Here is a 72089-nt window from a genome sequence, read left to right on the forward strand (position 1 = left end):
GAGGGGAAGTGGTGGAGACATGCAGTAGGAATGAAACAAACAGAAAACTTCAGCTAAATGGGCAAAAAGAGCTGATTTTAAACAAGTTACACATGTTTCGATTAAAGGGGAATTGAAGGAGGTCTCAGAAATGACCATGTTACTCCCATATTTCTAGAGCAAAAATCCCTGATTTAGTGCAGGGTTTACCAACCTCTATTTACTGCCTCAACAGACAATGTCATTTTCTGTCACATCTATTCCTAATGGAAACTTTTTTTTTCTAGTATTTGTTCTTAGACTTAAGCCTAAGAGATGCTTACTGGACAGGTCTCAGTTCCAGAAGCAGGTCACCTCTCAGAGTATCCATATGTGCAGGGAACTACACTCAGGATCTAAGATATAGGGGTTCATGGCCTGGAGCCCGGGGGCCCCAGAGCTATGATGGTCTTGTCAGCTGGAGGGACATGACTTTGGACAGGGAATTACTTTTGTTTAAGCTGTAAATCCCCATCCTGCCATCCTCAGTGATTTCAGCCTCCCTGCAGATACTAGCAAAGGAAAGTCAATAACATTTGAGGCCAGTAGTATAAGAAAGTTCCTTGCTCCCCTTTAGTAGAGGGTTGCAAGTGCTGTGACATCTGTGTGTCTCTTGAAGACACCCAAGTCTATGTCTCCAGCTCTAAACATCCCCTGGGCTCTCTGAGACTGGATTGGCTCTGTCATGCCTTCCAAATGGCTTCTGGTCTCACTATCTAGATTTTCAGTGTCATTAAAAGGCTCCATAAAATGTCTGTTTCCACATTTATACAAATAAAGAGTATACTAATGTATACTCTTACTTTGATCACTTCTTCCTCATTTTCCCATAGTAATATTGTAACCAAAGCCAAGTCTCCATATCATCACTATTTGGTGATTCATCAAAGTGGCAGTAAATTTGGGGGTGGCTAGTTCCCCCGTATGTTCATAATTAAGTCCAACCAATCGATGGGTTTAACTTCCATGTGTCATTTAATACTTGTATTTCTTCTGACTTATCCCAATCTCTATTACAGAAAACACTGAAAAAGAGAGAGAGAGAGAGAGAGAGATAAAGAAAGAGAGAATTAGTTGTTAAAAATACATGTAATTGCCTTAGGGTGATATTTCTAGTCTTTAAACTGTCTTATAAATTTTATTTCTTTGCTGAAAGTCACTCCTACTGCCTATGAATGCTGCTTTTGGAATCAAGAAATCCTACTACTTTGTTTTGCTCCTGATTGGGTGGGTAATTTAAGTTTTGAATATATGTGGATTGAAGAAACACTGATTGGGTGGGTAATTTAAGTTTTGAATATATGTGGATTGAAGAAACACTGATTATCTTTACTCTGTAAGTGCTCATAGCACCTGCTCCTCTGGTGCTATCCTGTCTGTAATGTTTTGATGCCCAGTGCCAGGGAGATGTGCTCCTGCAGCCTCTTATCCCAGTACAAAGCTATGAGTTTCCCTAAAGGGCCCTCTGGACTTCAGTTAGCAAGACATTGGCAAAGGGACCCCCACGTCTTACATGGCTTGATTTTCACTTGGGTTCTGTGGCTATTCCTGAGATTCTGGGGAAAGAGGTAAGGATACAGCGAGCAGTGAGTCTTCTATGAAAAAGTGAAAGAAGGGTTAATATCTAATCCCTTTGGGCACATCTTGTCCATCATTCAGAAGGTCTAGTCTTGAGAGGATCTTCAGTAGCATCAGGAGTCCCTGATGGTGACCTCATATGAATGGCAGAGATGTGCTCCATTTATTTCTGCTCGTACCATGTGACAATGGATCATGCAGAAGTGTACTTGTTAAACAACTAGTGCATCATTGAACAATTAGGCACCGGATGATGACACTGTCCCCATGCGTACCAGACACTCCTTTCCTGTCTCATTTAGGCAGACTTTCTGTCAGACTTCTGTGAGACTGATGTCATGTGTGGTAAAATAAGTCAATACATCCAGCTACAACACCATGTTTTACAATGGATGAGACAGCAAAGCAATGGATGGTCACGGCCAGCAGCTGGAAACCCATACCTGCTTTTATGCAGAGCTTTGTATCTGTGTCTGGAGACTAAAAGGGAAAGCCGATGGTGAAAATTAGGTCCTTAGTCAAACTGCACAGAGTCAGAGTGTCTGCTTTATGCTGGCTCCCACCTAGTGAAGGTGTAAACATAAGGTGTCAACCAGGATGAATGTGCAGTGACTGGTGGTGAAATGAGGATGGAGGGTAGGTGATAAGGTTGCCAGTGGCCCCCATCCTTACCAGAGATCCAGTACCACAATGCAAGAGACACTGGAGAAGAGGTAGGAGACTCAGACATATATTCCTTTTTTTATTCTTTTGTGAAGAATTTGGTACTTTATGGTGAGTTTCCCTGAGAGAGAATCCTGTTCTTTGGATAGTATTCCAGTTCTAGAAGCATCTCTCACCCTTGAAAATCGGAGAAGGAACATGGCAATACCCACATGCTCAGCAACATTAAGGTGAAGGGCTTTGGCAAGTTGGAGCAATACTGGTGCAGAAAGTCAGTCCATAAATCCATAAAAAAATGGCTCTAAGATTGTGCTAGGGTGCATGCTAGGGTTTGAGGGGGCTCCAGTATTTTCTTGATGAAAGTTTCTGCAATACTTCTTCCACATTTTGTTTTATTGCTTCTCAGTCCCACAGTGAAAGCTGCCCAAGGTGTACGTGGAGCTATTAATGCAAAATTATGCGTAACAGGAAAAGACTAAAAACAGTCCGGATGCCCATTACGAGTGACTGGCTGAGCAAATGTAGCCCCACAATGCAGCATAGTGCAGCTGTTAAAGTAACCAATAAAGGAAGGGAGGGGAAGCAGAGAGGTCTTCAAATAGAAGACTTTGGGCCGGGCTGTGCAGCTACTGGTGATTGGAGCAGCCAAAGCGGCAACAGAAGTCAGAAGCTAGAACTGGTTCCAGAAAGTCTGACTGGGCACTGGAGCAAAATATATATTACTGTGGAGAGCTGCCTAATTTCTCCAGCCATTCTTGGATTTCTGTCCATTGTTAATCTCTGCTAATCTAGATGTTTCTTCCTGATCCTCATCCTCATCTCCAGGTTGCCAATTCTGCTGAGACTGAAGCATATTGGACAGCAGCAATTCTCCTATACTTGCCTCATTCCTCACAATATATGAAAAGAAGAGTATGGAAGTGAAGATCTGGGACATTTTAGGACATAACTTGGTTCCTCTCCATCACTTTGAAGTCATTGTGCCTACTTGAAACCTAGTTCATGTTCTTGGCATGCTCGCCATCTACTGGTAATATGAGGAACTGCAATAGCCCGCTAGAACGTGGCGTAGAGGGTGGAGTGCGGAAACCCAGAAGTTTGGCAGGGCAAGTGGGTGCACGTTAGAGGGATTTGGTAGGTTGATGTGCTTTTCTTAGCCCTCTTTCTCTCAGTCTTTAGAAGGTTCTCCTCTTTCCAGTGGAGGACATGCCTTGTTATCTCTGGGGATGCATTTTCTGGGTGCAGGAAAGGGTGGAAAGGCATTAACACACATTCATGATTTTCCTAATCCTCCAAGTGAGGCATCTGTGCTGGTCTGGTAGTTGACTGGTGCGAGTTTCATCCATACTTGTAGCTCTTCTCAGGACCTGACTCCTACAGACTAAAACCCACAGTGGAATCCATTTATTTTAATTTTGCCATTTTCAAAAAATCATGGTTGGTATTAGTGATTTTTTTTTTAAAACTTCTGCCACTTTTTTATAAAAGTAAAATTAGAAGTAAAATTTTAACTTAAAAGTATATAAAATTTTTTAAATTTGAGAGGAATTGGTTTTTCAGAGATGTTTTGGATTCTGAGCAGTGGTGGATGGGACAGTACCTCTTCTTTTCAGACTGTAAGTCTGTCAGAACAAGGATATACCTCAGTCCCCCATCCCTAAATGTCTGGGTCTTTCAAGTACCACTATGCAGAAGTTCTATTGCCTTTTTGAGAAATTCTACTGACTTCTCAAATGAAAATGAAAACATGACATTTCAAAACCTTTGGATGCAGCAAAGGCCGTCCTAGTAAGGATGTATATAGCTATACAGGCCTTTCTCAAGAAACAAGAAGGTTCTCAAATATACAAGCTAAATGTACACCTGAAGGAGCTGGGAAGAGAACAGCAAATAAAGCCTAATCCCAGCAGAAGAAGAGAAATAGTAAAGACTAGAGCAGAAGTCAGTGACCGTAGACATTAAAAAACAAAAAAACAAAAACAGAACAGATCAGTGAAAGTAGGAGCTGATTCTTTGAAAGAATAAAATTGATAAATACTTACCCAGACTTGTCAAAAAGAAATAACCCAGATAAATGCAATCATGAATGAAAGAGGAGAGATCACAACCAACACTGACAAAATAGAATTATTAAGAGAATATTATGAGTGTTATATGCCAACAACCTTAGGCAATCTGGAAGAAATGGATGCATTCTTAGAGACATATAAACTATCAAAACTGAAACAGGGAGAAATAGAAAAGCTTAACAGACCCATAACCAGAAAAGAAATTGAATCAGTAATCAAAAATCTCCCAACAAATAAGAGTTTAGGTCTGGTTGGCTTCCTAGGGGAATTTTACCAAACATTTAAAGAAGAATTAATACCTAGTCTTCTGAAACTTTTCCAAAAAATAAAAATAGAAGGAAAATTTCCAAACTGTTTCTATGAAGCCAGCATTACCTTGATTCCAAAACCAAAGACCCCACTTAAAAGGAGAAGTACAGACCAATATCCCTGATGAACATGGGTGCCAAAATTCTAGTAAGATACTAGCCAATAGGATCCAATTGTACATTAGCGGGATTATTGTGGCACTTGTGTGGCTCAGTGAGTTAAGCATCTGTCTTTGGCTCAGGTCATGATCCCATAGTCCAGAGAATGAGCCCTGCATCAAGATCCCTGCTCAGTGGAGAACCTGCTTCTCCCTCTCCTTCTGCCTGCTGATCCCCATTTGTACTCTCTGTAAAATAAGTTAAAAAATCTAAAACAAAACAAAACAAAACAAAACAAAAACACGATGATCCATGACAGTCAAGTGGGATTTATTCCTGGGTTGTAGCAATAATTCAACATTTGCAAATCAATCAGTGTGATACACCACATTAACAAAAGAAAAGACAAGAACCATATAATCCTCTCAATAGATGCAGAACAAGCATGTGACAAAATCTGGAATCCTTTTTAAATAAAAATCCTCCAGCATGTAAGGATAAAGGGAATAGGTCTCAACATCATCATAAAATATGTTCATTGACAGATGAATGGATTAAGAAGATGTGATACACACACACACACACACACACACACACAGAGTAGAATATTACTCAGCCATCATAAAGAATGAAACTTTGCCATTTACAGCAACATGGATGGGACTAGAGGGTATTATGCTAAGTGAAATAAGTCAGTCAGAGAAAGACAAATACCATGTGATTTCACTCATATGTGGAATTTCAGAAATGAAGCAGATGAACATAGGGGAAGGGAAGGGGAAATAAAAAAGATGAAGTCAGAGAGGGAGACAGACCATAAGAGACTCTTAACCCTAGGAAACAAATTGAGGGTTGCCAGAGGGCAGGTGAGTGGAAGATGGTAACTGGGCGTTAAGGAGAACATGTGATGTGATGAGCACTGGGTGTCATATGCAACTGATGAATCACTAAATTTTACCTCTGAAACTAATAATACACTATATGTTAATTAAACTGAATTTAAATAAAAAATTTAGAAAGAATTCTACTGACTTCTAGTAACAAATCTATAATGTGGGGAGATTTTGCTAAGAAAGTTAAGTCTGGAGGAGTGTCCTTGAGGACACTGCAGTTACCTTTTCTTCTGGCATGAACTTAGAAATCACAATCTTCATTCCTCTCTTAATACCTCCTCAGTCCATAGGATATCCCTTTGTCACTGACTCTTTGTCTTCTTTGGCCAGATGGCAATGCTGTGCTTCCCTTTGATCTGAAGGAACATTGTCACAGTCTTAAGCCCTGGAGGTCTTAGGAGGGGAAGCCCAGTTCCACGTCCATTGTGTCCCCTGATGAGGCCAAGGTGACACTGGGTAAGGTAGGTAGGATGAGGAGATGTACACACCAAGGAGAACTCATAGCTCTTTCCCAAGAGTTTATTCTCAGATCACCCCCCATCTTGATGGCCCAGAGATACCGCAGAAGGTCTCCAATATAGTCATGGATACAAAAGAACTTGTTTCTATCCCAGCAGGGCTTGAGTTGATCTTCAGGCTCTTTATATCTTGGAATACAGTGCTCTGGGGTGTAAGATCCCAGAGGTCAGGGTTGTTGACTGGATTCAGTCAGCTTTCCCCTGCACCCTAACCCCAACCCTAACCCTAATTTGACCTCTGTCCTTGCTGGTCCTATAATGGGCAGCCTGAACTCACCATTTAAGCCTCAAATATTACTTTAAAGTGAGGGAATCATTCCCTTTCTCAAAGCCAACTATCTTCTATCCTGTGTCAGAAAAAAATACACTTGCAAGAAGAACAAATATAAGAAATATTTTTAAACAGTATTTCAAAGCCTCAGACTTCTAAATAGCAACAATGAGAGTCAGGCTTTCTTGTCTGTTGTTCCAAAGCATAAAGGGTGGTGGAGGAGGGAGAAAGAGAAGGGCATGATCCCCTCCCCAAAGTGCGCACTGAACTGCGGTGGTACTTGTGAAGAGAAGCCATCATCCAGTTCCCAGCAGCCGCCCTCCCTCAGTTCTCCTGAGTGCTCCCTCAGGGAACCCAGCATCTGGGTGGGATCTCAGGGCTCTGCCAGTGCTGTCTCTCCTCCTGTCAGAAAACAAACCAAGAAGACTATGAAATGACATATTGCTGTATCACCAGGTTATGAGAGTTGATCATTTTTCTTTCTTTTCCCTGAGAGAACTCTATAGTTATAAGACCCATTGTTATGGGACTCCAGGAAATAAATAATTATTATCTTTCTGGTGAATTGAACTGACAATTCTCAAAAAAGATTTCTATCAGGCCATCACCTAAATTTCTCCAATTTTTTTTAAAAAGATTTTATTTATTTATTTATTTGTCAGAGAGAGAGAGAGAGAGAGAGAGCGAGCGCACAGGCACGCAGAGGGGCAGCAGAGGCAGAGGGAGAAGCAGGCTCCCAGCTGAGCAAGGAGCCTGATGCAGGGCTCGATCCCAGGACACTGGGATCATGACCTGAGCCGAAGGCAGCTGCTTAACCAACTGAGCCACCGAGGCGTCCCAATTTCTCCAAATTTTTAACAAGGCTCTGTACTTCTCTTGCGTTACTGTTTTCTTGTCATTTCTTAACTCCTCTGTTGTCTTATTCTCCCTTCTTTGCACAATGCCACTCCCAATAATGAAATCTATACCTAAATAGGAATTTTGTGTCATGATTATATTCTCACACTACCCTTTTAGAAATGTTTTAATATGAGGAGCACACATATTATCCTTATTCTTACCTTAAAGCTAAGGAAATTGAAGCCCCAGAAATAGACTTATCCAAAATAAAACTTACCCAAATTTATAGCAAAATTATAAATATATACAATCTCGGACATCATAATCTCAGGGTTCCTTTTGTCATACTGGCTGAGGAAGTCATTAATGTGGGTCCCACATGACAGCAGCATTTGAAGGAGGAAACGTCTGAGTGAATAAGGTCTTGAAGAAAAGCCTGTGAAGGTGGAATGGAGAGCATGTCTCTGCTGCCCTCTGGTGACCATGTAGATGCATGACTTGCCTTCCCTTCTGTTCTCCCCGCTGCCTTCTCTGAGATCCTTGTTCTGCCTTGTCTTCCTCAGTGTTTCCTGCCTTTCCCCGCCCCCACATGTCAACATGTCCCTACAGATAAATGGACGTCTGTAATTCATAGCATAATTCAGGACACAGTTCTTATTTCCAAAGTAGAAGACCCTTGAGAAAGTAGATGTAAGGGCTTTTTGAGAAGAGATGTACAAAAATTGAAAGGAGCTTCCTTAAGTGGACATTTGCTACTACTGTAATTGACCACAAACAAAATGCGAAAATAAGTATTAAAGACTCCCAGGGGAATCCCAACATGTTTTATAATTGAGGTGATGCAGAATATCTGCAATGGGTAGAATATTTTCACACTACAAATTTAGGTGTAAAAATAATTCTGTAGTTTCCTATTATGGATTCCAATTTTTATAGCAAGCACTGTAATGTCTTACAGAAGATTAATTAAGCTAGTAACTGCTGGGGAAGCTCAGTGGCATTCACAACAATTAATAATTTAGAAGCAGCCCTCTGCCTAGGGTTATTTCTAAGTCCTGAGGTAGAGATGATTCAGGGTTGGTATGGACGGCTGTCCTCGTATTTCCACCACGATGCCATACATCTTGGTCACATCTTGTGTCCTGGTGGTCATTGTCCATCCCACACTGGTGATGGCTATTCTTTTCACAACATCACTCCCTTCTTGCCGTATCATTCCACACCAGCGTTCTAATTAGCAAACTTTCCCTCCGTATTTGAACCTTATAAGGTTTTCTTGCCTTGGGTGCCTTTTCTTTGCTGCTTCCATGTTATTATGGGAGAGGGCAGTGTGTGGCACTGCAGCCATTCTGGGAACCAGAGGTAAAGTGGGGGCACTTCTCCCATCTACCTAATTGAGAGAAAGTATAAAGAGTCAAAGTCCTCTTTCTCCACAGTGGGAAGGGTCTTTGTCTACGCTGAAGGATAAAGGGTAAAAAATCTTACATCAAGAATAGCAATTTCAAGTTAGGTGCCCAATAATGGGCTTATCATAACAGGGGAGGGAAGACACTTTAGAGGAAAAAAATCAGCTCAAGCCATATCACATCAAAATATCACAAATGTTTATATTTTATATTGAAATGGACAACTAAATTAAATTTTATTTTATTATTTTTTAAGATTTTATTTATTTATTTGAGAGAGACAGAGAGAGAGAGAACCAGAGTGGGGAAAGGGGCAGAGAGAAGCAGACTCCCTGCTGAGCAGGAAGCCTGACTCTGGACTCAATCCCAAGACTCTGGGATCATGACCTGAGTTGAAAGCAGACACTTAACTGACAGAGACTCCCAGGCCCCCTAACATTAAATTTTAAATTATTCTGGAGAACTCTTGAATCCCTGAGAGTATCTCTGCAGAACCCCAGGGGGACGTGCTCTCTGATTCAAGAAAATTGACTTAAGGAGATTTTTTAAGGGTAAATCTAACCTAAACAAGAACACACACACACACACACACACACACACACGTGCCTATAGCCTTAATCATTATAATTTTTGTGCCCAGTTTGTTAAGAAGCATTTTGAATTTCCATAGTATCTGAGAGTTGATATCTAAGTCAGCAAAGGGGGATAAAGAACCAAGATAAAAAGAGAATTAACTTGCACATATGAGACTTTGACTGGGTGTGTGATGCTGGGAGGGTAATCCTTTTCTCTGGCCTCTGTTTTCTCACTAGTAAAAGCAGGGATGGGGCATTTGCTTTTCAATCTTGCTTCCAACTCTGAGCAAGCAAACAGCATTCAGATGCAAACTTGACAGTAGATGGAGGGGACCCTTGATGTGTAAGAGGTGGAGAGAAGGGTGAGGACAGATCTCCAGTACCAGGTGCTCTGTGAGGACCTGACTGGAGATGGCACAAACTGGCTGTCAAATGGAGCCCAGCAGTAGTGCCCTGGCTTTCTGAGGTTGGTGAGGAGTGCTAATGTCACCAGTCTGTCTGCAAGCCTGAAGATTACTCATAACTAAGCCCAGTCAAAGTCCACTTCTTGGAGTTCCACTTTTCTAAAGATTACAGCTGGTGGGTGGTGACTGTGCTATTCTGACTGGAATCTCATGTTTAGGGGCGGCCTCCAGGACTAGGCTGTCCCTTCAGTTTGGGTGAAGCAGCACAATCTCCCTTCACCCAAAGCTGGGGGTCTCAGGGGGCTATCTCATACTGTTGGGTTGTCCCACAGTTCTCACTCCAGTCAGCACCCCAGGACTCTGACCTGCCTTTGGACTCCTGCTGCGTGATGAAGGGTATACCTGAGACCCACTGAGGAGAAGACCCAGCAGCCCCCAGTTTTACGCTGAAGGAGAAAGGAGACACGTGAGTGGCTTGACGAGTCCTTGGTGGAGGATGATCAGGGAAGTTAGAGAAGGCGACTAAGATGAGGAGGTGGGGCATGTAGACAGTCGGCATCCACAGGGAAACTCTGCCACTTGCCATAATGCCTTCTACTTGTCTCTGATACTCGTACCCTACTCCATGTTTTTCAAGGTCTACCATAGCTTATGTGATCCTCATAGTATTGCTGTGCAATGGGCCGGGTGAGAGTCCTAGATTACAGCGCAGAGCAGCAGGATCACGTTACTCGTTTGTCATGCGTGATGTTGTGCTTGTGTCTCTGGGCCTCGCTAGTCTGTCATGTGGTGATGATGCAGCTGAAAAAATGTTATGGATGAATGTCTCTGTCAGAGAAGAGAGACAGGAGAGGTTCAAGAAAACAGAGTGAGACTCTTGGGGTCCCAGAAGTAAACACAAAGTTACCTTGTCTCCTAGAATTTTTAGTTTACGTTGCTTTCTGTCTATAAAATTGTGTTAACCTATGATCAGTTATATCTATTTTTTTAAAATTAATATAGATTTATCAACTTCAAACTTTGTGACAGGAATAAATTTGTTCTCACCAGTTAATTACCGTGGTCACTTGGCATTTTGAGAATTTAACATTCGAGGGTTTTTACTGGAAAAAAAAAAAACACCTCTAATGACCTGTGAAATGTAGTAATTTGTAATTTTTTAAATTAACATATAATGTATTATTAGCCCCGGGGGTACAAGTCTGTGAATCGCCAGGTTCACACACTTCACAGCACTCACCACAACACATACCCTCCCCAATGTCCATAAACCTACCACCCTCTCCCAACCCCCCTCCCCCCAGCAACCCTCAGTTTGTTTTGTGAGATTAAGATTCTCTTACAGTTTGTCTCCCTCCAGATCCCATCTTGTTCCATTTATTCCTTTCCTGCCCCCCACCCAAAGCTCCCACGTTACCTCTCAACTTCCTCATATCAGGGGGATCATATGATAATTGTCTTTCTCTGATTGACTTATTTTGCTAAGCATAATACCCTCTAGTTACATCCATGAGTAATTTGTAATTTTTCTTTGCTGTGAATTTTAACAGTGCATGCATAGACCTTGGAATTCAGAATTGTTATTCACCTAATACCTCAACACAAATCACTACTTATCCCTCATTTATCATCCCATCTTAAGGCGTACATTTTATCCAGAAGATTAAATGAAACGTGGGTTTTTGAATATTCGATAGGGCATATCTATATGAGGTCACATCTCTTGATACCAAAGTTTACTATACTTAGTAGCAATGGCAGTTTCAGAAGAGTCTAGGCCTATAGTAGGTACAAATGGTAAAAATTATCAGGTCAAAAACCTGATAATGAAAATGTTTTCAAGTTTGCAATGTAAGTTCAGTTGTTTATTTAGTAAAAATCTGCCAAGCATTTTCAGCATACTGACAGCAGATGGTCTATGGTAGTGTTTTCCTTTGGCATTAATGACACTTTAAGCTGGATAATTCTTTGCTCTAGAGGCTCTCCTGTGAATTGTAGGATGTGTAGCAACTCATCGGATGTCCCCTTTCCCCAGTTGTGACCACAGAAAATTTCTGCAGACTTTGCCAAATACCCCCCAGGGGCAAGATTCTCCCTTTCCCCTTTCATAACCCTAGTCTAAGGCAGTTACACCCCCTGTTTATACTGGCTCATGAATTTCTCTGAGCACCAGTGAAGGTTAAGATGCATTTTCACAACTTTCTGCAAAAGCTTCATTAATTTGGGCAATTTTTTTTCTAGTTGCATTTGAAGGTTCTCCCTCTGCTTTAAAATGAAAGACCTAAAGGAACACGTATCTGTAAACTGTTTATAGCAAATGTGAGTCCTTTTAGTTCACAGGACTGAAGGATGCTGCTTGGCATGGGTTTTACCGCTTGTTATTTGCTCTTACTTGTTCAAACGAAATGTTTCTGCTTTTCACAAGAGGAGGCATCTGCAACCTCCTTCGTTCAGAAGGGAAGTGACTGATGTCTCTAGTGGTGAACTATGGATTGTCGATGCTTTCTGTTAATGCTCAGCCCCATTTTCATATTGATATTTGAGTCTCATGTATATCTACGTGTTGTGACTGGGTTTGTATCATCTTCCTAGGGCATTTTAGATGAACGTATGCATCATTTTAAAAAGCAGTTATAATGGAGTATAAATCATCTCCTGAACCATTTGGTTTATAATCTGTATTTCAGTGACTGTTGCTTTCCCCCTGTCCTATAGAATCTTACTGGTATTAGTTTCTGGGGAAAAAAGAAGCAATCGCCAGCTTATTATTGCTCCCAAACAGGTTCTTCTAGTTGGTGTGAAGCAGTAAGAAGCCGGACATGTTAGATGGAATGAGTCTTGGGCATCTTTCACTCTGAATTTTTCAGTTTTCAAAACTAAAGCTGGCATTCGATTTTTGTTCTGGTAGTTTTTAAAACTTTTTAGCTGTGTGGAAGCATTTTTTTTTTTTTAATTTGATAGACAGAGATCACAAGTAGGCAGAGAGGCAAGCAGAGAGAGGAAGGGAAGCAGGCTCCCTTCTAAGCAGAGAGCCAGATGCGGGGCTTGATCTCAGGACCCTGGGATCATGACCCGAGCTGAAGGCAGAGGCTTTAACCCACTGAGTCACCCAGGTGCCCCTGGAAGCATTTTTATAGTGCTGGTATAATGGCATGTTGGGTTTGCGGATCTCTGTAGTTGGGCTATTTCTTTTACTCAACACTTTGTGTTTCAAAATGGCACGAAAGGCAATTTAGGGTGGTTTCCTTGGTAATCTTTTCCTGTAGCACCATTTCCACCACTCTTCCATTCACTTTCCAAGATGTGCCCTGGGCTTTGGGTTCTCCCAAGGCACTCGCGATGGCTTCCTGGCTGAAGAGTGAGGATGCAGAAACTTCCTGCTCTTTCCTGTACACTTAGGAGAAGGTAGTGATGAAGAAATTTGCAGGAGGGGCTGGGAGGCGGGCAAGAAAAAATATTTGAATCCTACTATAAAATTTCTGCAGGCTCCGAATAAATGGACCTTAAGAGATTTTTCAGAATAAAAGAATATTATTCCTTTAACTCAAGAGGACTTTTCATTTCATTTAGAAATCTTCCCTTAGGCCTAAAAAAAAATAGCTTGAAGTACAACACATGAGGTGAGGGGTCAGAAATGATCAGAGAAACTGTGGAGAAATTGAGCCAAGGCCATTTCCTTGTTTGATTGTGGAGGGGTTGATGTTGATTCCTTGTTGTAACTATGTACCTGCTGGAAACCACAGAGCGACTTGCTCCATTGCAGTACGGTTGGGTGTACTCATATTTTTCTTTTGTATTGCCTGCAGGGAGAATGGTGGATTTACCAGGATACAGTGTGTTTGGTGCAGTTGCCTCTTTCTTCTTTGTACTGCTCACCCTAAGGGAGCCAGGTAGGGTGCCCTGCTTCCCTTTACTGTACACCTAAATGTCCCAGCAGAATTCTAAATCAACAGCACTAGGACAATAGTAGGACTGAGGGACCAGGAACCAATGCATCTGTGTTCTGGAAAGGGTCCTCCACTTCCAGCTGGCTTACCTTTGAAAAGCTACTTGAGTGCCTTCTGCCTTATAGTTTTCTCATCTTTATGATAATAACAACATACCTATGTCTTAAAGTCTAGGACAGGCTTTAAGATTAAATGAGGCTGCCCAGGAAGAAGTACCTGGAACACATTAAGTTATTTATCCATTTTCCTGCTTCCACACAGGACAGCACTTTGGGTGCAAGAAAAATGGCTGCTTCTTACCACAAATTAAACATCATAAAAATATTTGGAAATTAAGAAATTAGAAGATTTCCAATAAATGGATTTGGGAATCTCAGTGGCTGAATTGTACCTTTAAAAGGGATTATGAAAATTCAGTGTTGGGGGAAATTCCAGAGTCCCGAGGAGAATTCAGCATGCAAAAGTAGAAAACAAAACAAAACAAAACAAAAAACATTAGACAGGGTGCCAGAAGGCTCAGGCTCCAAACCAAGGGCTGTAGAAACTATGTGATGTGATGTGCAGCTGTCCTGACCTCTGTATAATGCAATTTCCTAACCTGTAAAAGAAGTTAGCCAGGTGGAATGACTTTATATTTGGATTCCATAAATGAAGAATGCAAGCAGATCTCCACTTAAGCTCTGCAGTGAGCTTTTGACTAGCGTCTATTTGATATTCATCAGCAAGTGAGCAAGTTGAGGTTCCTTCCTTCTTGGGATGATTGGATGTGGCAGAGAAAATACAAATGGCCCTAGAGCATTTTAGGATAAGGAAGAATGTGATATATATGACTTATGAGATTATTAAACATAATAACATGTGGAATTATTAAATATCCCTTCGATCTGCAGATAATGACAAGAGGTCAGATGTGATTCAAAATTTGATTAAAAGTCTCAAACTCTTTAGACACACCACTGCCCTTAATCTACCACAAAATGTCCTTGTACAGAAGTGCATTGTGCATACAAAGCTCCAGTTATTGAGGGTACTCCAAACCAAAAATATTTTAAAGTTAAAAAATAATCCCCGTTCCTTCCCTCGAACCAGAGAAATCCCGAAAAGCTGAAAAATCTAATGAATTAATTTATTACCTAAATTTTAGGAAAAATGATTATGAAATCAGTCACTAACAATTTAAAATGGGATCACTAACTATAAAATGAATTATTATAAAATACAAAACAAATCGCTAACAAAGTTCCCAGTGTAAAAAATCAACTTACACATTAACTTATTTGAGAATAAAAACAACCCACAGATGGTGGCTTTAGTATCTTAAAGATGAAGAACTTGAGATTCCAAATCTCAAATCTCATTGAAAATAATGAGTTTGCCCCCCACAAATCGCACAGTGGTGATAGATTTAGCACTAACCCTCAAATTTTTGAACTGCATCTTATTTTCAGTACACAGAATTCTTTTTTGAACAACCAAATGTGCAAACCATCATGTCAGATTTCTCTAAATTATTGAAAATAAAGCTTTCCCTCCTCCAGGTGCGTCTATTTTGATAGGCTGGACATCCCAAAACAAGTATATTAGTCTTCTAATTGGCATTTCCTGGTTCTTCTTTTTCACTCTGTTTTGTAGATACTTGGAGAGTGATTGGTCCTGCATACCCTATCCTAGCCAGGATTGGGGAAGATGTCCTACTAACCTGTCAGCTCCTCCCAAAGAGGACCACAATGCACATGAAGGTGATATGGTACTCCTCAGAGCCCAGCACACCTGTGTTTGCACACTGGGATGGAGCCGATATGACCGAGAAGCAGATGGAGGAGTACAGAGGCCGGGTAGAGTGGATAAAGGATGGCAATCATGAGGGAAATGTGACTCTGAAGATAAACAACATCCAACCATCTGATAATGGGCAATACTGGTGCCATTTCCAAGAGAATAACTACTGTGGAGAAACAAGCTTGCTGCTTCAAGTAGCAGGTGAATATTTTGGAATAGACAGTCTTGGAGGGAGAATATATTAATTCATGGTAAGCCTATTGCCAGTTGAAAAATTCCTTTCTAATCCTCAAGGCAGTTCCTAAATGCCAGTCCTCTGTCCTGACTCATCCGAAGGCAAGTAAACCTGAAGTCTTCAAAGCAAGCTCACTTAAAAAATCTTCTCAAATTTAACTTAACCAGTTTTGACTATTTGTGACCACTAATTGCAATCCATGACATCTGGTCATTAGCAATTTCACTGAGGCACAAATGAGGCTGGTGTATCAGGCTGGTGTGATACAACAAGCCAATCGCTGTATCTAGCAGACTGCCCAGCAGCCATATCTCAGTGGAACGCATTGTCCTCTACCCAACCTCCAACACGCAATAAGTAAATATGAACATTTTGTTTCTTTGTGGAGTGCCTCCAGTTAGAAATCTAGTGCTAGGAAGAAAGAGGATAAGGACTGTGCTTTTATGGAGATTATTAAATATTAGTGTTCAATGATTTGGGGACTCCAGATGCATTTGTGAATGGCAGGGTTTTGCCTGATGCTTTTGTAGTGACAAAGTGAGGAACAGTTGAGAAAAGGGGATCTGTCCTAGGGAAAAAACATGTATCTGAAAAGTAAATTATCATCTATTTCCCTGGCAAGAATAACTCCCCCCATATGCCAAAGACAAAATCAGGCAAATCCACTTACCTTCTCAGGGACATAGTTCTCTGGAGTTGTCACCATCTCTGACTCACACTAAGGCTGTTTCCTAACATCATTTTTTCTTAACACCAATGACTATGATTATTATTATTATGTTATAGGTAATCGAAGATGGATGAAAGAACCTATGTATTTCTGAGATATGGAGAGAGGAAGGCAGCTGTTCACTATCAGGAACCTTTGAAAATAAGTCACACGTTTTCTAAGGCTGTAGGTGAAGGGAGTGAGTCTCTTTCTCCACCAAATGATAGAGAATTATCATCTATGGGAAACAGAGTCCCTTTGTTTTGGTTTGAGAGCAGTGTTGGTTGAAGAAAGAATCTCATGACTACATAAAACTAGGATTTCTCAAAAACATTTTCCCATTGACTGTAAGGAATGTTTAGAAACCAGAGCTCTTCATTCTATATACCCAGGTTATCTAATTGCTCCCCTAAGGTCATAACCACCAACAGAAAAAATGTGAAGAGTATTTCCTGGAGATGATTTCTGGCTTATATTAAACTTTATAATTAATCAGAGTCTAGATATCATCTAAATTGTCAGACAGAGTTTGTGGCCTGGGGAAGCTCAATGAATAAATTATAACACATCTTTGTTGGCAGCACTAGTGACATAAGCAAAATGTCACTATGTCCCTTTCTCTTATTTTCCTCCTGTCTGGATCTGAAGAAAAATACTGCTCATATGCTAAAGTTTAAAGATCCAGAATGAGGAACAAGAAAAGTGTGTATGAACGCCAATTTGAAGGGGAAGAGGACTTTGGACCCACAAACTTCTGCTTTCTCCCTACATGCAATGTCACTGGGATCTTGCTGTCTATGGTTTGTGCCTCCATGGGATCCAGGCCTTAGGGATGTGTCTTCCCTCCACAGGTCTGGGGTCTGCCCCTTACATCCACGTTGGGGGAGTTGTGGAAAGTGGAGTCCAGCTTGTGTGCACTGCAAAAGGCTGGTTCCCAGAGCCCCAGGTTTATTGGACAGATACCACAGGAGAGAAGTTCCTGGCTGTCTCTGAGCATTTCATCCAAGATGTCAATGGCCTGTTCTATGTGGAAACGACTCTTGTGGTCAGGAACGATTCTGTGCAAACTGTGTCCTGCTTCATCCGCAATCCCATCCTCAATGAGGAGAAGAGCTCTGTCATCTCCATTCCAGGTCAGAGCTCTGCTTCTAGGACCAATATGCTAATACACAATGTGATTAACAGGAAAGGTTCAAAGGACTGTTCCATAGCACCTAATATTTTTTTATTAAGGAAAATATCTAAAATTTAGTCCTATGTATTAAAAAATATAAACTATTTATGTCTGGAAATATATACTATATTTTGGTTAAATGGCTATTGTTAATGGTATTCCAGTTATTTTCAAGTTCCACCTTTAATTCTTTCTGTACTAATTTTCTTTACTCACAAGTATGCATCACATGATAAAGAAAATAAAACTATAGTCTTTCAATTAAAATGTTGTCCTATACCACATTGTGCCAGTTGCTTCTAGCAACCTGCATTGTGAAGATAATCAGAGATGGAGACAACTATTTATATAGTAGCATCTTAACTATAGCCTCATTTATAAATAGTAATAAAACAATAGTAAAAAAAGGGCACAATACAACAGTGGAGTGAGTGTTAAGTACCTAATGTGACTATAAATTATAGCATTGATGAAAAATGATATCTCTAAATTATTTTAATGGCTGAAAAAATCCATCAGGGCTATTTTATAAAGATTACATCTATCTACCCACCTACCTATGTGTTTATCTATCTATAAACATTTCCAGTCATGGAAAGAATAATGACTTTAAATAACTTAAAATTGCACTAAGATTTTTGGGACACCTTCTATATTTAGATATAAGAATATAGGTATTCTTATTCATATAAATTGATATATGAAAGAATTTAAAGTAAATGTCACATGTGAAAGTTAAAAGGAACTGAGTATATATTATATAATATGAATATATATTATGTAATATATATCTGAATGCATATTATAAATGCTTTATATATGTTTTACCTCTCAGTTTGGGATTATAGGGGATAACTGTCTATGTCCATATACTTTTATACTTACCATGTACTTATAAGAAGAATATATATAATTTTTACAAGATGTTAAATATCAGTATGTTAAATATCAGCATAAATAAGCTATCATGAGGTAAAGAACTGGGAGACTTTCTGTTGTACAAACAAAAGGAAAAACAGTTGGATCACTGGATGATCTACAGGAAGGAATATTTTTCTGTATTTAATTTCTTTTTTATGAGTTGAGATTTATTTATTTATTTATTTATTTGTTTATTTATTTTAGTATATCAGTCACCATACAGTACATCATTAGTTCTTGATATAGTGTTCCATGATTCATTTTTTCTGTATAACACACAGTGCTCCATGCTATACATGCCCTCCTTAGTACCCATAGCCTGGTGATGAATTGAGTTTTTAGTAACATATAGAGCTTTCTTTTCTTTTAAAATATTTTCTCTCATTTTCTTTAGGTCAAATTCCTTAATATATTTTTCTTTTTCTTTTTCCAGAGAAACTCCAGAGTGAGCTAGGTAAGTAGACATTGGATGCATTAGTATAAAAGAGATACTGCTTGCCCCAAAGGTAATTGGTAATCCCTGGACAAAGCCAGTGGGAGCTAACATGACAATTCGTAATCCAGATGAGAAACAGAGGCATGACTTTACCAAGTCTCAAGTTCATTTAGTACTAGAGGGGACTGGCAAAGCACAGCTTCCTTCAGGCACATTTGCACTGTGTAGCCTATGACTTTAAGTGTTCACAGGGATCCCACTGAACCTCAGATGGATGCCTGTGAGGGGCGAAGACAATCTCTGCTCTATCTGGCTGGAGAAAAAGAGTACTGCCTTTGTGTGTAAGGGGTGGTATAGGACAACTGGTGGGTCTCTGGAGGCCCTTTTAAAATCTTTCCAGCATGAAGACAGTATCATGGTAACTGGAGGTCACCACCCACCATCTCAACCCTCTGGCCTTGCTGTGGTTTCTGCACTTTCTCCTCATGCCAGTAGATCCTAACCTCATCACTACTGGGCGGGAGCCATTACTTTTCTCAGATGTAGCCTGGGATACTGTCTGGGTGGATCAGCCATTTTCCTGTTTTTCCTCTTTTTCTTTCTTTCTTTCTTTCTTTCTTTCTTTCTTTCTTTCTTTCTTTCTTTCTTTCTTTCGTCTTTTTTTTTTTTTAACTTAACGGTTGAACTGTAGTATTATTTTATTGTACCTAAGATATAGATAAATGGTTTAAAAAGTAACCAACTGATATTTGAGCCACTTTGAGTTTCTCCTTTACTCCCTTACCATCTTCCTCTTTTCTGTGACCTCTTCTCCCAGCCCATGATAACCAGCTTGCTCCCTGCCCACGTGCATATGACCTTGCATCATTCATTTTCCATCAATATCCTTCTCACCCTCAAGACACTGGTTACAGGAATGTGTGTGTACACTTGCCTATTGCAGATTAGGTGAAACTGAGCATACTTTTCAGCCTGTGTAGGAATTTGTGAGGAAAATCAGGGTGGAAAACACACCCCAATCTAGTCTAGTCTAGGCAGGGTCTAGTGTGATACTTTCAACCCCATCAGGCCATAAAGATAAAGGGAACAGCCTCAGGAAGGTCAAAGGTAAATCCATAAACTGAGGAGGCCTATACCATTGTAAACCATACCTTTCAAGTCAGATTCCCTTCTGCCTGCGCAGCATCTGCTTATGATCAGACAGAAACCTTTGACGCTTCCAGTCTGCAAACGGGAGAAGAATGAGGCACAAAAAAGTCAGCTGCAAGAGATTGGGAGCAGAGGACAACAGTCAAAAAGACTGTTGCCTCAAGCAACTCCACAGTCTCGCTTTTATTAGATAGAAACAGTAACCAACAGAAGAGTCGATGAAGGTCAAACGTTAGTCATATGTCATGTAGATAGACAAGAAGGACGGCAGAATATGTCTGTCAAGTAGTATAAAGTTTATAGTTGAACAAGCACATTCAAAGGACTTATCTAAGTAGCCACAGGTGCTCTCTGGGGAGAAAGAGGAGATAAGGGAAAAACGAAGCAGGTGGTGTTCAGCCCTGAGTGGGCTGGGCGTTGCCAGCTGCTCAGCTTCAAGGCCATATATTGTCCTCTCCCCCAGAGGCCTGTTGCAGTATCTGTTGTTCTTAAGGCTGTATCTAAATGTGCTTGGTAACTAGTAAAATTTCCTGGGGGTTAATTTTAAGTAATACATTGTTCTGAGGGGCAGTTGCAACCTTAACTGGCAGAACTTGTTAGTTACATGTCAGAAAGTCAAGCCAGTGTTTTGGGCAGGTTGACACATGTCTCTGTCCCTCGGGAAGACTTTGTATTTTTAAATTTTTATTTATTTATTATTATTTTTTTACTTCTAAAATCCATTTATTTTTTGTTTTGTTTTTTCATGCAATATGTTTCCCCTACTTTTAAAAATTATTAACATACAATGTATTATTTGTTTCAAGGGTACAGGTCTGTGATTCATCAGTCTTACACAATTCACAGTGCTCATCACAACACATACCCTCCTCAATGTCCATCACCCAGCCACTCCATCTTGCACCCCACTCCATTTCAGCAACCCTCACTTTGTTTCCTGAGATTAAGAGTCTCTTATGGTTTGTCTACGTTTCGGGTTTCATCTTGTTTCATTTTTTTCCTCTCTTCCCCTATGATCTTCTGCCTTGTTTCTCAAATTCCACATGTCAGTGAGATCATATAATTGTCTTTCCCTGATTGACTTATTTCACTTAGCATAATACCCTCTAGTTACACCCACATTGTTAAAAATTGCAAGATTTCAAATTTTTTGATGGCTGCATAACATTCCATTGTATGTACATTACAACATCTTCTTTATCCATTCATCTGTTGATGGACATTTGGGCTCTTTCCATAGTTTGGCTATTGTATACTTTGCTGCTGTAAACATTGGGGAGCAGGTGCCATTCAGATCACTACATTTCTATCTTTGGGGTAAATACCTAGCAGGGCAATTGCTGGGTCATAAAGTAGCTCTATTTTCAACTCTTTGAGGAGCATCCATACTGTTTTCCAGAGTGGCCGTACCCATTTGCATTCCCATCAACAGTGTAGGAGGGTTCCCCTTTCTCTGGATCCTGGCCAATATCTTGTCATTTCCTGGCTTGTTAATTTTAGCCATTCTGACTGGTGTGAGTGCTATCTCATTGTGGTTTTGATTTATATTTTCCTGAAACTGAGTGATGTTGAACACTTTTTCATGGGTCTGTTGGCCATTTAGATGTCTTCTTTGCAGAAATGTCTGTTCACACCTGCCCATTTCTTGACTGGATTATTTGTTCTTTTGGTGTTGAGTTTGAGAAGTTCTTTGTAGATTTTGGATACCAGCCTTTTATCTGATATGTCATTTGCAAATATCTTCTCTCATTTTGTTGGCTGTCTTTTGGTTTTGTTGACTGTTTCCTTTGTTGTACAAAAGTTCTCCAACAAAAAGGAGAATTACAGACCAATATCCCTGATAAATGTGGATGCAAAAATTCTCACCAAAATCCTAGCCAATAGGATCTAACAGTACATTAAAAGGATTATTGACCACAACTAAGTGAGATTTATTCCTGGGCTACAAGGTTGGTTTGACATCCGTAAATTAATCAATGTGATACATTACATAATAAAAGAAAGGACAAGAACTATATGATCCTCTCAGTAGGTGCAGAAAAAGCATTTGACAAAATATAGCATCCTTTCTTGATTAAAACTCTTCACAGGGGCATCTGGGTGGCTCAGTTGTTAAGCATTTGCCTTTGGCTCAGGTGATGATCCCAGAGTCCTGGATCAAGGCCTACATTGGGCTCCATGCTTAGCAGGAAGCCTACTTCCCCATTTCCTACTCTCCCTGCTTGTGTTCCAATTCTCATTGTGTGTGTCTCTCTCAAACAAACAAATAAAATCTTTTAAAAATAACAACAACAAAAAACCTTCGTCACAGTGTAGGGATAGAGAGTACATACCTCAATAGCATAGAAGTCATCTATGAAAAACCCACAGCAAATATCATCTTCAGGAAGACTTTAGGTGATGAGATACTCCTCTGAGTAATTCGAACCATGTTGACATGTCCATTGGAGACCCAGTGCACAGAATACAATCTTGTATTGTGCTGATTGTTTTGTTCCTAGTTGTACTGACCTTCTGGGCCCACAGTAAAACATGATGAAAATATGGAGCTCTGCCTGGCTCCCTCTTAGGTGGCGTTTAGAGGTCTGCACCCTTAGGAGCTTTGAGGGCTGTTGATTGAGATACCAGAAGTTTCACAGCTACCTCTATATTTTCCTCATTAATTAGAACTCAGAGACAAGGACACACTGCAGTTGGCTGCTGGCAAACTGAGCTTGCTGTAGAAGTCCAAGGCCTGGAATTCCAGTTCCCATTCTGGCAAATAATCTTTTTTAAAAAAATAATTTAAATTTTAGTTAGTTAACATACAGTACAATATTGATTTCTGGAGTAGAATTCAGTGATTCACTTACATACAACACCCAGAGCTCATCACAACAAGTGCCCTCTTTAAGTGCCCACTCATCAAATAATCTTATAAAATTAACGACTAGTTTTCATGCTTCTGAATGTTTACAGCAGCAATATGCACAATAGCCAGACTATGGAAAGAACCTAAATGTTCATCAACAGATGAATGGATAAAGAAGATGTGGTATGTATACCACATCTAATGGAATATATATACCACATATAATGGAATACTATGCAGGCATCAAAAAACCCCAAATCTTGCCATTCGCAGTGAGAAACTAGAGAGTATTAAGCTAAGTGAAATAAGTCAATCAGAGAAAGACAACTATCATATGATTGCCTGATATGAGGAATTTGAGAGGCAGGGCAGGGGTTCATGGGGGAAGGGAGGGAAAAATGAAACAAGATGTGACTGTGGAGGGAGACAAACTATAAGAGACTTTCAATCTCAGGAAACAAACTAAGGGCTTCTGGGAGAGGGAGAAGAGATAGGACTGGGTGATGGACACTGGAGAGGGTATGTGCTATGGTGAGTGCTGTGAATTGTGTAAGACTGATGTTTTACACAAATAATACATTATATGTTAATTATATTTAAAAAAGCATTCTGAAGTTGCAAAAATAAACAGAAAAATAAAAAAAATAAGAATGAGTAGTTTTTAAAAATATTAATTATATGCCAAGTCTGATGCTAAATGCTTTACAGAGATTATTTCTTTTTATTATAGCATAGAAGTCATCTATGAAAAACCCACAGCAAATATCATCTTCAGGAAGACTTTAGGTGATGAGACACTCCTCTGAGTAATTCGAACCATGTTGACATGTCCATTGGAGACCCAGTGCACAGAATACAATCTTGTATTGTGCTGATTGTGCTGTTCCTAGTTGTGCTGACCTTCTGGGCCCACAGTAAAACATGATGAAAATATGTATAAAAGTTAATAGATTTACCCTCATTTTATAGCTGGCAACAATTTTGTAGACATTTGTGGTTTGTAGGAAACCACTGAGAAGTTGTGATTATTTGTCATCTCATCTGACTTAAGAGTGCAAGTTCTTAATTACTTATGTGAGATTTTTGTAAATCATTGTAAATCATTGTCTCTATTTTTCTCATCTTCAAAATGAGTATGTTTGAAAGACTAAATCTTTGATTTAGTGTCAAACTTTAAGAGTGAGAATATGATATGATATAATTAATATTATATTAAAAAATATAAAAATATAAGATATTGAGGAAATGAGATAGTCCACTAAATTGAATATGCTGATTGAAAAAGGATTATATGACATGATGATGGGATTATTATGTTTTAAGGAATTGGTGTATTATTCAGTAAACTGCACACTCCAGAGAAGATTTAATTTTTGGTGAATATTCAGAAGCCATTTTAGCGACATACATATAATACACCAAAAATATAACAAAACAATAAATGTGGGCACAAATTGTGTAGAAGGCACACAGTGTATATAAAAGTATATAAAAAAAGGGGATTATGCAGAGCTTCTCTCAAGGAGCTTGTATTCTAGAAGAATATCACTTATTAACAGATTGGGCTGCATGATTTTTTCCCTGTACTTTCAACTTTATTTTTTACTTGGATTCTGGAATAACAGGGGTTTCATATATCTATCACGCACCTACTCATATGGGTAATGGAGATAAGGAAATTGTCTTTTTATTAAGTAATTTACTGTAAAATACATGGAAGAAGAAATAGCAGCAGACAAATCCCTAGTTTATTTTTTCTGACTTGCCGCTTCCAGTCGGCGAACGGGAGAAGAATGAGGCACAAACAAGTCAGCTGCAAGAGATTGGGAGCAGGGGACAACAGTCGAAAAGACTGCCGCACCAAGCAACTCCACAGTCTCGCTTTTATTAGATAGAAACAGGAACCAGCAGTAGAGTCGATGAAGGTCAAATGTTAGTCATATGTCATGTAGATAAACAAGAAGGAGGGCAGAATATGTCTGTACAAGTAGTATAAAGTTTATTGTTGAACAAGCTCATTCAAAGGACTTATCTAAGTAGCCACAGGTGCTCTCTGGGGAGAAAAGGGAGATAAGGGAAAAACGAAGCAGGTGGCGTTCTGCTCTGAGCGGGCCAGGCGTTCCCAGCTTCTTGGCTTCCATGAAGCAGGCAACGTTCTGCCCTGAGCAAGCCAGGCATCCCCAGCTGCTCAGCTTCAAGGCCATATATCGTCCTCTCCCCCAGAGGCCTGTTGCAGTATTTGTTTTTTTTAAGGCATTTTTTTAAATGCGCTTGGTAACTAGTAAAATTTCCTGGGGTTCATATTTTAAGTAATACATTGTTCTGAGGGGCAATTGCACTGACTCCTACTTTTGTCTTCATATTTTAACAGATACATTATTTTAGGTAAAATTGAAGGATAAAGCAAACAAAATGCTAGAGGTAATCGGGAGTCAAATTTTAGCTAGTATAGGAGATATTAATCTAAAAATTAGGATCATGTTGATTGATGGTAAGTTTCCTTTCTAAAGAAATACCTAGCAGATTGTAGCTAACTACATAATGAGGACATTTTTGCCTTTGATCATTGACTCTCATCCAACAATATACACATTTATGCCTTTATTTCTATTATAAATGACCATAACTTATGTGAAAGTATTTTTGCCATTCGATAGGAAAGGATGATTCTCAATTTAGAACAGAGAAAAACTGGTATGGCTAGAGCCTGATGAACTGGCTGTGAAACATAGCTTGGGTCCAGGAAAGCCATCAGATAAAATCTCCAATTTTTCACAATGGGAGAATTAGACTTTTTGTGTATCCATTTTTTTGTGTGTTTTGCATTTTGCCAACCTCCCCAATTCTTGGTCTTATAATGTTTCTTAATAATCAGGATATTGAACCTGGTGGGTGTTTAGAGTTCCACATATGTTGGACCTCACAGAACTAAAATATGGTGGTTGGATCTGACATATAAGGTGTTATAAAAATCAAACCAGGGGAAGCTTTCTTCACATTTAATTACTAAAAATCCACCTGAAACTCATTTTTATCCTTATCATTATCAAGGCAAAGGGATTGGCTTCAGTGTCCTCAGGTTTCACAGTCTGCATGCCTCCACTCACAGTGCACAGTCAGAGCAATCTTAGGATTTTGATAGTGATATATTTATTTCACAATTTAAGAAACTGAGGCATACACGTATTGAGAAGTAGTTTAAGGAGGTCATACAGATATGGAGTGATAAAATATTTTTATTCCAGGAGTATTTATTACAAAATTATTTTTTGAGTTACAATCTGAATAAAATAGGTTGAGACGGGTGTGGGTTCCATTAATCGTTCTTTTTTTCCAGGGACAAGCACTATCCTGATTCCACCAAACCTCCCCCTCTCTGAAGGATGACCTTGTGCCTCACAACTCCACTGAGATGCCCATGGGTTCTAAACCCACTGGAGATGTTCCTACTGATGACACTATTTGCTCCATTTTTTGTCTTTCATTGTGTTTTGTCTGTTGTATTTCACAGCTTCCTTAAAAGTGATTGGACCGTCCCAGCCCATTCTTGTCAGAGTGGGAGAAGACATACAATTAACTTGTTACCTGTCCCCCAAGACTAATGCACAGAGCATGGAGGTGAGATGGGTCCAATCACGCCGTTATCCTGCTGTTTACACATATGTGGATGGGGAACATGTGACTGAAGAGCAGATGGCAGAATATAGAGGGAGGACATTGTTGGTGAGTGACGCCATTGATGAAGGGAGACTGACACTGCAGATATACAATGCTACAACATCAGATAATGGGCAGTACCGGTGCCTTTTTGAAAAAGACGGTGTGTATCAGGAGGCCAGTTTGGATCTGAAGATAGTAGGTAAGGATTCCAGATGTTTTGGATTCAACCTCTGTTCCTACTGCTTTAACATTCTAGTTTTTGGAAATTTTCCCAGGGACCTGAAATTTTTGGATTTTCACTTGTCAAATTTATACTCAACCCTCTGATGGATAAGAACTGTAGTACATACTTAAAGTTCACAAACTCAAATGGACCAGATATAATTCTCTGGGTGTAAAAACTGTGTACTTCCCATGATCTTTGTAAAATGACCACACATTTAGTAAAATTTGAGAATTTTATTCCACAACTATACACAAAGCTCATTGTTTCATAGAGTGCTCTTAAAATTCTGAACAATGTACAGTTACTGGGAAGTATAGTTATGTGAAGACTAAACTATATCCATATAAAAGAAAAAGTAAAAGCATCAACAGAACTGGCAGGATGGAAGAAGAAAGACAAAATCATTCCTTGCATCATAATTTACCACTGTTTATATTTGTGAGTAAGAATTGATTTTTCAAGATCAGCAAATGCCATTGAAGGCACAGGCCAACATCTTGGATAATTGGTTTGTTTGTCCCATTGATTTTGGGTCTTAATTCATAAACATAATCATAAAATATCCACAGGGGTACATATTGAGAAATTAAATGGACTCTTATTTTATGCCACTGGATGAACATGTTTATATAATGCTGATATTTGAGGATATTCTTTTACTCACTTTCTTTAATCCTGTCCATGTGATTCATATCTTGGTCAAAGCTATTTTGTTTTCAGATACAGAAGAGAAAAGATTGGATTTAAAATTTATCATTCCTGTGACTTTAATTGAGGATGACTTTAGGAATACAAAAAATAAAAATAAGCCTAACATAACAAAACTAGAAGCCATTCCAGCTAGTCTCTCTCATCCTTAGATGGAGTATAATTCCACTATAAACATTGTTCTTTCAGCCAAGGCTTTCCCATCTTTCCTCTCAGTGAAGTTACTGATGATATAACCACTTGCAGATGCTCTAGGTTTTGTTCCTTGATCTCTATTCTCCAGGTCTGGGGTCTTCCCCACTCATCACTGTAAAGGAACAGAAGGATGGAGAAATAGAACTGATATGCAGTTCAGAAGGGTGGTACCCAGAGCCCCATGCGCAATGGAAGGACATGGAAGGAAAGATAATACCATCATTTTCAGAGGTTCTGACTAAAGGCAGCCATGGACTGTTCCATGTGGAGACATCTCTACTGGTCATGAACAACTCTATTGTGAACATAACTTGTTCCATTCGCAACCCCCTTCTTGACGAGGAGAAAAAGGCAACTTTTTCTCTCTCAGGTTGGTGACTCCATGTGTTCCTCTCAACTTTGGGAAATACATATGAAGGTAAACCAAGACTTATTTATTTTATCACTCTATTATTTTTATATTTTTATTTCTTCTTTCTTATAAAATCACCTGCTATCACTTCAGGACATGTGGAGATCCTACTGACATCCCTTGACTAAAGCCCTAAGGTTATATTGTTACATATACACTAACTTCTAAGACTTGACTCTACCATCACTGCAAGGACAAACTCTCTTCCTCTGATGTGAAACCAGTATCACTTTTTCTTTTCCTTATTGTGGATTCTTTTTGTGATTCAAAACTAGTTTTCCTTAATACCATCTTCATGCCTGTGGATTAGGTAATTTTATCCTTTTCCTATCCTTGTTATTTCAGTGATGGCAGTGATATAATTGGAAAAGAGACAAGAAAGAAATGTGTGTGTTTGTGTGTGTGTGTGTGTGTTTCTGACAGGAGCAAACAATAAAGTTAGCATAAACTTTGGGTCTCCCCTCAATTTCTGCAGAGTAGAGAGGAACAGATCAGCTTCTTCCTTAAGAGATCCACTTCTCACTGTCTTCTCTAACTCAAGAGCTGCTCAGATAAAAAGAATGATCTTGGAATTTTCCCAGTTTCATGATTTAATGGGATTCTGGGTTTTCCATTTTAGAGCCCATGATGAGTTTTTCATGGAAGATAGTGCTTGTTTTGGTATTACCTCTTGTCACAACTGTAGTCCTGGTCAAGTGGAAGAGAGGTAAAAAAGGTAAGTCAGGTAAATAGTCAGGTATGGAGCATCCTTTGTAGGGGGAGCCTTGCTGTGCACCTTCCATAGCTTCTTTTTTGAGCAGTCACATGGGGGAGGCATGCAGTGAACATTCAGTCATTAATGAAACATGAGATTCCATGGCTTACATTCATGTAATGGAGGATCTGTGCTGAATGATACCAGAATTTATAGTGATAAGAGGAGCAAAAGGATTAAAAGACAGTAATTTGTTCCTCCTGTGAATATTCTCAAGTTATCTACTTAAAGGGGATAAAGAAAAAGGTAGCAGAGCCATCCATGCTTTCTCAGCTGAGAAATGAGACCTGATTGAGATTCTGTTGGCATGAACATTTCACTAAGATCTTTAAAAATATGGTGACTTGCTTATTGATGATTCTTGCTCTGTGGATGAAGGACTTCTGTGTGTCAATAGGTTGTTTTGTGTGCCCTATAAACTCCCTTCACTTCAAATTTCTTATGTTACCAAAAACTTTGGTTTGCCTGTTTGGATGTTGTTATCATGGAATTTATATTTTAAAATGCTCCACAAATTGGTTATGATCAGAATTTATTTTTTTCTCTATAGCAAATGTGACATTGGATCCAAATACAGCTCACCCAGGACTTATCCTTTCTGAGAGATATAAGCATGTGAACCATGAACATTCGTACAGCAATACATCTGATGGTGATTCAACAGCTTACTCAAAGGACCAGGCCAGGAGGGGCTCATAAGAGGGATATGGTGCTGAGAAATGGAGGCTGGGGACAAGACAGTATAGATCTTGTCCCAGGTATTGCCAAGAGCAATATAGGGAGGGAGTCATCCCTCTGTCACCTGAGAATGTGTTCAGACAATGAGTTGCTATAGAAGCCAGTACTGGGCCACTACATTTCCTCCAAGCCTCCTTTCCCTAATGATGACTCCAGAAAGGGTCAAAATCTTCCTTGACTAGCCTCCGGACACCTCTCGTTATAATATGACCAACAAGTGTCCTATCTATACTTTTCTTCTCTGAAAATATTTATGCCTTCTTCATTCTTTAATGTGGGTTCTCCTGATATCTTTCCTACACCCAGGAGATTTTACAACGCCTACAAGGGAAAAAAAAACAACCTTGGATTCTGGAAACAAAGATTATATTCCAACTCTGAGTCTTCTTTACCCAGCTGCTTGAAGGGGCTCACATTATCATTCAGCTACAGAATCAAGATGCTTTAATGTCACTCTGGCTTCAAATTTGATCTGGAGGCTGATCCCTTCAAAGAACTCTTATCCCAAGTTCTCTGATATCCTGCCACTGATCACACCCTGATATGTGAGACCAAAGAAAATCCAATGGGAAATGAAATTAGGCATAGAGAAGGAAATGCAAGGAAGTTTATTTATAAGTTTCTTTATGAAGGTGGGGCTGAGGAAATAAGAAATACAGTTAAAGAGTAAAAGAAAATGCAGCTGAATAGAAGGATGAAATCTGATCACTGAGATATAATCTTGAATATCATATGAAATGTGGAATTCCTATTCCAGTCCTTTTTAAGAAAGTGGCTATTTAGAGTGGAAAAGAATTTAGAAATTCTATTCCAAGACAAATACCATATGATCTCATTTATATGTGGAAACTAAAAACAAAACAAATGAATAAACAAACAAAAACCAGAATCAGACCTATAAGTACAGAGAACAAATTGATGGTTGCCAGAAGGGATAGGGTAGAGGTATGGGCAAAATGGGTGAAGGGGTGAAGGCTTCATGTTATGGAATGAATTAGTCACGAGAATAAAAGTACAGCATAGGGAATATAATCAATAACATTGTAATAATGTTGTATGGTGACAGATGGTAGTTACTCTTGTGAGCACTACATAACCTATAGACTTGTCAAATCACCATGTTGCACACCTGAAACTAATGTAAAATTGTGTGTTGACTTCACTCATATGAAAAATTTTAAAGAAAAAGAAATTCTGGTCCCAGTAGAAAATTAATTTCTTTACATTGTATCTATATGAAATGATAGATGTTAACTAAATTGATTGTGGTAATCAATTCACAATATATACAAATTGAACCAACATGCTGTATACCTTAAATTTACATAGTGATTATATATGTCAATTGTTTCACAATAAAACTGGAAAAAAGAGAAAAAATAACTTATATTGTGTATATGAAGATGTCAATTTTATTTTTAAAACAAAAAAGTACACAAAATCAATAATTACAAAATAAATAAATAGAAGCAATAAGTACAACATATGGTAAAAAATATTTTAAAGCTATAATGAATTAAGAGAGACTATAAGTGGAAGAAGAAAGAATATGGGAAAAGAAAGACTTGGAAAAGGTCTTGAAGTATTTTGAATGAGAATGAGGAATACCTACTAATGACAATCTGCTACTTTCTAGGACAGCAGCCATCATAGTCACTCATATATCACATCCTGGAGTGTCTCTTTTGGCTCCTAGTATTTTTTCTTTTTTAAAGACTCATATGTTTATGTTTGAAACTAAGTATTATTTTCCCACTAGTATTTACATATTTATTTTACTTAGTTTTTAAATTTTTAAACATAATGCATAAAACTCATTATTATAGCCATTTATTTATTTATTTATATTGCTTTTTTAATTATGTTATGTTAGTCACCATACATCATTAGTTTTTTATGTAGTGTTGCAAGATTCATTGTTTATGTATAACACCCAGTGCTCCATGCAATATATGCCCTCCTTAATATCTACCACCATGCTCACCCCCACACCCCACTCCCCTCTAAAACTCTCAGTTTCTCAGAGTCCACAGTTTCTCACGGTTCATGTCTCCCCATGATTTATCCCAATTATTTTTCCTTTCCTTCTCCTAATGTCCTCCATGTTATTTCTTATGTTCCACAAGTAAGTGAAACCATATGATAATTGATTTTCTCTGCTTTACTTATTTCACTCAGCATAATCTCCTCCAGTCCAATCCATGTTGATGCAAATTTGGGTATTCATCCTTTCTGATGGTTGAGTAATTAATATTCCATTGTATATATGGCCCTCCTCTTTATCCATTCATCTGTTGAAGAGCATCTTGGCTCTTTCCACAGTTTGACTATTGTGGACATTGCTGTTATGAACCTTGGGTGCATGTGGCCCTTCTTTTCAGTGCATCTGTATCTTGGGGGTAAATACCCAGTAGTGCAATTGCTGGGTCATAGGGTAGCTCTATTTTTAATTTTTTGAGGAATCTCCACACTGTTTTCCAAAGTGGCTGCACCAACTTGGATTCCCACCAACAGTGTAAGAGGGTTTCACTTTGTCCACATCCTCTCCAACGTTTGTGGTTTCTTGCCTTGTTAATTTTTGCCATTCTAAGTGGTGTAAGGTGGTATCACAATGTGGTTTTGATTTGAATTTCCCTGATGACTAATGATGAACAACACCCTCCCAGCGACCCCTCCCCCCAAAACCAAAAAACAAAAAAACAGATAATCAAGTTAAAAAATGGGTATTTTAACAGTCAACTAATCTTCGACAAAGCAGGAAAGAATGTCCAATGGAAAAAAGACAGCCTCTTCAATAAATGGTGCTGGGAAAATTGGACAGCCACATGCAGAAAAATGAAATTGGACCATTTCCTTATACCACACACAAAAATAGACTCAAAATGGATGAAGGACCTCAATGTGAGAAAGGAATCCATCAAAATCCTTGAGGAGAACACAGGCAGCAACCTCTTCGACCTCAGCCGCAGCAACATCTTCCTAGGAACAACACCAAAGGCAAGGGAAGCAAGGGCAAAAATGAACTATTGGGATTTCATCAAGATCAAAAGCTTTTGCACAGCAAAGGAAACAGTTAACAAAATCAAAAGACAACTGACAGAATGGGAGAAGATATTTGCAAACGACATATCAGATAAAGGACTAGTGTCCAGAATCTATAAAGAACATAGCAAACTCAACACCCAAAGAACAAATAATCCAATCAAGAAATGGGCAGAGGACATGAACAGACATTTCTGCAAAGAAGACATCCAGATGGCCAACGGACACATGAAAAAGTGCTCCATATCACTCGGCATCAGGGAAATACAAATCAAAACCACAATGAGATATCACCTCACACCAGTCAGAATGGCTAAAATCAACAAGTCAGGAAATGACAGATGCTGGCGAGGATGCGGAGAAAGGGGAACCCTCCTCCACTGTTGGTGGGAATGCAAGCTGGTGCAGCCACTCTGGAAAACAGCATGGAGGTTCCTCAAAATGTTGAAAATAGAACTGCCCTATGATCCAGCAATTGCACTATTGGGTATTTACCCTAAAGATACAAACGTAGTGATCCAAAGGGGCACGTGCACCCAAATGTTTATAGCAGCAATGTCCACAATAGCCAAACTACGGAAAGAACCTAGATGTCCATCCACAGATGAATGGATCAAGAAGATGTGGTATATATACACAATGGAATACTATGCAGCCATCAAAAGAAATGAAATCTTGCCATTTGTGACAACATGGATGGAACTAGAGCGTATCATGCTTAGCGAAATAAGTCAAGCAGAGAAAGACAACTATCATATGATCTCCCTGATATGAGGAAGTGGTGATGCAACCTGGGGGCTTAAGTGGGTAGGAGAAGAATAAATGAAACAAGATGGGATTGGGAGGGAGACAAACCATAAGTGACTCTTAATCTCACACACACAAAAAAAACTGAGGGTTGCTGGGGGGAGGGGGGTTGGTAGAAGGAGGTGGGATTATGGACATTGGGGAGGGTATGTGCTTTGGTGAGTGCTGTGAAGTGTGTAAACCTGGTGATTCACAGACCTGTACCCCTGGGGATAAAATTATATGTTTATAAAAAATAATAAAAAAATGGGTATTTTAGCCATCTTAAAGTATACAATTAAGTGGTATTTATACCTTCACAGTATTGTCCAAACATCATCAGCATGCAGTTCTAGATTATTACTCTGGAAGAAAACTCCATACTATTAATCAGTCCCTACTCATTTTTTTTCCTTCCCCCTAGCACCTGGCAATCACTAATCTATTTTCTGTCTCTATAAATTTTCCTATGCTAGATATTTCATATAATATATTTCATTCCATATGTCACAAAACACATGGAGTTTTTAGTATCTGGCTTTTTTTTTTTTTGTACTAAATATAGTATTTTTAGGGTTCATACATGTTATAGAATATACCAATGTTTCATTCTTTTTTTTAATTGACAATTTTTTTAAGAGCTGTGTTAGATTCATGCAAAATTGTGTGAAAAATCCAGAGCATTCCCATGTCCCTCCTCTCTCTCCCCATAATTTCCTATTAACACTTTGCATTGGTTTATTACATTTGTTACAACAGATGAACCAATAATGATGCGTTATTTTCAAATACAATCTCTATATGGGGTCCACATTAGGGTTCATTTTTTGTGTTGTACATCCTGTTGGGTTTGACAAATGTTTTACTACTTTTGATTCTTAATATACCTTTTATAATTTTGAAGTCAAATTTATTAGTAGATATGCTGGCTTTGCCTTAAAATATGTTTTATTTTACTCTACTTTGACTTAATGCAATTAAAAATATTTTATTTAATAAATTCTGAAGGTTAACTATCCCCTCCTTTTTTTTCTTCCGCCGTGATCAATCTAATTTTTTGCTTGTTTTTTTTATCTGCTTGTGCAGGCCCAATATATAATTTATAGGTTTTCCCTTGGAAGAGCTCATGAAAATGGTTTGTTTTTTTTTAACAGTCAAATTCTTTCACGATGTATTAAGAAACATGTTTTTCTTTAGCTGAACAAATTGGGGCTTAATTTATTTTCTCAGCTCCAATGCCAGTTTGAAAAACCATGGGGAAAGAGAATGATTGGTGGCTTGATTAAGACACTGCAATCACTGATGCAGTTGCTTTGGCTGATGGATGAGTGACTGGATTGCCCCATCAAAGATCCAGTTCCCTGTCACTCCTGATGTAATTGGAGCTGGTTGTAGTCATGCAAAGCATGGCGATTCTCAGAAGAGATGTATGGATTTGACAGATCTCAGTTTAAGGGAGAGGACCAGAGGAAATCAGAAACCAAATTTTTTAACCCCTCTGCAGGACTTTTTCCTTATTGTCAGTAGACTTTAAGTTCCATTAAGGCAGTGATGTTTTTCCTTTTTTTGTGTGTCCTCACAAAGTAGAAAAGTGTCATATATTAGGAATATTATGAAATAGAGGAATAGATTCATAAATAGTTTATTCAATATCTTATCTGTAGAATACACTTTGCTGGGCTGTAGAGATAAAATGCTTAGTAAGGCATAATTCCTGCCTTAAGATAGTTCTTTATTCTAGTGAAGTCTCTTTGATTTTTGAATGTCTTATCATTCCCTCATAAAGTCTACTCATAATGGGATTGCCAGAACAGTCTGGCAACAAATATTTAATTGATGGTGTCAGATGGTGAATTCAAGGTCACTACTTTGTCAGGAACTGTGGGCTACTTGGAGATCCTTCATTGCTTGTGGATTTGCCCAACCTTAAAGATGAAGATATGATGTATGATATTATCCCTGACATTTCTACAACTGTGATTCCAACAGAACATCACACTTCACATTTTCTTTCATTGCCCACCTCTAGCCTTTGATCCTGAATCTCTAAGTTTAAAAGGACAAAATCCATTAAAATAAGTGGAGGAGCAGCAGAAGCTTGCTGGCTCAGTTGGAGTATGCGGCTCTTGATCTCTGAGTCCTGACCAAGCCAACACTCGGCATTGAGATTACTTAACACAACAACAACGTTTGAAAGCCAGAGAGCCGCCCCCAGGTCACCTGTTGATCAGCCTGCCTGACTAGCATTTGCCATAGTAGCTGTCATGGGATTGCAGGGGAGACCATCTCCCTGGAGTTGGATTCACTTTCCCCAAGTGTGGTCAGACCTACATGGTGCACTATCTGGGGATACTTGAAATGAAGATGGAAAGAAACTTGATTATCTCAGGGACAGAAACAAGCTCTTTACGTTTATCTTAGGCAGCAAGAGATGACCTGAGGCTGAGAAGAAGGGGTTGCCCACAAGAATGTGGATCAGAGAGCCAAACTGACTATCTCTCCAGACATTTCTGGTGTGGTGTCACTGGGCATCCAGTCATCATCCCACCAAATGCCACTATCCTCTTTGACTCAGAGCTTCTGAAACTGGAATAACAGGAATAGCCTCCTCCCTGAGCTCCCCATTCTTAGGTGTGTCATGGAAGGATCTGGTATGTCCAGATGCACTTGTGAATCCTATGGCACTTTTCCTGACTTTCCACTATACTCTTCGTATAAACATGACCCATGAATGTGTTCTGGAACTCAGCTTTGCTCTTTCCTTCTCTCCTTCTATGTGTGTTGCCTTAAATTATATGCCATAAATCTCAAGTTACTCATTTTATTTTGTTTTTGTTTTGGGGTGAAGGTTCAGTTTCAGTCTTTTGGATCTAGATTTCTAGATCCAAATCCATCTAATACTTAAGTATTAGTAAGGTATAAATAGCACAAGTAATGGGTTAACTTTGTTTTAAAAAAATTTTTAAAGATTTTATTTATTTACTTGAGAGAGAGAGTGCACAAGCAGTGAGAAGGGGCAGAGAGAGAGGGAGAAGAAGACTCCCCTCTTAGGAGGAAGCCTGATGTGGATGGGGCTTGATCCCAGGACCCTGAGATCATGACCTGAACCTAAGGCAGACACTTTACCAACTGAGCCACCCAGGTGCCCCATGGTTTGATTAGTGTGGGAGGGAATTTTGTTATTATTTTTTTGGATGAAATTTTCATCTATTACAAATTAAACATTTTTGCTGTTGCACTGAAAGCTTTAGCAGATTTGAGGTTCTGTTGAGGGCTGAATTACTCTCCAAGTTGAGAGATGTCCTTGGGTCAAATTAAAAGCCCTACCTGAAACTGATGTGGGGAGAAGAAGAACCTTTGCATCCACTGCCCAGCCCCAGACTCACCTTAAACTCTGTCTTTTGAAAGCATCTCACTGAGATGTCAGACACTACAGATATCTGTCCCCAGACCAGCAGTGATCGCTGAAGACTTCTTTGTGGCCTAGTTTTATTATTATTAATTATTATTATTATTGTTATTATTATTATTGTTTTCCATCCTGAGGTTTTTCTAATGTATATTCAGGACTTTTGTAATCTCATAGCTATCCAAGTTCCACCTCCCAAGTTTTAGGAACTTAATCAAAAGCTTAAATTGAACATGCTGTTCATAGACACCCAATGAAAAGTCCAGCAATCATGACAAACCCTAGGGTATTGTCTTGAAGAAATGATGCTGGCCATCACAGCTTCAGCATCACCTGGTTTTGATGTTCAGCTCCCCATGCTGAGCTCAGTTTCTTAGCTTTTCCTCCCTCTCCCACCCCTCTGCTGTCCTGCATAGTGAATTGATGAGAGAAAATTATTGCTGTGTACCCTACCTCCTCCACCTCACACTACATAAGGGTTTGAGTTTTATGATTACAATAAAAATGCTTTATGCTGACTTTTCTAAAAAAAAAAATGAGTGGAGAAGTGACAGGGGGAGGAATCCCATTGTAGAACAAAATATGAATTTAGTTTCTTTAGGTAAGATATTTAAAAACTCATTTGGAAATCTCATGCTGATTGCTCTGAGTATTTAAAAAAGTAACATATCCCTAACTGAACCCATTATCCTTCCTGCTCTATATCATAGTTCCAATCCCCTTTGTTCCTATTTTGTGGTTTTCTCCATGTAAAGGGTTCTCATGTCCAGAAATCCATGTCCATTTGATTATAGCTATTAACATTTGTCTACCATTCATTTATCTCTCTCCTCCCTTAATTTTTGCTTGCTTTTGATGTAAGTATTCTCTTTACTGTCAGTAATGTTAATATTCTGGGCTCTGGCTTCATTATTCCTGGTTCCAATACTCGTCTTACCTCTTAGTGTGTCAGTGAAATTTTGCTAAGAAGATATATCTTCCAAGAGAGGTGGTTAATGGGACTTAAACAGTTTAAAAATTGGTTAATAGTGTGGAAAAATCTAAGTGGATTCTTCTCTCTCCAGGAAGAGGGGGCTCATTTAACAGGAGAGACTCATATTTTATATCCTGAAGACATAAGCTTTTGAAGCCTTAGTTGCACTAAAGGCAAAGAATCCCTCAATAGTGGTAAGAAGATGATCAGAACAGGAAAAAAAGAAATATGCCAGTGTTAGCAGTGCCTTTCTCCATGAAGCCTCCAGATGTTTCTTCATTCTTATTTGAACATTTTTCTCTGAAAGCGTAAAGTACAACATCAATTCTTTTTTCATTCACATATTCACATATGACACAATTCAGGACTTGCTAACCAGTGAGAATTTGTTAAAAAAAAAAAAAGTGTGTGTGTGTGTGTGTGTGTGTGTGTGTGTGTGTGTGTCTTTCATCACAGAAACGTTGGGCTCCTGCTCAAATGGTTTATAGCTCCACAGCAGTCCTCCCCACTGCATGGCAAACTCCAGGTTTCAAGGTCAGTGGACATGAACCTGAAGAAAGGGCAAGCCAAACTATTAACTTTCACAAGGCTTGAACAAATTTGTGTATCTACAATAGTAGTAATATGCATTAAGGATCCACTCAACTGATTCTTCCCTTCAAACACCACCGCTCCTTCATATTTGATAACAAAAATAACAGGAAGAGAGATTTTTCTTTTAATGTGGTTTTAAAAATATTTACTTCAATACACAGTACCAGAACAGAGGAGAGGCCATGCATTTTTTGGGAATTTTCTTATGACAAATTGTTGCTGCTCAAAAAGACACTGTATTTCCCCAAAAATAACACAAGAGGAAATTCCCCCAGATATTTTTCAGTTGTCCCATTTCTCTTTCTGCCTTTGCCTCTCTGAAAGGGGCTGAAATCACACGTAGTGAAGCTGACTTACTCTCCACACAAGGACAGCTTTCTTGGAGAACATACCAATAAGAAGCCTGAGCAAGAGCAGCAGAGGTGCTGATACTTCACTTCTTATGCAAGTAATAGATGGTTAGCTTCTTGGGGGACACCCATGTCACCACTCCTTAAATGAGTTACAGAGATATTTGGAGAAGAATCAGGATAATTGTCAGTGTCATCTGAAGTTGTGCAGATGGTCACAGATGTGCCAGCACCCTGAAGGCTAAAATAAGGACGCAGGGTCTGATGTAAGGTAATTCCAATAAAAGAAAAGATGTGAGACCCATCAAGCATGTTGTAAAATGACAAATCTCCATCTTCCTGGTCCAAGAAAACTCCTATCCTTTGATGATGCTGTCTCGGTGACAGTGACTCTGAGGCGATGGGAACCTTGAATTCTCCTTCCTTGTATGCTAACACCCAGAAACCCTTCTCTGGACTTTCTACAAACCATCCATCTCTTGTTACTGAATCTAAACAAACACCCACAGCCCATTTAGTTTCAGGTCCAGCTTCTGTCCCAATATTGACTTCTACCTCCCAGTAATATCTCCCTGTTTCAAAGGAATTCTGGCCCAGAGCACTTAAGACAGCTTCAGATTCCTCTTTTCCTTGGTATACTGAGGCATCACCGTCCTGAGGAATATTTCCCTTTAAAGAAACTTGTTTTTTATTATTAGATATGATGAGACTGCCAGGAGGTCTTTCTGAGTCCAGAGTAACAGCAACTGCAGGTATAGAGGGGAAATAGGTCATTCCACAGTGAAGACCAATTGGCCTTAGGAAAAATGCAAATACAGGGAAAAGAGAATGAAGGAAAATAAGAGGGAGAGCCACAGAAGAGGAGGTAAGACAATTTATGGTTTGTTCTGTGTCCTTCCTCAGGAGATATGTGTATATATCATAGAAAGGCAAGGCTGGATGATCTTGAGTAACCATTTGTTCCAGATGGGTCGAGACTATCTAACCAAGAGGGCTGTCTGCCTGGTCTGAAGATACCCAGAGTCAGGTATTTCAAGATGGGGTCCCTCTAGCTGCTCTCTAATGCTTGACATAATAAGAAAGCCCTGTCAGAGTTCAATCACAGTGTATCTACTTTCATTAAGCTTCTTTGGTATCATTTTCATTTGATATAATTTATTATGTAATTATTAAGTCACCTACTTCTCATGTATTTTTATTAGATTTCTAATGGTTGAAATTGTAGACTTTGTAATCAGACAGTTATGAATTTTTATAATTAATTTATCCTTAGTAAGTGTGATTTTGAAGCTACTTTGCTTCTCTCATCCTTAATTTACCTTCATAATCATATATGCAATTATGATACCTCAGCATAGGACTGTTGTGAGAAATAAACAAGATAATGTGTAGAGAACTTACAACTGTGTCTTGTCCATAATGAACACGTGGTAAATTCTTTAAGCTTCCAATAGTTATAGTAACACTAATACCAGCAGTAATAGCAGCAATAGTACTAATACCTGCAGTAATTTGTTTCTTCTCAAATAAAATATCTTCAACAGTTAGAATTTTTTCTCATAAGAATTTGTATGTGGGGATAGTAGAATGTGCTTTAGTTTTTGGAGAATTAAATTGACTAGGAAATATTTGTGGATGCAGGGATATTCAGAGTAAACCAGCATGCACTAGAAACTGATAATCAACTAATAATTCTGGAAAGATTCTAAGATGGTTTTCCACTTACACTGAGATACAACAAGCTCCTCTGCCTCAGGCCAGTGTAACAGACATCCTTCTGACCAAGTTGCCCTTGCACTGTTATTCCCATTAATAAATCTACCATATCACTTAAGTCTCAGATTAAAAATCAGTTCCTTGGGGAAATTCCTTAAATATACCATTATTTTTTCTCATGGAAATTTATTATTCCTTCACAAACTTCATCACAATTTGTACATGTACTTCTCCATGAAGTCAGAGATCAGATCTGCTTTATTTATTTGGCATTGAATAAATAGTTCTATAAATTAATGCTGGATGAATGAATGATATCAGAAAAGTAAGAAACCTGTTCACAGTTCAGCATGAGATTGAGACTGAACTGAAAATCATGAAATGAATCACCAACCAGGTTTTACTGGGAGTTTATATAAATGTAAGAGTTTCTCATTTGTGTAAGAGATTATGTGGGATAAAATAATAAAGTCGCTCACCTGCTTTGAATTGTTCCTTTCTCCAGTCTAAAAAGAAAAAAAAAATCATATGGGAAAATACATAAAGAACATGTCTTCTCAACCAGTGGGATGCTTAACCCTTATTCCTTTATTCTTTTGGACTCCCACATTCAAAATAAAATTTCTGGAATATACCACATCTCTGAAAAATGCTCTTGAAATGCCTCATGAAATTTTGGGGTACCTGAAGTCCCAAGACAACATGAGTTACTCACCAGCATACAATTTTGCTTTTCTCCAGTCTGAAATAAAACAAAGGAATTAGATTTTCCCATTCACAAGACCTTCACTCCAGAGTATTAAATTGCTGCAACCATGTGAAATTTGCATGAAATCAACCACATGAAGTTTTATGATAGTGCTATATTTCTGTGTTCATCACTTCAATGACAATTCTAGGGTATTTGCCTTCTTTTATTTCTCATATTTCTCACATCCCACTAACATATTGTGATAAAATATGAGGTTATGACTTTTTTGGGAGAGGAGAAGTGTACTGTAAAGCCTAAAATTTCATGTGTTGCCTGATGACTTTGAGCTTCAAAGGTCTCTAAATACCTGTAAGCACCCCTGCTCTCACCAGATATGCTTCCACCCAGTAGAAGAAAATCCACACTCAACTAATTTTCCTATCAGTTGAGCCAGCTGAACCCCACCTGGTCCTCAACCTAATGGCCGTCAGCTCCCTATCAGCCTGCAGAATTACTCCAAAAAAGCCAATCACATACTTCCAAAGAAACCAGTAGCACCTCATCTTATGGTTACTAAAAAGCTTGCCTCCCTCAGCCCCTGCTGGTTCTCTCTGTTCCCAAGTGCAACATGTGATCCTGCATGGCTTATGTTGTCCTCCCCTCCCCCCCCAGGATGTGAGTATAGGTGATTAATAAACTGCTGTCAAGCTCATATGTCCAGTGGTGGGTGTCATGTGTCTAAATATCTTATCCTATTTAGGGTGGAGAAGCCCTCCCTCACTAACAAGGTGAACAGGAGATGATCAGAACAGAGGGATAGACAAGATGCTTGGTCCAACTATAACATTGATATTACTCACCCCGTTGATATAACTCCTTCCTTCTGTCTGAAATGGAACAACAACCTGTGAGATGCAAAGTACATAGCGTGGAGGAAGGACTCTATTTCATCTATTACAACAAAGAAAAATGGAACACTTACCAAGCTCTTTCTTAAGCAACTCTAAAAAGGAAAGAAAACAAGTCTACGGTTTATTTTCTAGACTATATTACCTAAGCCCAGATCCTGAATGCACTTCCACATACCTAGATCAAGAAATTCATCCTGAGAATTACTATAACCAATTCTTCTAACTCCATGTTAATACCAGTGAATTTTCTCTCTCCATTGGACTCTATTATATTTTTCTCCATGTCTTACTGGAGGTTGTGAGGTTCTAACTAAATGCACTCATGTCTGTTTGTTCCAACAGATTCCATCCATATGCTCAGCTAGAAGCCCATAAGTTCATAGATTCCACCCAGCCTGATTCACAGTTTTACCTTTGGCTTCACTTTCTTTCTCTTTTTCCTTTTGAACTTCCTGTACTCTTTTCTTCTCCTGTCGTTCTTTCCAGGCCAAAAACACAACAGCACTGAGGAAAATCCCAAGTAAGAGGAAAGTCCCAGCAAATGCTCCCTTCCAAGGAGAGGTCCTAGGGAAGAAAGATTCTGATACAGAAACCCCCAAAACCTGATTAAGAACATTACCAAGCAATCCTATCCCATCCCAATTCCTAAATATCCCCTCCTCACAACTATCCTGTCCCCCAAATGAGCAACACTGACCTGGAATAGAAATGGTTTCCACCTGCTCTTGTCCAAAGAAAGGGTTCTTCATGGAACAGGACACTTCTGTCTTTGAACTGTCTTTCACAATGAGAGATGCCTCTATTTGAAACAACCCATCATCGTCTTGGTTCTCATCCTCAGAAAGAGATGGTATCTTCTCTCCTGTTGCATCTGTCCATTGTACCTCAGGTTGGGGAAACCACCCCTTGCTTGTGCATGTCAGCCTTATTCCTTTATCTTCTGGACCTACCATAAAAACACGAGGACCAGAACCCAGGCCTGGAGAGGAGAAAGTCATTTGAGACCTAGACACCTTTGATCCAGAGTCCTTAATTTTACACAATAACATCAATGTGGGGACATGGACGAAGCACCATCATTCTTGGTGGGAAGAGAGGGTAGGGTTTCTTTTCTTCCTTCATGAAAAAATGGGTAATTGTAGCTAAATCTCAAGAAATTTGAAGCTGATACTAGGACTACTGATGCCCACCACATCTGCTCTACCCAGGGATATTTGCAATTGGCCATAGAAGGAAAAGAGCAGAGTAAATTTTACAAATGTTAAGTTCTTTCAGAAAAACACCAGGGCTGCCTGGGTGGCTCAGTGGGTTAAAGCCTCTGCCTTCGGCTCAGATCATGATCCCGGGATTCTGGGATCCAGCCCCTCATCGGGCTCTTTGCTCAGCAGGGATCCTGCTTCCTCCTCTCTCTCTACATGCTTCTCTGCCTACTTGTGATCTCTGTCTGTCACATAAATAAGTAAAATCTTAAAAAGAAAAGAAAAGAAAAAGAAAAACACCAATACTTCTATATCTATCCTATATCTATCTGTTTCACTTATTGAAGTCTTAAGGAAGGCTATCTTTGATTAAACTGAGTCTTCTGTAGTGACTTCTTTAAACAATATCATTTTGTAATGTTTCCAAATTTTCTTTCTTCCCCTGAGTGGAGAATATCTAAAAGATGAAGGTTGCCTTATTCCATGAAGGAGTTGATCTATTTTTACTGTTTTTAACTTTTCCACTCTCATTTATTTCTTTTCTCTCTACCACCTCTCCTCTTTAACTTTTCACATGGGCCCACTAGGGGATCCATGTCACTTATATTAAAACATTACATTACCAGAATGTTAGAAAAATCCATTTTCTCTTTGAGAATAATGGCTATCCTGGCTTCTAAGGCTATATATTATTTTATCCTTTTAAAATTTAATATTCATGGTATGGATCCTCTTACACCTAGCTCAGTCCTACTCTGATTCCTCAGATATAGGAAATATAGTAGAAACCTCAGAGATCTTGTCTTTTTTGGATAAAAATAATGCAGCTAATAATTTTTATTACCAAATCCTGACCTGCCTGGGAGGGCCACACTTCTAAAAAACAGAAAGCAATCTGAAAGACAATTTTCAGAATTGTTTGAGGGAGCTGCCAACTGTCCCGAACAAAGGAAATTAATAGAAGTGAGTAAAACTGGTCATAAGCAAAACAGACTCAACTATAGAGCACAAACTGATAGTTACCAGAGGTTGTGTGTGTTGGGGGGTGGGGTGGAGGGGGTGAAATAGATGAAGATTACCATGATGCACACTGAATTGTTGAATCACAATATTGTACACCTGAAACTAATATAACAATGTATGTTAACTACACTTGAATTAAAATAAAAAGCTTTAAAAAAAAGAAGTTAAGAGGAAATAGAAAACAAAAGACATCAAAGAGGAAAAAAAGAAACTGGTCATGAGCAAAATGCAACAGTCAAGGCCTAAGAAGAAAATACTAACAGACAAAAATAGATCTTGTGTCTCCTGGAAGAATATAACCAAAGAAGCTCTAAGCTGAAATAAGCAAAAACTATACCTATGTTAAGAAAGAGGAACAGGACACCTGGGTGGCTCAATCAGTGTCAGCCTTCACTCAGATCATAATCCCAGGGTCCTGGGATCAAGTCCCACATTAGACTCTGCTCAATGGGGATCCTGATTCTTCCTCTGCCTACTGCTGCCTGTGTTTGTGGTCTCTCTCTCTCACACAAATGAATAAATAATTCTTCAAAAAAAGAGAGAGAGAGAGAAAGGAGAACAGAAAGGGATGCCCATTCCTGAGCATAGAAGCAGCTGTACTAGGTAGGCAAAGTTTAACTAACAGAAGATAAGTGTAGATATATAATCAATCAAGTGCTTCTAAAGATTGGATTTATGTACATCAGCCAATGAACAGATATAAAAAAGGTACTGAAAAAAAATGACACGATTTATATGAGGTTAGTTTTGGAACTGAAAAACTTTGCTTTCTACTTAGAAGATACTAGAGTGGTGGGTATTAAGGAGGGCACATATTGCATGGAGCACTGAGTATGGTGCATAAACAATGAATCTTGAAACACTGAAAAAATAAATTAAAAAAAGGAGATCTAGAGTGGGATCACAGTAACAAGGCTCAGAAGAGTTTGTCACTCTTTCCTTCAAGACCTAAAGGATTTGGACTCTTCTTATTAAAGTGATACATAAAGAAGATGGATAAAGTAAGTCTACAGATACCTTGTTGGAAAAATAAAATAAGAAATATTAATTTAAGATAGGCCTAACACGTGCAAAAATGAATAAAAACATTACAATTAAGAAATTTGGGCAGAGAATAAGGTTTAGAAATAGAAACACTATGATATTGTCATTATAAGCGCAAAGTATTTATAATTTGCCCTGTTGTTATGAGTTTATGGAAAATAGGCATTTGTAAATTGGTACAGATTTTCTATATCATTTGCTAATAGTATAGAAATAAGTGATAGAATTAGGAACAAATATTTTAAGCGTTCTATAAACTCTAATACCAAAATAATACTCATATAGATTAAAAATATAAATGTAAAAAGCAAAGCAATAAATCAGAGATAGGAATGAACTACAGCCATATGCATTTAATTACATAGAAAAATCTCACAAAAACAAAAAACGAGCAAAATAAAAACAGACAAAAGAGTCCATCCACATATGTGAACTTCATAAACATACAAAAAGTAATCTGTGAGATTAGAAATCGTAATAGTGATTACTCCTGAGAAAATCATAACTGAAAAAGAAAAAAAATGGATTTTCCTGGATTTTAATTAAGCTCTGTTTCTTGATTTGAGTGCTGATTTCTCAGGTGTATTCACTTTGTGAATATTCATTATGTGGCATTTAAAATCGGTAGCAAATTCTCTTTGTATGTTATATTTCAATATATTTTACAGAAAAGATATTAGGAGGAAGGAAGGTGAAATATTTTTTTGATGTTGGTATAAAGGTGTACATCTAAGAGCACTAAAAAACTAAAAAGACATAGATAATGTTGGCAGATCAGACTATGTAATACTTCTGAATTTCTATAATCATGATCATAACCAAGAAATCACGATCACATGATTTCACTTATATGTAAAATCTAAAAACAAAACAAATGAACAAACAAACAAAACACCGAAAACAAATTCATAAACACAGGAAATAAACTGGCAGTTGTCAGAGGGGAAGGGAGTGTGGGATGGAAGAAATAAGTAAAGGAGATTAAGAGGTACAAACTTCCATTGGAAAGAAGATAGCAGAGGAACAGGAGGACCCTAGGCTCACCTCATCCCATGAACACACTATATAACTATCAAATCACCCTAAATGTCCCCCAAATTGACCTGAGGATGTATGGAACAAACTCCATAACTAAAGGGAGAGAAGAGCCACATAGAAAAATGTAGGAGGTGGGAGATGTGGTTTAGGGGAGAAAGGGATTATGGGTGCTATGATAGGAAGGGAGCCATAGTTATGGAGAATGGCAAGAGAGAGGGGGGAGCACACAGGACAACACACAAGGAGAACATTTCTCCAAAGCCATCAGCTTAGAAAACAAGAATGGCTGAATTTCATTAGTTCTTTCAATCCCATAAAGTGAAAATGACAGAATGGAGACACATTTAACATGCAGTTGGATGTCAAAAGAAAGCCTGAGTAGCAATATTTACATGGGACAAACCAGACTTTAAAATAAAGACTATAACAAGAGATAAAGAAGAGCACTATATCATATTAAAAGGGAAAATCCAATCAGAAGGTCCAACAATTGTAAATATCTATGCTCCCAAAATGGGAGCACTCAAATATATAAGACAATAACCAACATGAAGGAACTAATTGATAATAATATAATAATAGTAGGGGACAGATCATTTAAACAGAAAATCAACAAGGAAACAATGGCTTTGATCGATACACATCCAGATGGACTTTACAGATATATTCAGAATATTCTATTCTAAAACAACAGAATAAACATTCTTTTTAAGTGCATATGGAACATTCTTCAGAATAGATCACATATTAGGTCACAGATCAGGCCTCAAGGCGATTTTTCTAATCACAATGCTATGAAACATGAAGTAAATCTCTCTCTCTCTCTCTCTCACACACACACACACACACACACACACACACACACACACACACATCCATGGAGGTTAAACAACATGTTACTAGCCAATGAATGGGTCAACCAAGAAATCAAATCAAAGAATAAAAACACACATGGAAACAAATGAAAATGGAAACACAGTGGTTTAAAACCTGTGGGTTGCAGCAAAAGGTGTACTAAGAGGTAAGTGTATACCAATACTGGCCTACCTCGAGAAGCAAGAAAAATCTAAAATAAACAACCTAACCATGCACATTAAGGAACTAGATAAAAGAACAACAACTGAAGCCTAAAGACAGTAAAAGGAGAGCAATAATGAAGATTAGAGCAGGGGCGCCTGGGTGGCTCAGTGAGGTAAGTGTCCAACTCTTGATTTTGGCTCTGGTCATGATCTTGAGGATCATGAGATCAAACCCTGCACTGGAAGTGGAGCCTGCTTCAGATCCTCTCTCCCCTTTCTCCATATCCTCACCAACACCTGTTGTTTCTTGTGTTGTTAATGTTAGCTCTCCTGACAGGTTTAAAATGGTATCTCATTGTGGTTTTGTTTTATATATCCCCGATAATGGGTGATGTTGAGCATCCTTCAATGTGTCTGTTGGCCCTCTGGATGTCTTCTTTGGAAAAGTGTCTATGTCTTCTGCCCATTTCTTAACTGGATCCCTGTTTTTTGAGGGTTGAGTTTGATAAGTTCTTTGTAGATTTTGGATACTAACCATTTATCAGATGTATTGTTTACATAGTTTCTTCTATGGTTTTTTTGAGCCCAGCTGGTATCCTTATAATTGTTTTAAATTCTAGTTCAGACACCTTACTTATATCTGTATTAATTAAATCCCTGGTTGGGAGTTCTGCCACATGTTCTTTCTTTTGGGATGAAGTCCTCTCTCTCATCATTTTGTTCAGAAAAGAAAAGAAGAAAGAGAAAAGAACACCAACAACAAAAAACAAAAATCAAAGAGAAAGAAAACACACACACACACACACACCACCAACAACAAGAAAAACAAAAATAAAAAACAAGAAAACCAAATAAAAACAAAATTATGATCCTGGGTGTATTTTGGTCTACTTGCTAAAAGAATCTAGATTCCAAAATAAATAAATAATAATAATAATAATAATAATAATGTAGAATACATTAAATTAGATAAGTGTAAACTATATATATATTAAAATTTAAAAAATAAAAAATAAATTGGAAAATGTAAGAAAATAAGTGATAAAAATAATTTCAAAGAATGAAAGTGAAACAGAAATTAGATCTTATTTCCCCTAGAGCTGAAACTTTGTAGCAGTCTGTGATCAATAAACTTGGTGTGACTAGTTATTTGTGCTGGTCTTCTGGGGGATGGACCAACTGCGTTGAGTCTCAGAATAACTTGTTTTAGTAGAAATGTGTCTTCAGGGTGGAAGAAGGTAGGGCTTGGTGTACACAGCTCCAGCCTCCAATTAGTGGTGCTATTTTGCCCCCTGAAGTCTTTCAGCACTGTTGGGCAAAGAAAAATGGCTGTAACCTGCTCTCTAGCCTCAGAGCTGAAAGTTTGGACCCCTACTTTTCAGTGAACCTTCAGAGAAGAACAATCAATCACCTTATTTGTGTCCTCAGTTTCCCTCTGAACCCTGGACTCACCTGCCTGTGTTTGAGCCTTCTTATCTCAGGTGTGCCTCAGAGTTTGCAAACTCTAAATTTCAGAGACTGTCAGATGGGGACAAATGTAGTTTCTCTAGGGAAGGTTTTCACTAAGCTTGCCAGCCTATCCCAGGAAAGTGGTCAGACAACAGCCTGGTGATTTGCAGTTTATAGCAGAAATCTGGCACCAGGATTTGCTGCTCTCCGCTGGATTCCCAGATCTTATGCCTGGGAACAGCACAGCATCTTGATCTTGGTGCCATCCATTCTTCCTGTGACCTAGGGAATCCTCAGACCATATTGTCCCTCCTGGGATTCTGCCCCTCTTCACCACGTGGGCACCTGTAAGCCAGTCAAGGCCCCCATGATAGCAGACCAAATTATTGAAGAAGCCCAAGTATCCATCAACTGATACGTGGGTAAAGAAGTGGTATATATATAATGGAATATAATTCAGCCATAAAAAAAAAAAAACAATGAAATCTTGCCACTTACAATGACATGGGTGGACCTAGAGAGTATATTGCTAAGCAAAATAAGTGAGAGAAAGAAAAATACCATATGATTTTACTCACATGTGGAATTTATGAAACAAAACAAAGAAGCAAAGTAGGAAAAAAAGGAGAGAGAGAGAGAAATAGTGTTTTAATTATGGGGAACAAACTGATGGTTATCAGAGGGGATAGGGGTAGGGAATGGCTAAGTGTATGTGTATACAGTATATATGGCAGATTATATATATATATATATTATATATATATTTGTGTATATGGAGCAGAAAATTACTTGACATATATATATAATATATATATATTTGTGTATATGGAGCAGAAAATTACTTGACATTTTAATGTGTTGTTAGCTGTGCTGAATTAACTATTGCTTGAGTTTTCCTCTAAACTTTCCCCTCTCTGATTCTGATTGTAATATTTCAGCTTCAGAAATATATGGCTTAAAGTAGGACTGCATGAATAAGACTCTTTAGCTACATTGTTGAGTACACAAATTAGTGAGAGCAATTGTGTAATAAAGGTGGGAAAAACAATGTCAATGAAGGAAACCTTGATAGAGTGATTGGGACGTTTCCCAAAACCTAACAAAGAGAGATCTTTAGATGCTTCTTATAGTGTTGCATCAAAAGTCTTTAATAGGATCACTTGAATGGCTCTGGCAGTTAAGCATATAATTCTTGATTCAGCTTAGGTCATGGTCTCAGTTCATGAGATCAAGCTCCATGAGGAGTTCTGCATGGAGCTCTGTCCTCAGCAGAGAGTCTGCTTGAGATTCTCTTTTTCCCTCCGCCCTCTCTTTCTAAGTAAATAAATAAAATCTTTATTTTTTAAGGTCTTTAATAATATCTGTGATTTAATAACTGGAGTCAAGGGGAGAGATGTAACAAAACCTGAGATGATGAGTATCCTAGCACTAACAAGGGAGGGCCCAAGACTGGAACTCTCCTCTGAATGCTTTGGGCCACATAGGACCTTTGTGTAATTACTACTCGAGGGAAAGAGGGACAGAAGCTCCAGTAAGAACTAAGACAAAGGGCTCAAAGTTTCAATATTGTTTTTAAAAGAGTTAATGTAAACATCTTTTTTTTTTTTAAAGATTTTATTTATTTATCAGAGAGAGAGAGAGAGGGAGAGCAAGCACAGGCAGACAGAATGGCAGGCAGAGGCAGAGGGAGAAGCAGGCTCCCCGCTGAGCAAGGAGCCCGATGTGGGACTCGATCCCAGGACGCTGGGATCATGACCTGAGCCGAAGGCAGCTGCTTAACCAACTGAGCCACCCAGGCATCCCAAAGAGTTAATGTAAACATCTTAAAGATTAGTTTAGGAACAGAGATTAAGTTCTGCTATATAAATATAAGTTATTATAATTACAAATTATATTATGTATTTTATTTTATTATTATATATAATTATTGATATCTTTATATAAATATATAAAAAAGAGATAAAGAACATAGAACAATCTGGTATTAACAGTTACTTAGGAGGAGAAAAAGGAACATTGGAGGGAAAGGAAGGATTATCAATTTGTATTTTTGTATTTTATATTGTTCTGAATTATTTGAGTTTGATACAATGAGTTATAATTTTATTATAATTAAAAATGAAACAGCACTGATGATGATACAATTTACAGTGGTCAATTCAATATCCGGTGGACCAACCTCAGTCCATCTCAGCTTTTCACACTAAGCTCTCTCTTTTTATTCCTCAAAAGCTACTCCTGCTTCACTTAGTCACTGCACATTGATTAATTTCTGGCCTCAATCCTGTGATGACAAGTTTAATTCTCTGCAATACCAGTCCACCCTGTCACAATCCCCACAGTCACTTCCTCCACACTGCATTCAAGACTCAGCCACTGACATTCCCAGCTGAACCTCTGTCCATCATAACAGCCAGCTGGGTTTCTGGTCTCTGCCAGTAATGGTACATTTTGGTAGTCATGATGCCTTCCTTCAAAATGTGTGAAAATATACATACCAGGGAAATAAATGTATAGTAGATATTTATGGAAGTCATTAAATTTTAAAGTACAGCACATTATATGTATGAAAAGATTAAGAAAACTTCAGGTTAAATCCATTTAACCAACATAGGATGTTGACCAGCTCCAAGAATATCTGCCTTTTTGTCTGTGTTCTGTTCGTCATGCCCCCCTCGCCCCAACCAAAATCAAATGCGGAACACTTAGATTCCCGTAGAGTGATCTGTAGTCTCAGATAATTACTCACCGATCACCTTCAGCTCCAAAGTGGCTTCTTCATAGTCACTGCCTTTTTGAAAAAAACACTTGTATATTCCATTGTCTGAGATCCGGAGACCATAGATTCTCACAGCGACTCTTCCCTCGGTGATGTAATCTTTCACCAACTCTGCTCTCCCTTTGAAATCTACCAGCTGTTCTCCCGCCTGCTCCATTCCATCCTTATACACATACACAGCCTCTGAGAACTGGGAGCGGAACCACCTCAGCTCCATGCTCTCCACATTCATGGCCGGGGACACACGGCAGGGCAGAACTGTGTCTGTACCCAGCATGGCAACAATTGGCTCTGATGGGCCAATGACCAAGAATGAATCTGTGGAATAGAGCCACCATGAAAAGAATATCAATGACCTTCCGGGGCATTTTGGAACACAGCATCATTACTGGCCTAGTAGAATCCCATAGACATTCTGCTATTCACATATCAGTTCTCTGCAGCATATATTCAGGCTGAAGATGGCAGTGAACAAGACAAAGGGCATCTCTACCCAGTCAACAGGCTAATCTCTTATTAAACAAATGATTTTTAAAATTGCAATGGTGATAAATTCTATGAAGAAGGAGGGAAGAGTGCTGGGAAATCATGAAACCAGAGTTTTTAATTAGGTCTTGGCCATCAGAAAATGAATTCTTCATGAAGGAGAGGTCTGAATGAATTAGAAAAAATAATTAGTGAAATAATTCCACCTGATTCTTCTCTCTCATTCATATAATGATTTGATTGCCCTCATGTATGGGCAGATAAATCACTATATTGAAATAAAGGATTTAGAATTAATCCAGGTATATATTGAGTAGTGATGGAGTAATTTAATCCTTCTGTTCAGATAATAAAACAATCTAAGCATATAAAATAAAAAAAAATATTGTTACCTGAGCCCCACATGGACACCTGGAGAAGTAGGATAGAGAAGAGGTCTCTTAGTGCAGAGAAGTCCAGGGAACCCACCATCTTTCTCAGAGCAGACAACAGTTTGACACACAGTAAGGTCCTGAAAGTAACTGAATTAAGGACAAAAGTGGAATCCATAAGGTAAAAATAATCATGATAGCTAAGGCAGTTCACAGTGATTCTAAGAAATTACCTCCAGAAACTCTCAAACAACTGTAGTATGTCTCTCAGAGAACATCAGAGAAGACTTTAACACTCACAAAAAAGAACTTTTGTTTCTCTTCCCCAAGGAAACAGTCTTTGTCTTTTTTTTTTTTTTTTAAAGATTATTTAATTTATTTGACAGAGAGAGAGATCACAAGCAGGCAGAGAGAGGGGGGGAAGAAGGCTCCCCACTGAGCAGAGAGCCCGATGTGGGGCTTGATCCCAGTACCCTGAGATCATGACCCAAGCCAAAGGCAGAGGCTTAACCCACTGAGCCACCCAGGCACCCCAACAGTCTTCATCTTAACAACCATGTTCTGCAGTGAAAAATCTGTCCACAATATCTCTAATCTCTTTTCTAACTCAAGAACATCTTGTCCGGTGGACAAAGAGACACAGAGGAGGCAATGAGCAACCACAGAAAGAGATGGGTTTAGCACAAACATTAATTTGGCCTCAGTGAATTCCACCCCGTCCCCCTCCCCACATTCCTATATGATGGAGGAGCATTTGTAACTTGGCCTGTCCTCTGCCAACCCCTAGGATCCTCGCCCAAATGCTCTCAGTTCTCTCTCTCTTGCCCATCACCCACAAAATACAACACTCACATTTTTTATGTTCTTCTTACAGAGATGAAGGCATCTGGAAACTTCTCAGACTCATGGCCACAGGCACCAGGAATAAATACTCTCTGCCATTCCTCTCAGTCACCTGTTCTTGGCTGACCATAGGTCTCTCCTAGGAGAGTTTCTCCAAAATGCCAAGAAGATATCAGACTTTACAAATCATGGGGCCAGGTTTTTTTTATGGGAGTTCAGACAACTGAGAAAAAGATGGCCCCTGCATGGAATCCCTCAGCAGTACACTTCCCTTTGGCCACCCTGACACACTCAAAACCGAAAGTAAAATAAGGTAAAGAAAACAAACTTTGACCTGTCACTTATAATAAGTCATTCTAATGAGGACATACTTAAAAAGTATAGAGGAGTTCAAAAGCAAGTGATTTCTTTCTTTCTAAGAAGTATATTGTCTAGGTTAGTAGCATAGGTATTAGAACTTGACGAACTGATGAGGCTATTTACAGTTTATCATTTTGAATGAGTTATACAACCTCCACATGCCTCAGTTTCCTCATGTGACAGTGTGTTCAATAATAGTATCTATTTTAAGTTTGGGGTGAAGAGTAGACGAATGTATTTAAAGCACTTAGAAGAGTGTCAATAACTTATAATTTAAGTATAGCTTGTTAGCAATTTTTATTATATTATTATTATTAAAATATTATATATTTTTATTTTAATGTCTTGCTCACTCACCACAATATATCTGCTCTGATGATGAATTTTCATCTTCCTGTTGGACCCCTCATTCCATTAGGCAGGAAACTGAGAAGACATGGGCACAGTCACACTCTCTGAATCTTCTTGCAGACATAAATTTTCTCCACTGATATCTAGATTTTATCCATCTTAACCAAGATAAAAGAAAAACAGTGTAAAATTCCCCAAATTATTCTCTGAGACTTTGATCTTCCTTCAATGCTATAAATAATGGAAGTGATAAGGATGAGATTTCTGTCCCTTACCTACCTAACTCATTTTAGTTTTGAAGATCCTTCAAGTTCCATGAATTCTAGAACAATTGTTTCTTGCTTAGAATCACAGAAAGAAATTCTGAACTAGAGATTGGAAAAATTTTTAAAACTTGAATCTACATTTTTGAAATTCTGTATCTAAGATTGAACATCTATATATGGTTTATAAGATACATAACAAAATAAGAAGTAAATTATTACAAACCAGACATATTCTAACACAATGTAGATATTGCACCATTATTTTAAAATAAAAACATTCAGGGAGAAATCATTCAAAGAAACAAAAATATCTTTTCAAATAGATACATTCATTAACAACATGGACTTTCAAGTATTGCATGGTGCTAATAACATACAGCTGGATTTTAAAAGAGCAAAATCAGTTGGGAACTCAAAAAAAGAAATTTGTAGTTATAGTCAGAAGAGAACAGAACTGTTATAGAACATATAAATGAAGTTATAGAGGTTTTAAGTTATATAGATTATGCTATACCAAATCTTTATGACTTTGTGAGATCCACTAATTTCTCTTTATTTTTTATTAATATAAATCCACTGCAGGGAGTTAAGATGAGTTATTAGAAATGACCCGGTGTGACACTTATGGAGTCCCTTTCCCCACTGCGCTGGGAGTGTCAGATCTTTCCCAGGTGTTCTTATATAAACAAACTCCAAAATATCTGCTTATTTAAGTATTCTTTTTGAAACTTGTTCAAGTATTTAATCTCAGTAGAGATTTGGATTTACATTTTCTAAGCAGTCAGGGATTTGACATGCATGTGAATAATACTTGAATTTAAGTTTATGAAATAAGTCACTGCCGCAGGAAAACCACAGTCTCCCTTGAGGCACCTACTCTATTGGGAGAGGCTAGCAGAAAAAGAGAAACACAGATAAAGACAGCATATGGCTCCTCCATTCCTAGGTAGCTAACTTCAACAGACAACATGTACCAAACCGACCCTTCCCCTTACTCCAACTTAAATAATAGTGTCTACCCAAAGTGGAATAAACAGAACTTGGAATGTATCTCTGAACCTTCTCCCTGCTCCAAGCCCCTGTGTTCAAAACTTGCAACCTTCACTCTTTACGTAAGACAAGTTTTGTGAGGCAGAAATTTCTGATTCTTGGTCCAGAAATTTTTTCCTTTTGTCCTTACATTTAGATGTTCATTTTATCATTTAGATTTCTTTTTTTAAAATTTCTTTTTTCTTTTTAATTTCTTTTTTTTTTTTAAGATTTTATTTATTTATTTGACAGAGAGAGATCACAAGTAGGCAGAGAGACAGGCAGAGAGAAGGAGAGGGAAGCAAGCTCTCTGCTGAGCAGATAGCTGGATGCAGGGCTTGATTCCAGGACCCTGGGATCATGATCTGAGCCGAAGGCAGAGGCTTTAACCCACTGAGCCACCGAGGGTACCCAGATTATTCTAATTTCTACTCAGGAATGTAAAGGCTATATTTGTAGTATTGAATCCAAAGTGACAGATGTATGATGGAAGCTGATTCTTCTTCTTTTCTACATAATGGGTTTTCTGGACTGTAGACTTTGGGCTTTTTTGTTTGTTTGTATGTAGTTCTAAAACTTTAAAAAATTTTATATGTAAATGGAATTTTTTCTTCATTAATTTAATGCTTTCTGAAGTGTCCTTTTTCTGATTCTGGCCCCTAATCTGCTTCCCAGTTCAGAAAACCTGTTAAATGACTGTTGAAGCTCTGGATCTAGTATGCTTAATTAAACTTATGTTTCTTAAGTGTTATCTCTTTGATTTAAAGTATCATATTCTGGAAGCATCCAGTAACCCCATTTTTCTAGCCCAATGTATTTTTTTAAGTTTTATTTACAGTTCACTTAGTTAACATACAGTGCAGTAGGAGCTTCAGGTGTACAGTTTTGTGATTCAACACTTTGATGCAATACCCAGCGCTCTAGACCAATATTTTGACCTGTAGAGGTGTCTACTCTGGTATCTGACCCTTCTAGTTGGTTATTATTTTAAGTTAGTTTTCCACTCCCAAGAATGTGAATTATTTCTTTAGTCCTGAATTTCCTACAAATGAATCCTTCTTATTGTGCTTCACATTTGCATTAAAAAAATCTTCATATTCATATTATTTACATTTTCATGTGAGAGAAATCTGAGAATTTGAGATAAGCAAAATAAAAAAAATAAAAAAAAATAGAATCAGCATTTGTATCACTCAGATTTTAGAGTTTAACCTGTCATATTTTAAGCAAATAAGACAATACTGTTTATGCTATTTTAAAACTGCTTTTTGAAGTCAATAATATCAAAGAGCTCCTTTTCCCTCTCCCTTCACTTTTCTCCTTAAACACACGAATGCTTTTATGATGTAATTCCCTTAAAATATTCTCCACAGATTAACTGACTTTCCCCAAACAATTCTCTATTATTGGGAAAAATATCTAAGATATTAATGTGAATTTTTCACATTTATTTTTCTAGCTCTTTTGGAATGTATGTTAATCTTTTTATACTTTAGAATAGAATATACACACAAGCATATTCACAAAATTCAAAGTAAACAAGAGGCAAATAGTAACTTTATTTATTTTTTTTTTATAATTTCTTTTTTTTTTTTTAAAGATTTTATTTATTTATTTGACAGAGAGAAATCACAAGTAGATGGAGAGGCAGGCAGAGAGAGAGAGAGAGGGAAGCAGGCTCCCTGCTGAGCAGGGAGCCTGATGTGGGACTCGATCCCAGGACTCTGAGATCATGACCTGAGCCGAAAGCAGCGGCCCAACCCACTGAGCCACCCAGGCGCCCCAAATAGTAACTTTAACACTTACATTACTATTTTCAGTGTTCCACTCTCATTCCCAAATACTTCAGACTAAACTATTAGGTGGATGTCGGAGCCCAAGTGAGACAAAAGAGCCTCAGTGGTGAGGGCTGCCCAGCATGGCAGGAGAGGGCTTGAGTGGGCCAGCAGGGTATGAGTAAGGTGGGGAGGCAGCCATGAAGAGAACTGCAGAATGTACTGTTTTCAAACAATGTCATATTATGCAGCAATGAAAAATTTTAAATTTACTGACAAATAGAACACAGTTGAATCTCAAAAAGCATTTTGTTTATCCAAAGAAACCAAACACAGAAGTGCACATACTGTACAATTTATTTTTACTGTTTTTGAAGTTTTAGAATAGGCAAGATTAAGCTATTGTGATTTATGTCAGAATACTGTTTGTTTTTCCTGGAATGAGTTGACTGAAAATGAAGATGAGGGAAATTTTCAAGAGGCAAACAGACATGGTCTATATTTTGAGGGAGGTGGTGGTTACATGAGTATAAACATTTGTAAACTTCATTGAAATGTACATTTCAAAACCATACATTCAATTGTATGCAAATTATATTTTCATAAATATGATTTCTAAAAAGTCAAATGTACCTCATTGTTTCTAGAGAATATTTATTTAAGATTTTAGTATCCCTTTGACCAGACTATTAGTGACTTATATGCTAATATTTATGCAATTGCTATTTGTGTCCTTAATTATCTGTAAACCTCGTGTAACGTGCAAAAACAGGTCTTGGACTTGGAAAAAATCTGAAGTGGAAAGAAATCCCTTTTGAGCACATTCTATGTTTAAGACTATACAGTTGTGTTATTATTCCCATTTTACTTTTAGGAGCCCTAAGATTTTGGAAAGACAGCCCTAATCTTCTCATAGCACAGAACCCTCCATTTCTGACCTCTTGTTTTCTCCTGCACAGTTTCCAAAGCCAATTAGGGCGTGGTAGGAGAAAGCTCTTGTATCTCTTGTTCTTCTGTTCTTCCCTAAATCATTTAACTTTGTAAGTTAAACATTGGGATGACCAACATCCTTGAATATCACACAAGAATAGGATTCTCCCTCTCTGAATAATGTGATTTCAGCCCTTTGCAGGTAGGAGGAAGAAGCTACACTAAGCATTTTTGACCAAAGTGCACTCTGGTTCCTATATTTCCAGAGCTGCACCCAGCCCAAAGTCCGCTAGGATGACTTTTATTACCTCCACTTTCACAGTAACTGCAAGAGTTGCAGGCCACCTGTGACTTTCTTACTGGACCCATTCTAGAAGAAGCATTCACATGTCGATGTCTTTTGGTAGCCCTGTTTGTCCCCCCTCCTAAGAATATTTTTACAGTCCAGGGATGGGTTAGAAACCTATATTCCCAGCTCCTGCAGTCACACCTTTGGATTCTGACCACAAGAACAACCAGGTACCCATGTTTCTGGAGCTGGGACTTGTAGTTTAACTGAGGAAATAAGGAGGTCCAGGAAGCCTCCTGGCCCTATCTGGATGGTGAGAGAGAAATGTGTGGTGATGTGGAGGTGTGTCTGTGGAAGTTGTGGGTCCTAAAAACAAAAGGGTTTGAGCTCTGGGTCACACAGTGAGAAAACTCTCTTCTCTTGCTGGAGTTAAGCTGGAGTTGCTGGAGTTAAGCCACAAGAGTGTTTATAGTAAAAATAAATAAGTAAATGTATGAATGAATCAATGAACGAAGGCAAGAAAGAAGAAGTTAGATTGGCCAATAGGAGTGTCTAATTTTGTGTCTGTCTTCCTTCTCAAAAGGAATTCCTTTTCGATTTCAATTTCAAGAAAGCCCACAGGACACAAGAGAGTGGTTTAGGGTTTTCTACAGGGAAAATGGTTTTCAGAAAGAAGAGAGAGAGGGAAAATCCATTGGGGGAGGGTTGGAGTTGGTAGCAGTCTGTGAAGAAGCACAGCCAAAAAACTGTATATAAAAGTAAATCTTTGAACGAGGCTCCCCCCCGCCCCCAAAGTTTTCACTCTGGTGTCTTTCTCACCACCTTCTCTTACAGACTACTTCCTTGTCAGAGTGAACATTTCGTGCTTTCACTTTCTGCTCTGAAGATGGTGGTTTCTACAGACTATTCTCCTGCTGGTTTCTTCCTCCTTCTCCTCCTTCTCCAGGTGTCTACATGGTGCTCAGCAGGTCAGTGTTCTCTCTCCTTCTCTTTATATATTCACTTGTTTTTAACGGCTCTTCTCAGATGATGAAAAAACTTGATCATTCATCAATTGTCTTGTAGTTCCTCTCAAAGACAGTTATATTGGGGGAAACTGTAGCTGTGTTTGTGCCAACAGAATACTGGAATTTTCTGGCTAAGAATGTGACTGATACACACCCCTACTGCTTTGGGTAGATTTTATAAAACTATAGCTGTAATGTTTAGCTAAATCTTTATTGACTATGGGTGATTTTAGCCTGCTTAATTTCAGTGAAGCAGTATCAGTAAAAATATACTTTATAATGTTCACATTGCCAAGAAAACCTAAGTATGAGTACAACAAATTTGGAATCCCTGGTTATGTTCTTTGACAAATCATTTTCCCCCCTCTCTGGCACTTGAGTCCTTCTTTCATAAAATAGAAAAGGCTCTCAGGATAAAGTTTTCAGACTCAAGGTTTGGAGAGAAACCAGCTATGAGATTATAATAATGACATTTTTCATTAAAATCTCTTTAATTTGATGTCAGTTAGGCAGGGAGTACTAAAATGTTTGATTTCTACACATGTTGACTCAGAAATTCCACAAGAATTTATCATAAAGAAAAGCTCTCTCATGTGTATATGTATAATGTACTAAATGTTTATTGTGGGACTGTTTATAGTAATAATAAATTGGAAGCAATATAAATATTACCCTGATACAGGAAAAGCTTAAACACAATGGTATAGGCAATGTCAAAAACAATAGAGCTAAATTATATGTACTAAAATGGAAATTGATATGTAGTGATTCCATTTATGTGAAATAGAGTAACTTTTATACAGCATTGTAGATATAAGCAATGTCAAATACCCTTTCCTAAATTAAATGACTCATAGAACATGTATAGCCAGTAGCCATGTATCAGTTAACTAAGAACACGTATCTGTTGAGTACTCTGGGTTTTACACAGAAATAGAAAAGAAGGGACACCACAGCCTTCATCCAGCCTAATGGCCAGTGTCATGCTCCTTGCCCAAGACTGCCTGGTCCACATTCTCTGGGACAGTCTGGCCATGGAAATTTTCCTTTAAGCCCACGTGGCCTTGCCATTTGTATGCAACACTCCTGGGCCCCTTCACAGCCATGCTTTTTTTGAATTCTTCCCACTCCAGGGTCACTACATTTGTGGGCCCTTATTCTCTGACCATTCAAAAGAGCCACAATATCTTTGGCCTCTGCCGGTGCAAGTTTTGCACGGGGGCATCAGTCACCTTTTAGTTATTGATTTCTATACTAAAGTAAGTTGCAAACAGATGTTTTAAGTGACTTGACAAAGGAGATTAGCAAAGCTAAGCCAAGTCCCCATTTTTGGCTTGCAGCCTCCTCCTTCTCTGACCCAGGAATCCAACCATCTTCTCTGATAAAGACTGCCCTGTTCTTAAGCCCTGGAACCACTGGCTTCTAAATCCTCTCAAGAAAATAGTTTTTATGAAAAACTATTCCTTATGATTCTAAGCATTCGGAGTTATTTTTAAAAAATTAAAAAGCGACCTAACCTTATAAATTCTACATTTCACTTTGATATAAAACACTGATAATCCTTTTCCTCACCCCTCAACACAGAGGAACCTAAATCTTTAATCAGAAATGGCTACTTAGGGGCGCCTGGGTGGCTCAGTGGGTTAAGCCGCTGCCTTCGGCTCAGGTCATGATCTCAAGGTCCTGGGATCGAGTCCCACGTCGGGCTCTCTGCTCAGCAGGGAGCCTGCTTCCTCCTCTCTCTCTCTCTCTCTCTGCCTGCCTCTCTGCCTACTTGTGATCTCTCTGTCAAATAAATAAATAAAATCTTAAAAAAAAAAAAAAAAAGAAATGGCTACTTATTCTTTTAGGAGTAGTGTGTTGGGAGAGAAAGGGATGAGTGTGGAGAGAAGTAACTTTGCTCCTCTCCTGCCAAAAGAAGAGATAATTGCTTAATAAGTTACTTTGTCTCGGGGCGCCTGGGTGGCTCGGTGGGTTGAGCCGCTGCCTTCAGCTCAGGTCATGATCTCCGGGTGGTGGGATCGAGTCCCGCATCGCGCTCTCTGCTCAGTGGGGAGCCTGCTTCCCTCTGTCTCTCTCTGCCTGCCTCTCCATCTACTTGTGGTTTCTCTCTGTCAAATAAATAAATAAATAAATAAAATATTAAAAAAAAAAAAAGTTACTTTGCCTCATTTAATTCTAAATAAATCTCTTATTTAGTTTTTGTAGGTTTTACATAACTTACACATAAATAGTATTAATAAATGCATAGAAAACGGTCCTTTCAAATGCCAAACTATCAGTAGTTGTTACCTCTGGAGAATATAGTTGAAGAAGTTATTATGAGATATATATTTTAAGACATATAAAACAATGCAAATAAGAAAGAAATGCAGATGGGTCTTTTGTTTCATCCGCCCTCACTCATTTCCCCAATCTGTCTTTGGTTTTCATGCAGTGTCCAGGTTTTTGGTGAAGGGACCGGCTGAGCCCATCATGGTTCTACTAGGGGCAGATGCCACTTTGCCCTGCCAGCTGTCCCCTGAGCAGAGTGCTGCCCACATGCACATTCGGTGGTACCGAAACCAACTCTCCCCCGCTGTGTTTGTGTACCAGAATGGACAGGAACAAGGTGGGGAACAAATGCTGGAATACCGTGGCAGGACAGAGTTCATGAGGGACTCCATCAACAAAGGACGTGTGGCCCTGCTGATCCAACATGTTCGTGCCTCTGATCATGGCCAGTACTGGTGTCATTTTATGGATGGTCAGAGCTCCCAAGAGGCTATTGTGGAGCTGCATGTTATAGGTATGTTTACCTGGCACTAAGTGTCCTGGTGTGAAGCAAAGAGAAAAAGGATGTCTGGTTTCCTAACCTGGCATTTCTTATGATCTTCCATATATTGATATGCTAATTTACCTTGCAGAATGTCAATTTCTTAAAGCATACAGTGATGCTAAGACTATATGCTCTATTCACTTTTAAACATCAAAAAAGGCAATATTTCTGAATATATTTTTGTATCCTAAAAGGCCCCAGAAAATTAATTGACTGTATTAATTCAGACAGGTACTGACATTCTCAGATATTCATTTTCATCCATTCAGTAGAGAAAGACAAGGCTTAAACTTAAAGGCTTAAACTCCTTTTTCTAACTTCAGTTGTACCCTTTTTTCTCTCTCCTTGCTATGACTCCAAGCTCTCTTAGTCTCAGTATAGTGCAAAGGCATCAAGCTGATTTCAAAACCGAATCACAGGTTGCCCTAACATTCACTGTGAGAGGTTTATTGACCTCTGAGCTTCAGTTTACTTATCAGTCTAGTGAGGGCATTTTGGCCTTCAGCCTCAGGGACTCCTGAGCCCCAAAGGATTCCAGGCCTTAAACATGCCTTCTCTCACTATGGACTCTGAAGAACAATCTGAGGGTTTTCAAGGGGCGGGGGGGTGGGAGGTCGGGGTACCAGGTGGTGGGTATTATAGAGGGCACGGATTGCACGGAACACTGGGTGTGGTGCAAAAAGAATGAATACTGTTATGTTGAAAATAAATTAAAAATAAATAAACAAACAAACAAAAAAAAAAAACATGCCTTCTCTCTTTAGGGTTGGGCTCTGCACCTCTTGTTCGTATGATGGGACCTGAGGATGGTGGGATCCAAGTGTTGTGCTCTGCAGATGGCTGGTTCCCAAAACCCAGGGTGCAGTGGAGTGACATGATGGGAGTGAATCTACAGTCCCTCTCTGAGTTTCAGACCCAGGATGAAGATGGGCTCTTCTGTGTGGAAGCATCTCTTGTGGTCACAGATAGCTCTCTGGGCAATGTGACCTGTTCCATCCAGAATCCCCTCTCTGGACAGGAGAAAGCATCTGCAATCTTCCTCCCTGGTGAGTGAGGCACAAAACCCAAAGCAGAGTTGGGTGTGTGGTAAGGGTAGGGAGGAAGGAAGGAGAGCTGAGGGAGCCTTGGAGAAAAGGCAGGATGGCCTCCAGGCTAGTCCTTACTATGTCTTCACTTGCCTGTGTCAGAGCCTTTCTTCCCCAGAATGGACCCATGGAAGGCAGCCCTGGCTGGGACAGTCCCTGTGCTGATGCTCTTTCTCCTTGGGATCAGCTACACTGGCTGGAAAAAACATCAAGCCAAAGAAAGAGAAGTAAAGAAAAAGCAAAGAGAATCTCGTGAAAGATATCAGATGGAAAATGAAAAGGAAAGAGCACTTAAGGCCAAAGGTATTGTGACCCCAGGGCAAATAGGGTTCATGGAGAAGCTGGGGGTGCAGGTTGTATAAGGTGGGTAGGGAAATAAAAGTTGTCAAAGGGGACCTCAAGGAAAACATGGAGTACCAGAATTCCATAAAGCTGGAGTCTTATGGAAAAGAAGAAACCATGGGGGAAACTTGGAGAGTTGTGGGCAGTGGTCTGTACCCAAACTGTGGTGTTGTTTCTCCTTGTGCAAATGTCTTTCCCCATCTTCTCCTCCTATTCTTCCTTCCAGAATTAGCTTCTGAAACACCTAAGGAAGCTTGAATTCCCACAAAGCATGGGCACTTCTTCCTCAGTGACCCTATAACATTTCCCATGTAACTTTTCCTAGCACTTATCATTTAGAGTCCACATGTATGTTTGCTAGTCCTTCCCACCTACTTAATTATGGGACTCCTAATGGTGGGCCACATTGAATCCATTCAGCTACTCCATGAAATCAAGAGCAGCTAAAACCCAATTTGATGGATTTTATATCTCTTCCTTCAGAGAACCTCAAGGCAGAGCTTGGTGAGTCTTACTTCTTATGCCCTGTGTAGAATTTGCTCCCCTTTCCACATCTGTTGTAGGTCTCTCACTGAATGTTGTTTCTTTCAGAACAGCGAAAGGCACTATACCTTAGAGGTAAGAGACTGGGTTTCCCATACCCCTCATTGTTTTGATGTCCAACACTTTCTCAGCTTCCTATTTTCAGAGGTTAAGACTGAAAGATTTAATAATGACTTGTGAAAAAAAAAACAAGGGACGGGGAGAAGAATGTGAGGCTCTGGATATCTTGCCTTGTATAAACTGGATTTTTTCTGTTTTAGATTGGAAGAAGGCCTGGCTTTATCCTGGTAAGTAACTTTCTGGATTAGGTCTTGCCATGTGCCTCTAATATTCCAAGTATAATAAGTAGAGACATAAACACATACATACACACACACACACACACACACACACACCTGAAAGTTGTGAAGATTTATTTGGTATCGATCTACAGCTTTTTTTGTATTTGGAAGGTCAAATATTCAATTGTTTGTCAGCTAAGTATAAAGAAAAAATAACTATTGACTGGTGAATTCCACGTGGCTAGAGTAGGACTCAACACGAATTTTTAACCCATCCACTATAGAGAATGAAGAGACAGAAATCAGAGTAATTTTGGTGGGATTTAGGAGGAATAAAGGACACCCTATAGGATAGCAGCATTTCCATACAGTGAATAAAGTTCAAAAGAAGAAGATATTAATTATTATTTTATTTATTTTACCTATATGAAAAAATCAAAATAAAGTTCAATACACAGGAACAAGGTTTATGTTTGAAAAGCTTGAAAAACAGACTTTCAAAATACTTTAATATCATTGTAAAAATTTGTTTATCTGGTGGTAGAGGGAACTGGCTCTTTTATATCTTCTAATATCTGTGTCCATGTACTACATATGTTTAAGACTGTGTAAGTGCATGTGTAATACAGAGTTAGACCTCAAAAGCATGCTGCGTACTTCCTTAAATATGTAGTTGTGCAATTTTTATATGCCTGATATTGTGCTAGATGTTGGTGGCATAATCCATGGTCTCTGACCCTGAAATCCACTGGAGGAAGTAAGCTAAGAACCAGGCAACTACACACAGACTGATAAGTATTTTGATACGACAGGGTCAAGGTGCTCCTCCCAAGGGTTAAAGTCAGATAAACAGTTTCTACTAAGAGTTTTCTTTTTTCTTTTCTTTACTTTTTTTCTTTTCCTTCTTTTCTATTTTTTCTTTCCTTTCTTTCTCTTCTTCTCTTTTCGTTATTTTCTCTTCTTTTCAAATATTTTATTTATTTATTTGTGAAAGAAAGAGAGAGAGAAAGAAAGAGGATGAGCAAGGAGGAGGGAGAGAAGAAGCAGACATCCCACTAACCAGGGATTCCCTACATAGAGTTCAATCCCAAGACCCTGAGATCATGATATGATCCAAAGGCAGGTGCCCCTCTACTAAGATTTTCCTTCAGGAGCTGCTTTAAAATGTTCCCATGATTCTAGAGGAGAGAGCAAAGTGTAGTAAGGATGAGGACATACAAGTTCTTGTTCCACTTCTATCAATGACAGCTGAGGAATTCAGTCATTTTTGCTTTCTTGAACTCAGCCTTCTTATCTATAAGATGAAGAGATTGCAGAAGTCCCTCTTGACTCATGTATTCATCAATTCTATATATAGAGTCCTACCCTTCTTAGAAGTGGGCAGCTAAGTGAGAGACCATCACGAATTATGGATAAGTTCTTATCTGCCTAGTGCCCCAAGACACTAAAAGTATATCCAATCACAAGACCTGCCATAAGAGAAGTGGCCCAAGGCAGAGGCAGATGTAGTTCTATTCCTCATGAAGAGTCTATCTCTGGAGGAAAATACTAAAAATGTGATTACAAGTATTAACATTTAAAAAGGTCAGTTTAAAAGCCTTGGTCCAAAGCTTAAACTCTACTCTTAAGTGGCCATAGCCTGGAAAACCCCTGAAATAAAATAATAAAGTAAAATAAAAGGACACTTTATAGCTTTCATCCTCAATGAGGAGTGCCACAAAGGTCTTAAAAGCATAGGTGCCTAGAACACTAGATCATGCTCCAGGAGTTCTCCAGACTTACTTCCTCAGCACTGGGCCAAATGAGGGGATCATTTCTAATCTGAGGCAGCACAGAGGAAGTACACCCTCTGTCTTGTAGTTTCAAGAGAGCTGAGAAGAAACAGCAACGCGCCAGGAAAGGAAGTGTGACCCTCCTCTTCATTCTGTGGTTGTGTTTCCATCATAGTCTCAGTTTGTATTGCTCTTTTTCAGACTGGAGGAAGGAAAAGTTCCAGCCTGGTGAGTGGCTTTTTTTTTTTTATCTTTGGACCCCTTTCCAACCTGCCCTTTGATACCCCATTTTTCCCTCCTAACATCATCTCCTACTTGAAAAGACAGAAGAACCACTACTCTGGTAAAGAGAGGGAAGTACATGAAGATCATTAATTTTGGCCTGGACTGAGAATTATGCTAGGATTAGGTACTCTGGTTGTATTTACACCTCCATATATTGGCATGGTTTCTCACCTATGGTTGGGGGAAGGGAGGTACACTTGGTTATGAAGGAAATCCCCAACTGAGTAAAAAGTACTCAAAATCATGAGAGTAACTTAGCTGCTCTTTGTAAAGAGGTCAGCTGACATGGAGCCCATTACTAATTAAAGAACATAGTTCTAATTTGTATATAATTAAGAAAGAACACTATTGTCAAGTAAACACTGCAAGTCACAGCTCACTCCTGCATTCTGCCAAGACACTGATAATAGCATAGGTGAGATAAGTAACATTGAACCCACGGTGAGAGCACCTCATAGCTCCATCTTCCCCAGCACACACACACATCCAGAGGACAAGTGTTCTTTCACTATTTGATTCTGTTTCTCTAAGGTTTCACCTGCACAACAGCCTTCTAAAATATGTAATGTTGGCCCTTCCCTTCCTTTTTCTTTCCCCACAGCCAATGTGATGATAAATCAAGAAATCCATCGGAATAATTGTGACCTAGAGAGCAAAGAGAACTTCAGAGAGGAAACACAGGATCTATCTCTTAGTGATAAGAGATGGGACTGCAACCTTATCACACTAAATCAGCAAGGCTTCACCTCAGGAAGACATTACTGGGAAGTGGATATTAAGGACACTGATGAGTGGACCCTAGGCATTTATGAGAAGCTCATAGGCAAGAGTGGATTATCCACAGATCTACAAAAAAAGAAATTCAGAGTCTTAGAAAAGAAAGGATGTAAATGCAGGGCTCTCATCTGTGGCCCTCAAGGCATTTTCCTGAAAGAAGTTCTCAAGATAGAAAAGTATCCACAAAAGATTGTGATTTTTTTGGATTATGAAGACAAAGACATTTCTTTCTATGACATGATTCAAGGTACCCACATCTTCTCCTTTACCCAGGAAAGCTTCACTGGATCACTCTATCCTTACTTCAACACTAAATCCATGGAGCACTCCCCACATGAGCAATATTAAGTGACTTAGTGGAAGAACTTACACAGTGAAGACAATAGCCTATTCTCTATAAACCCCAAAATGCCAGTTCTGATGTGTGACCTCAAGTTCACTGATTATGAGGCCTCTTGACTTGAGGCTCCATGAGGTCCCATGACCAGCACTGTTTATTAATTGCAGAGACAAAATTGTTTGTTTGTAATTGTTATTGTTATAAATGCTGTTTCTTGTTTTATATCTAATATACCACAGACTGATAATTTTCCAGGAAAAATTACTGGGAAAATGAAGTAAAAACAAAAACAAAAACAAAAACAAACAAACAAACAAACAAACAAAAAACAAATGGATAGAATTACAAGCTGTAATAAGCTTGTTAGATTCAATATGCTTAAAATTACTCTGTCACTTTGCTCTAAAATGTTTATAATACTCTAGTTCTGTATTAGTCTCATAAAGAACCTGTAAGAAACAGTTAATATAGTTCACCAACCAACTGTAATATAGTTCAGTGACCAGCACTTTTGAGTGGCACTGCTAAAGCAGTATTCAGAGGAATAAAAATTAGATAAACCTCTTCACCTCTCTCATAGTAACGCTAAATAAAAGCAACAAAATAGTGCTATTTTCTAATGTTGAGGAAGAAAAGTTAAATTGTAGGTTGAGGGACACGTGGGTGGCTCAGTTGGCTAAATGTCTGTCTTTGACTCAGATCATGACTCCAGGGTCCTGGGATCCTGACCTACATAGCTCCTTACTCAGCAGGGAGCCTGCTTCTTCTATCTGCTGCTCCCCCAGCTTGTGCTCTTTCTTTCTCTCTGTCTCTCTGAGAAATAAATAAATGTTTTAAAATAAATAAATTATAATTTAATACATGCTAATCTATATCTTAAATGCAAGTATAATTTGAGGAAATTAAAAAAGAAGTATCAGTCAGAATCCAATTCTAACAAATGTGATGATGTTAACATGATAAGGTCTGGGAAAACCAAAAGGTAAGAGCATTTTGAGGTATTTAACTAATTAAAAAAAGAGAGAGACATTTTATTTCTTTGCTTAAGATATTAATAAGGGAAGTGACTATTTTATATTTTGGGGAATTATATCTACCAGCAGAGGTAAGGAAAGGCCCTTCTTCTGCATCTAATCAAACCTATCTGTTATATTCAAATGAGATGATAACAGAAGACAGTACTTAGTGTTTAAGCAGGAATAAGAAGAGAGTATGTTCCTATGAGCTAGACTGAAAAACCTGGTAAATTCTGTGGATACAGGATAGAATACCCAGAAGAATCTTTCCCCAACGGCAGGGAATAATGAGACCTAGGCTAAAAACTGATCCAATATTGATGAGCAAATCTTAAAAGCAAGATCAAATTATTTACAAGTTTCTAACTTCATGCCAGAGTGTAGCTCAACCAGATAAAATGAACAGTGTCTGACATCTAATAAAAAATACCAGGCTGGGGCGCCTGGGTGGCTGAGTGGGTTAAAACCTCTGCCTTCGGCTCAGGTCATGATCTCAGGATCCTGGGATCGAGCTCCACATGGGGCTCTCTGCTCAGCAGGGAGTCTGCTTCTAATCCTCCCTCTGCCTGCCTTTCTGTCTACTTGTGATCTTTGTCTGTCAAATAAATAAATAAAATCTTAAAAAAAAAAAAGGTGATATAAAAAAAAAAAATTACCAGGCTTGGAAATAAGCAGGAAAATCCAACTCATAATAAACAAAAAATCAATACCTTGAAATTAACATGGAACTGATATAGGTGTTAGATTTAACACACAAAGGTATTAAAGCAAAAGTTGTAACTATATTCCAGATATTCCTAAAGTTCACTAGACTTTTTTTTTTATTAAAGATTTTATTTCATTATTTGACAGAGAGACAGATCACAAGTAGCAGAGAGGCAGGCAGAGAGAGTGGAGGAAGCAGGCTCCCTGCTGAGTAGAGGGCCCGATGTGGGACTCGATCCTAGGACCCCAGGACCATCCCCTGAGCTGAAGGCAGAGGCTTTAACCCACTGAGCCACTCAGGTGCCCCAAGTTCACTAGACTTTTAAAAGAAAGACACAAATTCAACTTCTTTACATGGAAATGAAAACGTGTTAGATAAAAATTGCCTTGGATATTGTTAGCAGCAGATTAACCATTTCAGAAATAAATGATCAGTAAACCTGAAGACATAGAAATGGAAACTATTCAAAATAAAACACACAGAAAAGGAAAAGTATTTTAAAAATATAGAGTATTAGTGAGTTATGAGAAATCTTTAAAGATGCCAGTAGAAGGGCAATTGAAGTCCTTGAAAAGAAGAGCAAGGTGAACAGAAAAAAAATTTTTTTTCACAAAATAAGGACCAAAAATATACTATAAATTTGATAATTATAAACTCCAGATCAAAAAAGCTATCCTAGTCTGTTTGGGTTGCTCTAAAAAATACCATAGATTTAGTGGTATATAAACTACATAAATTTATTTCTCATGATTCTGGAAGCTGAGACGTCTAAGATCAAGGTGCCTTCAGTTTTGATGTCTAGTGAGAGCTAGTTTCCTGGTTTGTAGATAGTTGTCTTTGCACTGTGTCTTCACATGACTGAAGGGGTGATGGAGTTCTGTGTGGTCTTCTTTATAAGGGCACTGCTTCCGTTGATAAGGGCTTGCCCTAATGTCTTAATTATTTCCCCAAAGTAGAAACACCAAATACCATCACTTTGGAGATCAGGTTTCCACATATGTGTTTTGACAGCACACAGATATTCATTCTATAGCAAAGTTCAATGAATTCAAAGTGCAAAAATTAAGAAAACACGTAGCACATGAAAATCAAATTACTTAAAACCAGAGGTTTAAAGAAGCCAGAATAAAAAATTAAAATATTTACTGAAGAACAAAGATAAAGATGACAGAATATTTCTCACTGTAAACAGTGCAAGTGAGAAAACAGTGGAAGAACACCTAAAATACTGGAAAAAATATACCAGAATAGATTTAATACCCAGTGAAAAATTTTCAAAAGCAAATGTGAAATAAAGATATTTTCATCTACAAAGAAACAGAAAAAAAGCAAAACAAAACAAAAAAAACAAAAAAACAAAGCAAAACAAAAATCATCTCCAGGAGACCCACACTTTAAGAAATGGCAAAAAAAAAAAAAAAAAAAAAAGCCCTTTAGACAGAAGGAAAATGGTAACCAATGTAAATTTGTATCTATACAAAGGAATGAAAAGAATTGGAAATTGTATCTGTCAGGTAATTATAGAATGATTTCTTTTTTTGTTTAAAAATTTTAAAAAATAAGACACACCTTAAACAAAAATGGTAACAATAAACAATAAAGCATGGGATCTACAACAGAAGAAAACATGTAATGTATGACAACAACAGAACAAAGACCAGGAGGGAACACATGAAAATACATTGCTGTAAGTCTCCTAACTGACATGAAGTAACATAAGAGCAGTTAGGTTAGAATATTGTAAGATAAATGTGAATGCTATAAACTGAACAACCACTAATATAACAACAAAATTATGTAGCTACTATATAGCTATATATTTAGCTTATATAGCTATTAAGCCAGAAAAGGAAATAAAATGTATCATTAAAAAGTAATCAACTAATTAAAACAGAAAAAGAAGAAAAAGTTAATATAGTATAGGTAGAACAAATAGAAAATAAACAGTTGATAGACTTGAACCGTATCAGCAATGACATCAATTACAAAAAATGGTCATTGGGTTGATTAAGAAAATAAATAGCAAAATATACGCTGCCCACTAGAGAAATATTTTAAATAAAAAACACAAATAGGTCAAAATTAAAAGGATGGAGAAAGACATAATATACAAACATTAACTCATGATCTTAAGCGACTGCTAAAGTAAAAGAACAGATACATCATTTTTTATGTTATTAGGAATAGTCTCCTTCAGGTCACCCAGCAGTTATGATACCTGGGTGGCTCAGTTAGTTAAGCAGCTGCCTTCGGCTCAGGTCATGATCCCGGCGTCCTGGGATCCAGTCCCACATCGGGCTCCTTGCTTGGCGGGGAGCCTGCTTCTCCCTCTGCCTCTGCCTGCCACTCTGTCTGCCTGTGCTTGCTCTCGCTTCTCTCTCTATGACAAATGAATAAATAAGATCTTTAAAAAAAAAAAAAAAAAGCAACTTTTACATAATCATAAAGTAAATGTTTTTTGGAAGTACTCAGATTGTAGATAACTAATGAGCAAAGGGGAAAAGAGTTGTGTGTACAAAAATATCAATATTAATATCCTTTTCAATAAAGAATAAAAAGTGTAACTGGTATAACTGAGTTAGGACTGGACAAATATGGGGTATCTGGCTGTTTCAGTCAGTAGAACATGAGACTCTTGATCTTGGAGTCATGAGTTTGAGCCCCAAGTTGGGTATAGAGATTGCTTTTAAAAATCAATCAATCAATTAATTAATTAATTTTTTAAAAGGACTGGACAAATACATTGAGTGGGTAGCAGGCTGACTATGTGGAGGAAAGTCAGAAGGAGTGAATAGTCTGATAAAATATATAATTCACAGGGCGCCTGGTTGTCTCAGTCAACACATTAAGCACTCAAC

The 72089-nt window shown here is 38.4% G+C and overlaps 3 protein-coding genes and 1 pseudogene across 3 annotated transcripts; 3 read left to right on the forward strand and 1 right to left on the reverse strand.

The window, feature by feature from the left end:
* The first annotated feature begins 9524 nt into the window (after positions 1 to 9524).
* BTNL2 (butyrophilin like 2) lies at positions 9525 to 30724 on the forward strand. Its single transcript, XM_059178730.1, has 9 exons — positions 9525 to 10108; positions 13449 to 13532; positions 15222 to 15569; positions 17164 to 17445; positions 18841 to 18861; positions 26355 to 26702; positions 27721 to 28002; positions 28664 to 28759; positions 29349 to 30724. Exons 2-9 carry the CDS (start codon positions 13454 to 13456, stop codon positions 29495 to 29497), a joined length of 1605 nt encoding a protein of 534 aa, XP_059034713.1. The 5' UTR covers positions 9525 to 10108; positions 13449 to 13453; the 3' UTR covers positions 29498 to 30724.
* A 3964-nt stretch (positions 30725 to 34688) lies between these two features.
* On the forward strand, positions 34689 to 35959 carry LOC131834672 (peptidyl-prolyl cis-trans isomerase FKBP1A-like; annotated as a pseudogene).
* Positions 35960 to 38445: 2486 nt separating this feature from the next.
* On the reverse strand, positions 38446 to 53465 carry LOC131834288 (butyrophilin subfamily 3 member A2-like). The gene is made up of 10 exons (XM_059178737.1): positions 53269 to 53465; positions 52438 to 52566; positions 51530 to 51877; positions 42706 to 42987; positions 42421 to 42588; positions 42080 to 42100; positions 41958 to 41984; positions 41122 to 41148; positions 40886 to 40912; positions 38446 to 39436 (listed from the first exon to the last, which is right to left on the reverse strand). Exons 2-10 carry the CDS (start codon positions 52514 to 52516, stop codon positions 38781 to 38783), a joined length of 1635 nt encoding a protein of 544 aa, XP_059034720.1. The 5' UTR covers positions 52517 to 52566; positions 53269 to 53465; the 3' UTR covers positions 38446 to 38780.
* Positions 53466 to 58321: 4856 nt separating this feature from the next.
* On the forward strand, positions 58322 to 68372 carry LOC131834284 (butyrophilin-like protein 1). Its single transcript, XM_059178731.1, has 10 exons — positions 58322 to 58489; positions 59094 to 59227; positions 61704 to 62054; positions 62849 to 63130; positions 63272 to 63472; positions 63995 to 64015; positions 64103 to 64129; positions 64315 to 64341; positions 66309 to 66335; positions 66994 to 68372. The coding sequence occupies exons 2-10, from the start codon at positions 59146 to 59148 to the stop codon at positions 67515 to 67517; spliced, it is 1542 nt and encodes a 513-aa protein (XP_059034714.1). The 5' UTR covers positions 58322 to 58489; positions 59094 to 59145; the 3' UTR covers positions 67518 to 68372.
* Positions 68373 to 72089: the final 3717 nt, after the last annotated feature.

This window comes from Mustela lutreola, chromosome 6 (genome assembly GCF_030435805.1).
Source record: "Mustela lutreola isolate mMusLut2 chromosome 6, mMusLut2.pri, whole genome shotgun sequence".
NCBI classification, from domain to species: domain Eukaryota; kingdom Metazoa; phylum Chordata; class Mammalia; order Carnivora; family Mustelidae; genus Mustela; species Mustela lutreola.

Coding starts and splice junctions, on each gene's coding strand:
- LOC131834288 (XM_059178737.1), bottom strand. CDS start 52,516: ATGGTGGGTTCCCTGGACTTCTCTGCACTAAGAGACCTCTTCTCTATC. Junction 42,988..51,529: donor TTTGGAGCTGAAGGTGATCG/GTGAGTAATTAT, acceptor TCTCCTCTCCAG/GCCTGGGTTCTGGTCCTCGT. Junction 41,985..42,079: donor GTTGCTTAAGAAAGAGCTTG/GTAAGTGTTCCA, acceptor GTTCCATTTCAG/ACAGAAGGAAGGAGTTATAT.
- BTNL2 (XM_059178730.1), top strand. CDS start 13,454: ATGGTGGATTTACCAGGATACAGTGTGTTTGGTGCAGTTGCCTCTTTC. Junction 13,533..15,221: donor GCTCACCCTAAGGGAGCCAG/GTAGGGTGCCCT, acceptor TCTGTTTTGTAG/ATACTTGGAGAGTGATTGGT. Junction 15,570..17,163: donor CTTGCTGCTTCAAGTAGCAG/GTGAATATTTTG, acceptor TTCCCTCCACAG/GTCTGGGGTCTGCCCCTTAC.
- LOC131834284 (XM_059178731.1), top strand. CDS start 59,146: ATGGTGGTTTCTACAGACTATTCTCCTGCTGGTTTCTTCCTCCTTCTC. Junction 62,055..62,848: donor TGTGGAGCTGCATGTTATAG/GTATGTTTACCT, acceptor TTCTCTCTTTAG/GGTTGGGCTCTGCACCTCTT. Junction 63,473..63,994: donor AAGAGCACTTAAGGCCAAAG/GTATTGTGACCC, acceptor CTCTTCCTTCAG/AGAACCTCAAGGCAGAGCTT.